The sequence below is a fragment of the Carya illinoinensis genome, chromosome 9, assembly GCF_018687715.1.
Source record: "Carya illinoinensis cultivar Pawnee chromosome 9, C.illinoinensisPawnee_v1, whole genome shotgun sequence".
Taxonomy (NCBI): domain Eukaryota; kingdom Viridiplantae; phylum Streptophyta; class Magnoliopsida; order Fagales; family Juglandaceae; genus Carya; species Carya illinoinensis.
This window is the reverse complement of record NC_056760.1, coordinates 25,725,722-25,784,840: the sequence shown is the minus strand read 5'-3', so window position 1 is coordinate 25,784,840 and position 59,119 is coordinate 25,725,722. Positions and strand designations below refer to the sequence as shown.

The 59,119-nt window shown below is 35.6% G+C and overlaps 2 protein-coding genes across 4 annotated transcripts; one reads left to right on the top strand and one right to left on the bottom strand.

Annotated features, from left to right (window-relative positions):
* Positions 1-31,679: 31,679 nt before the first annotated feature.
* LOC122275471 (UBP1-associated protein 2A) lies at positions 31,680-34,911 on the top strand. Of its 3 annotated transcripts, none has more exons than XM_043084546.1 (2): positions 31,680-33,355; positions 33,942-34,177. In XM_043084546.1, exon 1 carries the CDS (start codon positions 31,818-31,820, stop codon positions 33,342-33,344), a length of 1,527 nt encoding a protein of 508 aa, XP_042940480.1. In that variant the 5' UTR covers positions 31,680-31,817; the 3' UTR covers positions 33,345-33,355; positions 33,942-34,177. The 3 variants fall into 3 exon arrangements, with proteins under 3 accessions (XP_042940480.1, XP_042940481.1, XP_042940479.1); XM_043084547.1 differs by lacking the exon at positions 33,942-34,177 and adding an exon at positions 33,650-33,926; XM_043084545.1 differs by lacking the exon at positions 33,942-34,177 and adding an exon at positions 34,606-34,911 and having other exon boundaries at positions 31,681-33,355.
* A 12,817-nt stretch (positions 34,912-47,728) lies between these two features.
* LOC122277784 lies at positions 47,729-49,036 on the bottom strand. The gene has a single exon (XM_043087924.1). The coding sequence runs from the start codon at positions 48,831-48,833 to the stop codon at positions 47,943-47,945; it is 891 nt and encodes a 296-aa protein (XP_042943858.1). The 5' UTR covers positions 48,834-49,036; the 3' UTR covers positions 47,729-47,942.
* Between the last annotated feature and the right edge of the window lie 10,083 nt (positions 49,037-59,119).

The following is a 59,119-nucleotide window of genomic DNA, read 5'->3' as shown; positions in this document are numbered from 1 at the left end:
CAATTAATTTCGCAAAATTATTAGTATCGATTCCCAGAGCAACAGAGAACACAAATCTAATGTGTCCATCTGAATCCCGTAAAACACCCCTACTCCTACAGGACTCAGATTCCCTTTAGAAGCAACATCGATCAACATTCAATTTCATCATTCCTGCAATTGGGCAAGAACATCGAACTAGCCAAGGAGACCTCTTCTTTGGAACCTTCACGTGAATCTGAAAATCTTGTAAAATGTCTATATCCCGCACCGACTGCAACTTAGTAGTCTTTAACTTTTCACCAATCTGCACCATCCAATCCTTCACCTACAACCATACTTAAGTGACCTAATCACCTCTTCCCTCTGCTCGAGCTCGGCATCTCTTTAGCCAAAGAGGCCAAGTGATTACTGCAGCTAAGATCCCCATCTGCGAGCTCTTTGAGGCCGTTATGAACCACATGTTAATTAGTTGCACCCAGGTAGAAGCCAATACACGTCCAAGCCTCACTTGGTTTGCCACTCGCTGCCACACTTCGCTTGCAAAATTTTCGATCCCAAGGACATGGCCTAGGTCCTCTTACCCACCTATCAAGCAATTACAATCCCAATTAGACACAATGGGGATCCCGACTGACCTCAGTTTCGCATCAATACTTAAGGAATTATTGAAGGCCTTCCACATTGTAACAGACATATTCTTTGGGAGACAAGGGTGCCACATCCAGTCAACCCACCGAACTAGGGGAGCCCTAATTCTAATGCAATTCCATGCACTCTTGGTAGTGAATTGCCCAGTCATGTCTTCCATCCAAACTAACACATTCTTCCCACCTCTACTCTTACATAAAACTCCTAATACCATAGCCACTTTATCCTCACCAAGTAACCAAGTAACCAAGTAAGCAAGGCCATATCCCATTCATTATCAACCTGGCACTCTTTAACTTTCAGATTCGGAGAATCCACAATCTCATGCATTGCACCAATAGGACACTCCTCCAACCACTTATCCAACAAAAAGACACATTTCCATCCTAAATTTTCCACTTGGACCGATTGAGAACCTCTGGGAGGCACGTATGCACTTTCCTCCAAAACCAAGTTCCCTTCCTCAAAAGCAGCAGAGAAATATGATGATCTTTGATATATTTAGCTCAAAAAAATCGAGACCATAGAGAATCCTCCGTTAATAGTTTCTACGCAAATTTCATAAATAGAGAATTTTGAACATCTTGCAAATTACGGAATCTCATTCCTCCTTCAGACGTCGGAAGACATAGTTTATCCCAAGACTTCCAATGTTTTTTTGGTTTGCCATCTTTCACACCCCAGAAAAAGTTACTCAAGCTTCTAGTAATATTCTTCAATACCAATAAAGGTGCATGTACTGTAGAGAGCAAATGAATAGGGAGGCTCATTAGTACCTGTAGCAAAAGCAACACCCGAGCTCCATTCAACAAAATTTTATTTTTCCAACCCTTCATTCTATCCTTTACTTTTCCGACGATTTCCTCAAGATGCACAGCTTCAATCGACCAACTAAGATGGGGACTCCTAAATACTTCAAAGGCAATTTTCCTTCCACAAAACCCAAGATCCACAATGGAGTCCGGTGTCTAGTAGTTACAATGTGCTTAAAAAAAAGTAATTGAGGATTTAGAAGAGCTAACCTTTTGTCCAACCCCCTTTCATAAATATTAAGAGTCTTTGAGATCGCCTGAACTGAAGATTTACTCTCATTTGCAAAGATTACAATATCATCCGTATATAATAAATGTGAAATAACTGGAGCTTGTCGAGGGTGAGAAAAGCACCAATCTTACTCTGCAAGAATTATTGCTTGATCCAACGAGACAAAACTTCTTTTATAATGAGATAAGGTGACATAGGATCACCCTATCTCAGCCCATGCCCACCCTGAAAAAATCCTTAGGAACTCCATTTATAACAACCGAAAACCAAGGTTGGGAAATACACATATTAATCAAACCATAGAATCTCTCAAAGAAACCAAAGGAAGCAAGAACATAGAGCAAAACACTCTAATCCACACTATCATAGGCTTTCTCCATATCAAGTTTAAGAATTATATTCTCACCCTGAACCAGTTTGTGAAGACTATGCACTAGCTCTTAAATGAGTCTGATATTATCAAAAATGCTCCTTCCTGGCATAAAAGCGACTTGTTCCAAGGATACAATGCCTGAAAGAAGAGGAGAGAGAAGACTAGCCAGGATTTTAGAACAAACTTTATAGAAAACAAAACACAAACTGATAGGTCAAAATTTATCAAAGTTTGTAAGTGCCTCCACCTTCAGGATCAACACCAAATATGAGGCTAAAAAATTCCTAGGAAGAGCAGACCCTTAAAAGAAATCTTGTACTACCTCAACAACATCCTTACTGACAATGTGCCCGCAAGCTTGGAAGAAACCAAAGCCAAACCCATCGGGCCCAGGACTGCTATTCACTGGAATGGTGAACAAAGCATCCTTGACATTTTGGATTGAAGGGAGCTGACTCAAAATATTATTATCCTCCATTGAAATAACCGGATGGATCAAGTCTGATAAATACAGCCTTTCCTTCACCTGTTTATGAGCCAAGAACTTACCGAAATACTCAACCACCCCCTCATGCACTTCTTCTGAACTCTTAAGCCAACTACCATCCTGAACCTTCATTTCATGCACCAAAGTTTTGCCTTCATTACTCAGTGTGCAAAAACACTGAGCAAATGCTTCCCCATGTGATAGCCAATTTTGCTTAGCTTGTTGACGTAGACGAATCTCTTCGAGATTAGACCACACATCTAATTTAGCCTTTGCCACAAGATAATCCTATTCATCTTCCTCGTTAACCCCTTCCTGCAACCTAACCTCCAATCTAGCCAACCTATCCTCAAGGTAAAGAATCTGTTGATGAGTATTACCGAACACCTCACGATTCCAAACCCGAAGCACAGACTTTAGGTATTTTAATTTCTTGGTTAACCTTAACATACCATGATCCTCAATCCCATCCTTCCAGGCCGAAGCCACACAATTCAAAAAAGAGTCACGTGTCACCCACATTTGGTGAAACTTGAACCCTGGAAAACCATAAGATCTATTAACCACTTCCAAATGAGTCAATACCAAGGCATGATCCGAAGTACTACGAGGAAGGTACCTCATATATGCATTGGGAAATAGCTCAAGAAAAGTAGCATTGACCAAAGACTGATCCAAATGAGACCATCTTCTAGCCATACCCGACTAGCCATTACACCAAGAGAACTTATTCCCTTCATATCTCAAGTCTGTTAAACCAGCAGACTCAATAACTTCATAAACTCCTCCATAGCAGAGACCGGCCTAGGACGACCTCCCCTCCTCTCAGAATCGTTTCTGATAACATTAAAATCACTAACAATAATCCAAGGCACAGAATCAATTGCACCAGCGGTGAGGGACTAACATAGCTCCCTCCTCTCTATTTGCGAGCATTTTGCATAAACCAAAGAGATACATGCACTTTTGTTTCCTTTTGACATGAGAATAGTAATATACTAATTGGAAACAGCTAAAACTGAGACTTGTACTCCTACCACCCACATCACCCAGATCTTACCAACCATTTCTTCATTAGAGACACTTCCTATCATATTCAACCTACTTTGCAAGGTACCCATTCGATTTGAAGATAGAAACGGTTCAGCTACAACAATGATTCCTGGCAAAAACTTCTGGACTAAAGAACTCAATCTCTTTAACACCCCTTAGATTCCAAAATAAAATGGGCTGCATCATAAGTTAATTTTAAGGGGCTTGCTTATAGCCCTTGTCGATCTCCTAACCTTCAATATCTTAGAATTCGAACTCATATGTTCCGAATCTGAATTGCATAATTTTCCTTTACCCGAATTCTCAAGCCCCACATTCATTTCGAAATTAGATTGAACTCGTAAACTGGTCTCCACCTCTTCTTCCTTCTCCAGGCTAACATCCTCCACTTCCACGATTTCTCCTAGTTCATGAACGTCACAAACCTCATCATTGGATACCCTCACCACTTCCACATCACCCAAAGCACTGCCACCCTCAGGATGAGCATTACCCTCCACCCTCGTCCCAGGGCAAACTACGAAATGCAAGAGGAGCACCCTCAACCGTAGTCCTTGACTGTAGAACTACACCCACAACCCTTGAAAAGGCCCCAGTATTCTCATTAGCAACCACTGAATCTAATGATGGCTTCTCATTTTGTGCCTCTACGTCAAATCCCACACCTTTGTGAGTCGTCATATGATGCTCTTCCATTTCTGGTTCATTCGTGTTATCATTACCATCCACATCTGAACTTATGACTATACCCTTCTGAGATTCATGATCAGGCTTCCCAACATTTATTTTACTAGGACCCACCTCTAGATTGGTTTCCTCCCTAACATCCTTCTTTTTTTCTTCCTACCCTAAATTGTCTGCCCTTTGCCTTCCCTGCCTTGGTGTTTTTTTCCTTCCCGAGTGCAAGTTTTCATATTGTGCCCTTGCATGCAACAACGAGAACAGAATGCCGGGAGAGTTTCATATACCATAGATTGTAGCCAACTCAAAGGCTATTTTGGAACACCAATCCAAAACTCTTCCAAAGCAGCCTTAGAGATATCCATCTTTATGCATACCCGTGCACCATTACTTTTCGTAGCACATCTAGTGCAGTTATCCCGACGAATAAATTGCCCATGAGGTAAAGTAATATCTCTAAAAAAGATTCATGATAATAGTTCGAAGGGAGGCCAGGTAAAAAAATCCATACCGGCACCAAGGACAGTTCTTGATCTTCAACATAATCTTGAGACCATTGAAACACACAATATGGCACACCATCTATTTCAGAAGCCTCTCGAGAAAAACCTTTAATAGAATCCTCTTCATTAGAAAACCTTACAAAAACAGATCTAGGATTGGCCATCGCTGAAATCACCAGTTGAGCACCCAACCCCCAACGACGAAAACAAAACCCTTTGATATTGTCTAAAGATTGCCATCTGCTCAAAAACTTCAAAACCAGCGAGAACCTAAAAGGCTGAGCAGAACACTCAATTTCCTCCTTCGTAAAGGTAACATACAACACTCCTTCAAAAACCTTCAAAGGCTGTAGAGGCACCTCCACCTCAGGGATAGGTTGAGGTGTTTGCACTCCCAAATTAGCATGGGATCTGATACGCCCTGGTGGAGTCAAGGCACCCAAGGCAACCCTGGTGGCAACCATGCAGAAGAAACCCTAGAAGAGAAGACCTAGCAGAGAGCCCTTGGACATGTCAGTAGAGAGCAAAAATCTTTGGGCAAAAAAAAAAAAAAAAAAAAAACAATCTTGTTTGTTTTTAGAACCTCCAAGGTATTACCATGACATGTGGATAGATATCTTGAGGCTGCAAGATTATTTGCACATGAATTTAAGACATATCTATAGAGAGGCTAACTATCTTGTGGATGGATTGGCAAATTATGGTGTAGCTAGTCATGATGTTTATTTCTTTAGTGTTACTCAACTTCCAAGAAGTTTTGTTAGAATTTTAACACTTGCTAAGTGAGGGTTACCTGCCTTTCGACATTAATAGGTAATTAGTATAGGGTATAAATTTTTAATATAGCTTTTTTATGAGCTTAGTTGTGGGTTTGTGTAACCCCTAAACTTATAGGTTATAAAGAAATATTTTTGTCACAGCCCAATCCCATGGTGAAACCTCTTAACTTGAAATCCATAACTATGAAAACGTAAGTACAATAATCCTCCAAAATTAAATGTCTAAAAAATTATTTCAAGTAAAATAAACACAACATTAGCAAATATTCTCTAAACTCTCACAAATCTACTTATACCACCTAGCACTTATCTCACATTTCTCTTCTAATCCTGTCACATGCATGTCATCTATTCCAACTATCATAACCATCAAAAACATCTGAAAGAATAATGGAGATAAATAGGTAAGTTATTAACAACTCAAAAACATCTAAAAAATAATGGTTTTTGTTCCGCTTGGCTAACCACATATATGCACAACCCTGCCATGGGATAAACAAAGACCTTTGGAACAAGCATACTAAAACAACATCAAAATCAAAACAAAGGCCATGTTTACCTCTGTGGCAGTATTGTGCATATTTGTGGGTAGCCAAGCAAAATAAAAACTACTTTGTATCCAAAATGAGTACACTGGGAATAGAGAACGCAATTTTACACCCATAGAAAGGTCAAAACAAAGGCCACATTATATATCTATGGTAAGCCAAGAACAAAGGCCACTACTATAACCCATGGTAGAAGCGTTAGCAGAACAAAAGCTACAATTATAACCCGTTGCAAGGCTCGTAACCAAAGCAGAATAGAATCCTATGCCTTAGGGTTTTCAAATTCAATGTAATAATAGAACAATATACTTAACAAATTATATCATGTAATCATAAAAAGGGTTGAGGCTTCATATTCAACAATAGAGAAACATAATACAAAAATTGCTCATGTTTGCACTGGTCATGATAGAAAAATTCATAATTCATGGTTCTGATACAATGAGTAGTTTAGAAAATAACAAAGGTTGGCTTTCATAACCAAAAAAAAAAAAAATGCATATTTTCTTAAAATCAACCTCAATTCATTTTAGACAAATTCTAGCATAGGAGCACCATTTACTTGAACTTTTTAACATATTTGAATTGCCTTATACTCTGCCAAGAGAAAATAAATTGACACCTAAACACAATTGCCACAATCTTGAGTTAACATAGTTGAACATTACTTTTAAGAAATAAAACAGGTCATGCCTAAACTCCTAGCAAGATCTCTAGTAGCCTGGAATACAATAAATGCACTTAAGGCCAATTCACCTATCATCCGAATTTAACAAAAAACCCATCTATCCAATTTTATTTCTTCCGAGTATCTTCACTTAGCCCAAAGTTAACGTACTAGCCACTCTACAAACCAAAACCTCTCATTTTTAAAAATATTTGGGTTAATACAACTGCACAAAAATGAACCTTATATTATGCATAAGAAAAATCTTACCCCTTCTTAACATTAAACTTACCGTAACATCACTATAACACCTCACTTAAAAATCACTTTAGAACTTGAGTTTAGTACCTAGGATCCTAACTAGTTTAAGATGTGATTATTTTATTTTTTATTTTATTTTTAATGTAAGTTAGCATGATTCACGCATTGGGTTTAGTTAAAATTAATGGAAGAATGTAGTATTTTTAATATTATTATTTTTAGGATGACTACCAATAATGGTTTAACACATGGCATATTAATGGGCTCAGCTAAAAAGCTTAGTGTAGATGGACTTAGAAGTAGCCTAAGCGTGTTTTATTTAGGGCCCTACTTCACTAAGAATAGGTACCATAAGCCCTAGATCCATTTGGGAGTTATAAGATTTTAGACCTTTCTTGAAGAAACTTAGAAATTAGGCCCAGTATGTGATGGGCATGAAGTCATTAGTTCAAACTTAATGAGAGTAAAGGCCTTTGAACCAACCTAAGAAAGATTTAAGATTTAGACCCAACTTTGTAGACCTTTGAGTCCATAGGTAAGCCCCACAAATCTGGATATAAAGTCCATATAAGAACTCACACCAAAGCCCAAATTCAAGACCTACACAAATGACCCAACAAGCCCAACCCATAAAGCCCAAAAGCCTTGTCATTCATTTTAGTCTTTCAAATGAGACCCACACATACACCATACTATTAGTTTCCCTCAAGCCCAAAATAAACTACACGCCCCTAGGGTTCCCTCCCAACCATGGTTAAGCTTTTAACTTGAGTTAAGAAGCACTATACATATCACACATGAATATTAACCTCAAAACTATGATTTTTGCATAGTTTTCTTTAAATTATCTCTTTCACATTTATGATCTAAAACTTTTGGTTTTTATTATTCATTTGCATTGTTCTTTGACTAACCTAGAAGGTTTGGGTTGACCCAAAACATGTCATTTGGAACCAAGTCATGTCAATGCCCAAATAACCACCAATCGACACCTAGCAAGGGGCAAAATTCTTCCAAGAAACCAAGCCAAAACCCAACTATGTCCTTAAGGAGTTTAGTTGGAACCAAACCGAGGACCTTTAACCATTCAAGAATTTTCTGCTCTTTCTTAAGCCACCTCCACATGCCACCACCCCTTCTCCCCAATCCGAAGAGGTCCCTCAAGTAATCATGAGATTATTGATCAATTTTTTCCCAAATAAATGCCAAAACCAATTGGCATTAACACAAGAGGTCACTCGGCAACCACCCCTATTTCATCCACTTACATGACCTGCTCCTAAATGATCACTTGGCAACCAATCCCTCCACCCTCCACCTGAAAAAGTCATCAAAAGGAGTCATCATAATTGCAAAATAAAGCTAAGATAGGACAAAGAGGTGATGAAATCTGGCCAGCCTTTGAAGACCTCTACCCGACTGCATCTAGCATGACCTCACTTGCCATCCATTTCATTTTGTTTTGATTTTCTAAACCATGGTAGCACCTGAAGAAATTCATGGGTCTAACTCATCTCTTAAAACCAATTCAAAGAGAGAGGTTTGCCCCAACCTTATAAACATGCCCAAGACCTTGTCCACAGGCAATGTGAGATTTATTCCTCAAACCTGCATGCTTACACACAATGTAGCACTTGAAAATGTAGAAATGATGAGAGTTTGCACTATTAACCTGCACAAAGATGTCACAAACCAAATTTTTGTACATCTACACTCTACGACCCACTTCCACCAATCCCAATCCTCTTCTTCATTTAAACCCACGCCCCTCACCCTCCATGAAGCCCTATAAATACCTCCTTTACCTCCTCACTTCCTCACACCACTCCTTAAAGCTTTCTCTTAAGTTCTTGAGAGCCATCCCCTCTTAGTGAGAAGAAAGAGTAAAACTGAGTGTGTTTGAGAGAGTTCTTGAAGAAAGGTCATGTTAGGAGCTCAAGGGCCACGATTTTTGTGAGTAACCTTGCCTTGTCCTTTGTTTAGTACTACCATAGCATGTTAGGCTTTAATTTATGACATGGGAATGAAGGTTTAGTTGAGTTTTATTGAGGATTAGCATGCTAAATGCAAACTGGGTCAATGTAGGAATATTGAATAAATAAATTACTTTGGGTTAAATTTTTAGCCATAGCATGTCTTAATATAATTTTATATGATTCACTAATGTATTGGAATAAACTTTGAAGGTTTAAATTTGAGGTACAAAGCATTCCATGATAGGTTATAAATTCATATATTGTGTTGATCAGCTAGCCTGCATTGATTTTACTTGAATTAAGTTTAATTTGTATAGTTTCGCTTAAATTGCCTAGGCTTGAATAATGAGCATTTAGAAAAACCTTATGATTGGGATAAGAATGGAAATGCATGATTTAGTTAGGTTTTAAAACATTCCTTGGTAAAAGAAAAGCTAGAAACATCATGCATATGCTTAATGGATGGTTTAGTAGTAATTTGGCCTTAATCCATGCTTAAGTGTTAGGATGATTTGTATGACCTAAAGTGATATGAACCCGCATGAATGGAATCTCTTAAACCCACAATCAATTTGAAAACTTACCTAAGAAATCCAAAATCAAGTCGATGGAAGAATCTAAACCGTTTGAGGAACTCATTTCAAAAACCTAGATTATATGAAAATTTAAACCCATTGAAGAACCTATCTCAAGAACCCACAAGAATCCGGATTACAAAGGAAGAATGCAACAAAGATTGTGATTTACTTTTAATAGGTTCAAAAGTTCATTCAAGAACATGAAGAGATAAACTCAACTCACAATTAATAAAATTCATCAAATTTCATTAACTTCTTAAAATGAGACTACAAAGAGTATTTAAACCAAAACCTAATTAAAACCCTAGCCAAAATAAATCTCTATCTTCCAAAAATACCCCTGAGTGAATAGTATCACATCTATAGTACTCGACTACAATAACTTCTTGAAATCTTAGTTCAACAAAATAATAACTTTCCCAACATGCCCTTGAATAAGCGCACCCTTAAGTCTTTTTCCTAATAGACCTAATTATTCTAAACTAATAAAATAAGTCCTTTAAATGAATTAAACAAGTTGAAAGCCTTCAAGTGATCAAACCCTTTTAAGTCATGTTGTTACCCTTTTCCATAACTTGTATCAAATGAATCAAAATTGGTTCTCCTTTCCTCAAGCCCATCTTAAATGTTGGACTCTTGCGAGACTAGTCCCAAGTGAATTACACTCATCCTTGCGTAGCTTCCTTGACCTTCTTAGCTCTTGTTCTTGTGATTGCCTCATTGGAACTTACAAATGATCTTTAAGACTTGGTCCACCTTGGTGCTAATCATTCATCCTCTCCTCAAAAGGATGCGACCTGGAATCTCCACCTATATCAAAGGGAAAATATCGATAACATTGAAAATAACAGAAACATTATACTTATTTGGAAGATCTACTTGATATGAATTATCATTAATTTTATCAAGAATTTTGAAAGGTTTATCCAAGCGACTCCTGCCATCAACAAGCAAAAGTATCAAAGTTAAAGAAGTAAGTGGATTAAAACTATAAACAATTTCAAAAAGGGAATAAAAAATAGTAGTACGCATAGTCCTATTATATGTAAACTTTAATAATGGCAAATGGTACTCTCAAACGCTCATGAAAAACATCTAAAGTCTTCTTTACACCAAAATGACCACTCTAATTATATACAAACTCAATAAATGGTAAAAAGTACTCCCAAAAATGCGCATGTAACACGATTAAAATCTTCCTTACATCAAAGTTACCCAACAAACCACCTCCATGTCTATCACACAAAAGCAACTCATGTATAAAACTAATAGGCATACAAAATCTATTATCTCTAAACAAGTATCAATCTAGTTTATAGATCTTATCAAATGATGCTTTCTCACATGTTCCATATACATTAGCAAAGTCATCATCATTAGCATGCAATTTCTTATCATATTCAAATCTCAATAACCTTGCATCTAAAATGAAGACAAAGACATTCCGTCTTACTAAAGCATCAACCACAAAATTTTTCTTACATTGTATGTATTTGATTACATGAAGAAAAGTCTCAATACATTCCACCCACCTGGCATGCATCCTAATAAACTTATCTTGTCCCTTCAAGTGCATCAATGACTCATGTTCTTCAAAGAAAGGTCGAGTAGGGATTGTCGCACCTGGCATAAAATCAATGTAATGCTCTATCTTTCTAATAGGTGGCAATCCATTAAACACACCACTAAGAATCATGACCTCATATTCCTGCAACAACAAAAACAACAACACTAGACAAAGAGCTATTAAATTCGTTAGTATAAAAGCTTGTCTTAGCATAAAAACTTTCTTTTATTTTTCCTTTTCTCTCTGCAATCTCTTTTTCTTTTTCCTCTCTGGACTTCACTCATTTTTCTTGACTCTTAGCCATCTCTCTATTTTCTTTTTCACTTTCTATTTTTCTTGATGTTTTGACCTCATTCTCTTTTTTTCTCACACTTTCTTTTTCTTTTTTACTCTCTTTTTTCTTTTCATTCTCCTCTTTTTTTGAACTCTCAGCCTCACAATTGTTTTTCAACTCATTCTCTTTTTTTTTTTAGGTTTTAATCTCACTCTCATCTTTTTTTTCTCTCATTTTTCTCTTTTTCTCTCTCTCCTTTTCAGTCTCACTATTTCTATTTTCCTCAACCTCACTTACACTCTTTCTTTTTCTATCAATCTCACTTTTACTTCCTCTTTCTTTTTTTTTTCTTTTTATTTATCAATCTCACTTTTCAACTCTAGTTAGTCCTCATGGACCTATGTTGGAATTAAAGAATCAAGTTTGATTATTTTTCTATCCTTTTCAAAGCTGTACATATTCTAGAACCCATCATGGATCACTTTTCTATCATACTGCCATGGCCTCCCCAACAAAACATGGCCAGCATGCATAGACACTACATCATAAAATACCACATCTTGGTATTTTTCAATTGAAAAAGAAACTAACACTTGCTTATTTACTCTAATCTCCTCATAATTACTCAATCACTGCACCTTATATGGTCTAGAATGTTTCAAAGTAAATTCAATTTTTCTACTAAAGTAGTACGAGCCAATTAGTACAACTCCCACCATCAATGATCATATTATATACCTTGTTGTTGATATGGCATATAATATGAAAAATGCTCTTGCTCTGCTATCATCCAACTTAATTTGTGTATTGAGAGCACATTGGCAACAAGAGACTCACCATGCACTTTATTCTCATACCCATTTTCAATATTAGGCTCACACCTCCTCCTATCTCTCACACCTAGCAGATTTCTAATCACTGCACCTCATTGATCCATCATATCCCTCACTTCCTCTAACACCAAATTCAATCGTTCAAACTTTTATTGTATAGATTGCAACACAAAGAATGAATTGTCTGCCACCCCTTTCGGTGTTGAGTCACTATTATAAGATATCGAAATGTGTTGCACAAAAAGAGTGTTTGTGGTAAAAATCTCACACACTCCCTTATGTGTTTACACTCAAATAGTGCCACTCCACTCGTGTTTCACTCTTTATTGGCTTTTTCCCGATAATAAGATCACATTCTCTTGCCTTTTACCTCAATAGTTTTCCCTCTCAAGTTCTTGAAGAACTAGTTGAACTAAATTAAGACAATACAACTTTGTATTATTCCAACTAGTAATAGATCTAAGAAACAAATAATGAATAAAATAACATGAGAGTCAAGAAATTTATACGAAAGAAAGAGTAATTATAAAATAAAATAACAACTAGAATGATGTAACAAGAACAATTTGGCCCATTTGAAGACAAGGTCCAATCAACAAATTTATTTCTTTCTCTTTTATTGTAACTATGTAGCAAACTTTGAATATGCTATCTTTCTGTTTCTTTCTTCTTCTCTTTTTCTTTTCTTTTTTTTTTCTCACTAATTCAATCACAAACAGCAATATTCAATTGTAAAATCAAACAATTGATTCAAACGCACAAATTGTGATAATCAATTAAATTCAATTGTAAAACTCAACAAATCTAAAACAACACTCCAATTGTAACGCAACCTTAAAAATAAAAACAAGAACCCTATAATAGAGTAATTACGGTAGTATTAATCAAAGAACAAGACAACCCTAATTAAAGAATAAGGCAACCCTAATCAAAGAAATTCAGAAACCCTAGCAAAGGTATTCGGCAGCGCCCCCCCCCCCCCCCCCCCGCCCCTCCCCTCTTCTCTTTTGTAACCCTAGAGTAATGAAACTCTAAAATTAAATTTAAAGATACAAGAATTAAAAGATAGAATCATACCTAATTAGAAACTGAGCTCTGATACTAAATGATATGAACCTGCAAGAATGAAATCTCTTGAACCCACAATCAATTTGAAAACTCACCTAAGAAAGCCAAATCAAGTCGATGGAAGAATTTAAACCCGTTGAGGAACTCATTTTAAAAATCTGGATTATATGAAAATCTAAACACATTGAAAAACTTGTATCAAGAATCCAGATTTTAAAGGAGGAACGCAATAAAGGTTGTGATTTACTTTTGATAAGTTTAAAAGTTTATTGAAAAACAAGAAGAGATAAACTCAACTCACAATGAATAAAATTCATCAAATTTTATAAATTTCTTAAAATTAGGCTACAAAGAGTATTTAAACCAAAATCTAATTAAAACCCTAACCAAAATAAATCTTTATCTTCCAAAAATATCCCTGAGTGAATAGTGTCATGTCTCCAGTACTCGGCTACAGTAACTTCTTGAAACCCTAATTCAAAAAAATAATAACTTTCCCAATATGCTCTTTAATAGGCGCCCTCCTTCAGTCTTCTCATAATAAATCTAATTATTTTAAACTAATCAAATAAGTCCTTTAAATGAATTAAACAAGTTAAAAGCTTTCAAGTACCCAAAGCTTTTAAGTCATATTGCTGTCATCTTCCATAGCTTGTATCAAATGAATCAAAACTAGTTCTCATTTACTCAAAACCATCTTAAATGTTGGGCTCTTGCGAGACTCATCGTAAGTGAATTGTACACATCCTTACATAGTTTCCTTGACCTTCCTAGCTCTAATAGTTTTGTGATTGCCTCATCTGGAACTTGCAAAAGATCTTTAAGACTTAGTCTACCTTGGTGCCCATCATGAAGCTTAGTTTTTAAATTACCCCTAAGGCAATATTTATAGTTTCCCCTTGATGAAATTTGAGCACGCATGCATCCATAGAGGTTTTAAACTTGAAATCACATATAGGCTCTAAGAGATGCATGCCACGGGTTGGGTATGTTTGGCATTGTTGCAACTTGATTCTTTCAATTCCAAGGGTATAGATGATTTTAGAACATAGAAAATATGGAGTTTGTGAAATTTGGTGAATTTTGAGACTCAACTGTAAATAGTGAAAATTTAGAGACCAAGTGGCAATTTTGGAATATTTAGGGGTAGTTTTGCAAAAACTAATTTTTGCACCCTTTTGATTATCAACATCTTCCTTAGTGGTTCAAGTCCTAACTGAGAATAATTTTGATTTCAGCCATCTCGATTCTCTAACTTCAAAAAGTTTGTAAGTTATCCTTTAACTTACACATTGATAATTTATTTATAATTTATTGATAAACATCACATTCATAATATAAATGTCATTTTGAGTATGAAACATTATGTTATATGATATATTAAGTATTAGTTACTTGCTTACATGACATGTAGAATTTCCATCATTTTAGCATATATATGATATGAAATTGTCATTTTCACATGAACCATACCTTACAAGCACATGTCATGAAAAATATTTTCAAGCATATTATGAAAATATAAATTTTTGTCACAACCCTAAAGGCTAGGATGGGGAATTAGCCTAATAAAACTTATATGTCCACTCTGGAGTGAGTAAAAATGGAATGGTAACCCCTATGTTGACAAAAACCCATCAATGGGTTTCGAATGGATTATTTTTAAAGAATATTGAAATGAAGTCAATTTTATGGCACCTAAAGTTAGTGGGTGCATATGTTATGATATTATGATGTTACGATGAAATGTTATGTTACAAATATATTGAGAACAAATTTGCAGATAACGTAATTTTAACATAAGTTATACTACGGTCACCAGAAAGTACTCACAGTGCATATAGGGATATGTAATAATACCATATGTTATGATATTAATGTTAATGATGGCTTTAATAATGATGAAAAATTATATTTTTTAAAGATGAATTGGAAAATGTTTTTTGTAAGAAAATGTGCATCAATATATATATATATATATATATATTTGTATGACTTGAAAGAATTCTTAAGAAAAGCTAGATGAGAGAATAATACAAATTTCCCTACATGCGTACTTGTCATATTTATTATTTGTCATGCATAATTTATCTTTGTGTATATTGGTTGTTAACTTATTTAAATTTCAAGAAATCTCACTATGGTAATCCCACTACCCTTTCTCTTGAAATGGTAGAAGTTATTATATCAGGACCGAAGAAGACAGCCCAGGATGGACCAATGGATATGATTAGTTGAGGAGGAGCTGGACCTAGATCGAAGATCAGATTTGATTATAATATTCATAGCACTAACTCTTCATACCTTAGAGCGTATGAAAGAGTTAATCTAACCGTTGAAACTTGGTTTTAAGTACTTGTATTAAGGATGTGATATCTTTAAATTTGAACTTATGATGGTTATTAATGCAATTGGGATGTTTAGTTCATTTTGACATGAGTTTTATTTTAGTCACCCTTATTCCACTATGATTATTGTATACTACTAGTTACATATATATTAAAATGCATTATATATTAACTGTCATGAATGTGGGTATGTAACAAAGTGTTGCATATCCCGACACTCCAAATCTCTGTTACATCCCCCCTAGTAGTAACATGAGGGCATCACAACTACACCCAAAAAACTCCACTTCTATATGACTCCATCTCCACCGTCTAATTAGGCATCCAACAGAGACATTCAAATGGCAAAAATCCATTCCTTTGACTGATTACAGTTAACTCAATACTACAAACATCAACCCAAAACTTTTGACTACCCGAGACATGCATGCCCAAATTCTTGGTTTTCATTTTCATTTTTCAGCACAACCATAACGACAAACAACCCAACATTAATAACTAACAACCTTAATAAAACTAGCAGTACGTTCAACTCTACTACACCCTCTCCAAATAGTCAAGTTAATTAACAACCCCCCAAACTAGCAATAGTTAAAATGACAAGTACACAGGCAAAGATGATACATCTATAAGCTCGAAGCATTGTTCGACTGGACTTGGTGATGGAACAACGCGAGATGGAAATGGTATCATGTGGCTAGACTTGTGGCACAGCCACCTCCGCTAGTCATAGTGGTTGGCCGAAATGTTGGCCAATGCTAGCAACATCCACGTCAGGGTCACCATGGCACACAGGTCCTGCAAACAATAGGGAGATAAGAGAGATCTAGTACATGCACGCAGAGAGAAATCATTTAGACCATTTTATATTTCTTAAATGAGTTAATTATAATTTTTCAATAAAGTGATTGATATGTAATTTAAATATTAGGTATCAAGTTATTGTTGATCCACATGCACAATTTGAGTGAAAAGATTTAGGGTTAATTTGGACATTTATAATATCTCATATTATTTATTAATAGTAATAAAATGATTTAAGTAATGATGTTTTTTTTGAGTTTTGAGAAATGAGAGATAAAATATTAAATAAAAATATTATAAAGTTAAAAAAATGTTTGAATATAATTTTTCAATTATATTTTTGTAACAATTAGTTAATTATTAGATGAAAAAATTAAAAATTTTGAAATTAAAAAATATTTTTTGTTTTAATAATGTTTAAGTGATATGTACTTTTTAAAAAGAAAAGATCGAGAGTATCTGAAAATATTTGTATTGTCAAACTAACCTTGTGATTAAATTTTGAGTAACTTTAACGAGTATATCTCTATAATTATCATTTGCCTCCTACCTTTAGGGGAATAAAAAATTATTATTGAAAGTTTCACAAATTAGAATTTTTTAATATATATTACCACGTGCATAACTCAGAGGCACTATTGACCATGCCATGGCTACTCAAGCCACCAGTTCGGGTGGTCCAAATCGAGCCTCCGTGAGGTGGCTCTCACAAATCATCCCTTGGATAGCCAACAAAAGGCCACCGCAACCCTTGGTGGCCTCTCCCCATAGATGGTGTTTTACTTTATTTTATTACTTGATTTATGTTTTTGAGTTTTTAAGTTTAATATTCTTGTTATTTTTCTATTCTAAGTTTATTGTTTCAAATTTATTTATTTTTTTACAAAATCAGATTTTTTAATTTTTTTTATCTTTATTCTTTTTAAACCGTATTTATATATATATATATATATATCATTTTAGTTAATTGTTTAACATTTTTAGCTTTTATATTTATTTTGTAATTTATTTTATTTTTCATATTTATTTCAATTTTATTTAATGATAGCGACACAACCTATTTTTTAACTTTTTACAACTCTATTTTGAATTAATAAAGTTTTTATAAAATAATCATACAAAAACATTATTTTAGAAAACCGATATCCATTTTAATTAGTGTTAAACAAAATACTTTTGTCTATCCCTTTTTTAAATTTTTTTAATATTTTATATTGATGATTCCATTTATTTTTAATTTCGTATGATGTGTTAGATTTATTTTTAAATAAAAGTGTAACACCCCATTTGAAAAGTCTATTAAGACTTGACATTAGCTTCCTTAATCCTAGTTAGTGTCAGATGATGATTAAACTTTTGGAAAAATTTTAGGGATTTTTTTTAACTTAAGAATCACACTTTGAGTTTAGCTAGAATTATTGGAAGAATTCTAATATTTTATTTTTAGAATAACTACTAAAAGGCCAATAGTGGTATGACACTTGGCATTATTTTTGGGCTAAGCAAAAAATGCTAAGTATGGTTGGATTTAGGAGTAAGCCCAATAGTATTTAATTAAGAGCCTCAATCACTAAGGATGTGATGTGCTAGGAATAGGTGTTGTACACCTAGACCCATTGGGATTTATAAGTTTTTAGGCCCCTCTTGAAGAACCTTAGAAATTAGGCCAAAATGTGTAGTGGGCTTAAAAAGCCTTTAGACCTAACTTGATGAGAGTGAAGGCCTCCAGCCCAATCTTATAAAGACATGCTATTTGAACCGAAACTTGGTAGGCCTTTGAGGCCTTAGATGAGCTCTCAATTCTGGACATAAGGTCCCTTCGATAATCCACAACCAAGCCCACCTCTCAAGCTTACCCAAATGGCCCAACCAGCCCCACTTACAAGGCCCAAAAGCCTTAACTTTCATTGTTATCCTTCTAATTGAAGCTCGCATACACCATACCATTAGTTTCCTCAATCTCAAGATGTTCCACACACCCTTAGGGTTCCCACTTAATTATGGTTAAGCTTCTAACTTGAGTTTAGAAGCACTAATCATCTCACACATGATTAGTAACCTCTAAACCATATTTTTAGTTTAATTTTTTCTTTAATTTATTTTCCACATTTATAATATGAGATTTTTGTGCTTTTATTGTTGATTTGTGTTGTTCTTAAACTAATTTAGAAGATTAGGCTTGACTCAACACATGTCATTAGAAGCCAAGCCATGTAAATACCCAAATCACTACCAATAGTCACCTAGGTGTACCTCCTTGTGCATTTCACCAAATCAGCCCCTAACCCACACCTTCTCCACTACTTTCTTAAGGACAATTGCATCAATCACACCTCGCCACATCACTTATCATTTGATTTTAGCAATAGACGAAATACCTCCAAGAAACCAAACTAAAACCCAACCAATTCCTTAGGAAATCTAGTTGGAGCCAAACTGAGTGCCCTTAGTTGCTTCAAGTAATTTTCCACTCTTCATTTAGCCATATCCACATGCCACATGCCACCACCCCTTCCCTCCAATCCCTAAGAAGTCGTACAAGTAATCATGGGATTTTTTACCAAGTTTTTTCCCCCAAGCAATTGCCAAAATTGATTGGCATTGGCATTAGGTATCACCCAGCTACCACCATCACTTTGCTTCCTTTCCATTTTCTGCTCATGTATGATCACATGGCAGCCAATTCAGCCCTCAAGATGAGACAAACAAATGTGCAAAAACTAGTAAACTTGGTGGAATCAAATCTGTTGGTCTCTAGCATGATTTCCTCTTGGAAATCATTTTTGTTTTGTTTTAGAATCTGAACCAATGCAGCCTTGCACCCATAGACTCTTTGCAGCACCTTCCCTTGAAGAAACCATGAAGTTATAGGGCACTATTCACCTGTACAAAGATGACACAATTTGATTTTTGGCACTCATTACTCAACCGACCACCTCCACCAATCCCAAGCCTCACCATTGCCGTGCCTCTCACCCCTCACCCTTCCAATGAACCCTATAAAATTATAAATACCTCCCTCACCTCCTCACACCACTCCTCAAAGCATTTCCTCTAGTGTTCTTGAGAGCAAACACTTCTTGTATGAGAAAGTGTTGAAGCCTAGTAGGTTGTGTGAGTGATCTTGAAGTGAATTGTTCCTAGAGCTTAAGGGTCATGAATTTTTTTGTTAGTGTTCTTGCCTTATATTTTTAAATGTTAGAATGATATGTTAGGTTTCAATTTATGGCATGAGAATGAGGCTTGATTTAATTTAATTGAGGTTTTCCATGCTAAGTGCAAATCAAGTCAATTTGGAAGTATTGGATGAATAAATTGCTTTGGGTTGAAATTTTAGTCATGACATGTCTTGATATGATTTTATTGTGATACTCTGTTTTTACGTATATTTTCACTGAAAGAGTATTTTAATTTAATTAAAATATTAGTTCTTTTATTTTAATTTATTGTATTTTAATTGGATTTATTTTAGTTTGATGTGGTGTTTAAATTATTTTAGTCGTTTTATACTTTTTAAAATATTTTTTTGTCAGATCAGTTTTGGACTCCAGAGGTGAGGATTGGACCTTATTTCTTTTCTCCATCTTTTCTTTTCTCTTTTTCTTTTTCCCTTTTTCCTTTTTCTTTCTCTTATCCTTCTTTTCTTTTTTCTTTCTTTTCTTTCTTCTTCTTTTTCTGTTTTCTCCCCCGTGCTCTACGTCCTCTCTCTCTCCTCACTATCGCCGGCGACGTGGCCGACACCACCCACCCAGAAACTTTCCCCTCCGGCCGGCGCACCTCCCTACCAAATTTCACCTCCATCCGAGCCACCGTTTACGACTGAGAGCCCATCCAAGCTGCACGGTTTTTGTGCATTTCAGCCGCCGTCGCTCCACCTCCGGCCACCATCTCTTCACCACTTCATCATCTACCTCTTACCGTCATAAAACACCCATTTCTGGCCCCGATCCGTTGCCAAAGCAGCTCCCACGAGCTCAACTCCAATTTACCCTTTTTCACTTCCACCCCCATTTTCACCGCCACCCACGGCCAAAACTCACTTACATTAGTTTCATAAACATCTCTAGGCTATTCCCTATCAATTTTAAGTCTTGGTTTGTCCCCGCTCGAAAGTGGGTATTTTACAACCCACGGCCACAGTGTATTTTACACTGTTACGTTACTTTTTCTCCGCCGTTTGCAACGTCATGATCCTTCAAAAATTATAATATAGCACTGTAAGTATTTTTCAAACTCTATTTTAGATTTAAATATATTATTACTTTTACAATACATTCATTGACTGGTTGGTTATTTCGGACTGAGTCTGATGAGTCGGGGGTCGAATGGATTGAGGATAGAGTTGTTTGTTATTGTTGATTTTGTGATTGGTTGGATGATTTGTATCTTGAGGTGTGCATTGCATGATGCATTCATGTGCATTTATTAAATTGAGAAAAACCTGTGTTATTTATGTAAATGGATTTTCGGGTGCGTGTGTATCACGACCCCAAGCCGAGATGGGGTATTATCTCGGTGGAGCTCCTCTGGTCACTCGGAAGTGCATTATACTGAGTGACGTCCCCTGAGTTGTCGCTGGGCAACAACGAGAGTGGGCGGGATGGTAACACTCTCGTACCGACTACGTGGGCCTTTGCTGGCGAGGGCTAGATGATGCTTAGCTACGTACGCGCGGGGCACAGAACTGGGTATTGCTCGTTGTGAAGACACATGCATGGTCATTACTCGTGGTGTGACGATGGGAGCCAGGGTGTGCGGATGACTCCTAGGGGAGGTCATGGTGCATTCGGATTAATTGGATATTGAATTGAGTTGGATTTGGGCCAAATGAGACTTTTGGCATGAGTTGGAAAGTAATATATTTTTTGGGGCCAAATGGGATTTTTGGCGTGTGTGGAAAAAATGTAGATTTATGAGATATGTGCATTTACATTCTTTCATGTATATTGTTGAGTTTAATATGTTTTTATCTTGTGGCATTTGGATCTTTACTTACTTACAGCACCATTTTGGTATCGTAGATTTTGATGCATAGGTCGAGGAGGAGAAGGAGGCTGAGCCCAAGGAGGCGACTCCGCCAGAGTATTGATTTGGAGTTTTATGCCTTGTAGTTTGGTGTTGAAATGATATTTGAGACTTGTCATATTTTATTATGTATGTTTTAATCGGGTTTGTATTAAACAAAGAAAAATTCTGGTACTTAGTTATAAGACTTTTCTTATCCACTGCGTGTTTTTATTTGCACACTTGTTGCACGTACACACACTTGGCACTTGGCGATAGGGTAGTGACCCGTGTTGTCATCATTCCGACGTCTCGATTTCCACATATCCGTACGTGGGATTTGGGGGCATCACAGGTGGTATCAGAGCGGTTTAGCTCTGGGTAAAACCACATATCCCGTAGGTGTAGTACCAAGAATTTTTTAAAGTTGTGATTTGAAATTTATTTTAATTAAAGTTTGCTATTTGATTTGTTTTATTTGAGTTAGCTTGTTTGTGTTTATTTATTTAGTTATGTTATTGCATGCTAGTATATTTTGTTTTCTTGTTATGTGGTTTCGGTTTTGGTTTTGGTTTTATGTTGTTGGTTTTATTCTTTTTTTTTTTAAGGAGGTCAAAGGTTGTGTTGTGGCAGGAAAATGGTAAGGCCAAGAAAGTTTACTCAAGAACCTCGAGATGATACGCCGAGAGACGATGCCATAACCCAAGCGCTAAGGCAAATGACTGAATTTATGCAGTAAAATTTTAGGCCACAACAAGGAGAGCCTAGTAGAGTGGTGCAAGCTGGATGCACCTATGAGCACTTTCTAGAGCATAGAACTCTACCCTTCACGGAAGAAGAGGATCCACTTTGGGCTGGAAAGTGGGTTAGAGATTTAGAAAGAACGTTTGAAATATGTGGTTGTACTGAGATGCAACAAGTACTTTATGCCAGTTATTTGTTACAAAGCATTGCTTCTGAATGGTGGGATACAAAAAGAGTAATGTTGGAGTCAGAATTGGGGTCTTTTGCCGTTGTGTCCTGACAGCGCTTTAAGAAAGAATTTAATGATCGATTCTTTTCTGCTTCTATGAGGTGGCAAAAAGCAAGAGAGTTCACAAGCTTGATCCAAGGAAGTATGACCGTGGAACAGTACGCCCGAAGATTTATAGAGTTTGGACGATTTGCTACCCACCTCATCGCCACGGAGAAGATGCAGGCCGAGCGTTTCCAGGATGGTCTACGTCTTGATATACGTAGAATGGTAGTCTGCTATCGGATTTCCACTTTTCAGAAATTTGTTCAGCGGACCGGGACTCAACCACAAGCAGTCTCGGGAGTGTGTATGGGAGGATGGGTGCAAGTTTGTGGAAGGTGTAATAGAGCCCATGAGGGTAAGTGTCGGGTAAGTGGTGGAACCCATTGTTACCGTTGTGGCCAAGAGGGACATTTTGCTCGTGAGTGCCCTGTTAGAGTTCAAGGAAGCCATGGAGGTCGACGTGGTGGAAGAACTAATCAGAGGCAAACAATGCAAGCTATGGTATATGCTATTACACCTGGAAATGTTGATGATGAGGCACCAGCGACCCATGATGCTGGAGTGATTATAGGTATGGATCTAATTTAATTTTGGATTTGATTTTTAGTGTGATTTGGTTTCTTCTTTGTATTTGGATTTCATTGGTTAATGTGATTGGTTCAAGGAGAGTCCGTTTATATGAATTTTATACTTGCACTTTATTTGATTATGGTGCATTTCAGTCATTTGTATCTTCCACTTTCGCTCGGGTATGTAATTTGGTTACGGGACCCTTGCCAAAGTCATTAGTAGTGGCTCTACCGAATGGTGAAGTGGCATGACGTTCCAAAATTGTTTTGGGTTGTCCTTTGAATTTTCGTGGAAGGTTTCTGGATGCAGATTTATTTGTATTTAAGCTGCTCGGATTTGATATTATCCTTGGGATGGATTGGCTATATCGATATTCTGCGAGTATTAATTCTAGAAGTCGAGTAATTAGCTTCCAGCTCCTAGTTGGTGATTATTTGGAATTTGTGGGAAGTAAACTAAAAGAAAAGCCGGTAGTTATATCGGTCATTCAAGTAAGAAGAGAGATTGCTTGTAGAGCAGATGCCTTTTTAGTTCAAATGGTGTTTACGCCATCTGAGAAGAAGTCATTGGTAGATATCCCAGTTGTGGAAGAATTTCCTGACGTGTTTATGGATGACTTGCTTTGGCTACCCCCTGTACGTGAATTGGAGTTTGTTATTGACTTGGAACCTGGAGCGGCTCCTGTACATAAAGCCCTTTACCGTATGACACCAATTGAATTAAAAGAGTTGAAGGTTCAGTTGCAAGAGTTGGTAGATAAGGAGTTTATTCAACCAAGTACTTCGCCATGGGGTGCGCCAGTGCTGTTTGTTAAAAAGAAAGATGGTACTCTCAAAATGTGCATTGATTATCGAAAACTAAATAAGGTGACCATAAAAAATAAGCATCCTCTCCCACGGATCGACGATTTGTTTGATCAGCTTCAAGGAGCAGCTGTTTTCTCGAAGATCGATTTGAGATTAGGATACTACCAGTTGCTACTAAGAGATAAGGATATACCCAAAACTACCAGTTGCTACTGATTATGAATTTAAGGTGATGTCTTTTGGGTTAGCCAATACCTCTGCAGCTTTTATGGATTTAATGAATCGGGTATTTCGACCTTATTTGGATTCCTTTGTGGTAGTTTTCATTGATGATATTTTAATTTATTTCCAAGATTTTAAAGAGCATGTTTATCATCTTCGTCTAGTTCTTGGGAAATTAAGAGAACACCAGTTGTATGCAAAGTTCAGCAAATGTGAATTTTGGATGGAGGAAGTTAAATTTCTTGGGTATGTGATTTCCCGAGACGGGGTGGCTATTAATCCTAGTAAGGTGGAAGCTATTTTTTCATGGCAGCGTTCGACGACAGTGCGTGAGATTCGGAGTTTCTTGGGACTTGCCGGATATTTTCGAAGATTTGTGGAGGGATTTTCTCGCTTATCCGGACCTCTCACTGCTTTGACTAGAAAGAATGCAGAATTTATTTGGTCAGACAAATGTGAGAGAAGTTTCCAAGAATTGAAGAACAGAATAACAACTGTACTAGTATTGGCACTTCTAGAACCGTACAAACCATTTGTAGTTTTCAATGATGCGTCTAAATTTAGATTGAGATATGTCCTTATACAGGAGGGACGGGTTGTTGCTTATGCATCTCGTTAGCTAAAGGATCATGAGAAGAATTATCCGACGCATGATTTAGAATTGGCTGCGATTGTGTTTGCTCTTAAGATCTGGCGGCACTTTTTGTATAGAGAAGTTTGCGAAGTATACACCGATCATAAGAGTTTGAAGCACTTGTTTTCTCAGAAGAATCTGAACATGAGGTAGAGGTGATGACTAGATTTAATCAGTGATTACCAGTGTGAGATCAAGTATCATCTAGGGAAAGCAAATATAGTTAAGATGCTTTGAGTCGAAAGTCGAACTTGGAAGATGAAGCCGAATCGTCAAGATTGGATTCTTTACTTTGCGGGACGAGAAGACTTCTTATTGAAAGTTCACAGTAAGAGGAAGTGTTATCTTCAATTCTTGATATTCGAGTAGTTGATTTTGAGGAATTGAAAACTCTTCAAAGGAAGGACTCGAAGCTATTGGATATCAGAAAAAGAGTCAGAAAATCTAGAGGGCCGTTGCATTATAGTATGGATAAGGATGGAATTCTTCAGTTTCGAGATCGTAGAGTAGTCCCCAAGATTTAGAATTCAAGGAACGAATTATGGCAGAAGCTCATGCGGCCCCTTATTCAGTTCATCCTGGCAGTACGAAGATGTATCGATACTTGAAGAAAAATTATTGATAAGAAGGAATGAAGAAGGATATTGCCTTGTATATTGAGAGATGTCACACATGCCGTCAAGTCAAGGCCGAACATCACAGACCCGCCGGTATGCTCCAACTCCTCCCTATTCCTGAGTGGAAGTGGGACGACATTACGATAGATTTTGTAGTGGGCTTACCGAGGACTCGTAGTGGAAAGAACTCGGTTTGGGTAATTGTTGACTGGTTAACTAAGAGTGGTCATTTCTTATCTGTTAATAATACTGCTTTCTTGGGTAAGTTGACTCGCTTGTACGTAAAAGAGTTAGTGCGGTTGCACGGTATACTGAAGAGTATTGTATCGGATTGGGACCCAAGATTCACATCTCAGTTTTGAAAAATTTTACAGGCAGCATTGGATACTAAGTTGAAGTTTAGTACTGCATATCACCCTTAGACGGACGGCCAATCAGAGCGCACTATTCAGACACTTGAAGATATGTTGCGAGCATGTGTTATGGAATTTCAAGGGAGTTGGAAAAATCACTTGCCGCTCATAGAATTTGCTTATAATAATAGCTTACATGCGTCCATCCAGTTGGCTTTTTATGAAGCTCTTTATGAGAGGAAGTGCAGATCGTTATTGTGTTGGAATGAACTCGGGGAGAATAAAATAATTGGGCCCGAATTAATTCAAAAAATGTAAAGTCAAGTTCGGGTTATAAGGAATAAAATGGCAGCAGTTCAGAGTCGTCAGAAAAGCTACACAGATACAAAGAGGAGAGAGTTATCTTTTGAGGAAGGTGATTGAGTTTATCTCAAAATCTCTCCCATGAAAAGAGTTAAGCGTTTTGGTAAAAGTAGGAAACTGGATCCGAGATATGTCGGCCCTTTTCAGATTTTGGAGAAGGTAGGATCCATCGTTTATAGAATTGCATTACCAGAATATTTTGGAGAAATTCACGATATCTTCCATGTATCATCCTTGAAGAAGAGTTTTGGACAACAAGAGCCGCGCTTTGTCGACCTAGAGCGTATTCAGTTACAAACAGACCTTACTTATGAGGTTGTTCCTTCACAGATTATGGATTGAAAAGAGCAACAGTTGAGATCCAAGACGATACCTTTGTAAAGGTGGCATGGGGAGACCCGTTAGCTCAAAATTTCTCTTGGGAGAGAGAAACGAATATGAGAGAGCAGTATCCCTATTTGTTTGAGTAAATGATGGTACGTTTCTTAAATTTGGTCTCAGTGAAATCATGTGGCTTGTTCAAGTTAGTGTTTGATCTTGCAAATTTCAAGTACGAAATTTGTTTTAAGGGGGGAGGATGTGATACTCCATTTTTACATGTATTTTTACTGAAGGAGTATTTTAATTTAATTAAAATATTAGTTCTTTTATTTTAATTTATTGTATTTTAATTGGATTTATTTTAGTTTGATGTGGTATTTAAATTATTTTAGTCGTTTTATATTTTTAAAATATGTTTTCGTCGGATCAGTTTTAGACTCCGGAGGTGAGAATTGGACTTCATTTCTTTTCTCTTTTTCTTTTTTCCTTTTTCCTTTTTCTTTCTCTTTTCCTTCTTTTCTTCTTTCTTTCTTTTCTTTCTTCTTCTTTTTCCGTTTTCTCCCCCGTGTGCTACGTCCTCTCTCTCTCTCCTCACTATCGCTGTCCAACTTCTGCTGCGCAGCACCGTCGCTTGCCGGCGACGTGGCTGACACCACCCATCCAGAAACTTTTCTCTCCGGCGGCTCACCTCCCCACCAAATTTCACCTCCATCCGAGCCACCCACCAAATTTCACCTCCATCCGAGCCGCCGTTTGCTGCCAAGAACCCCTTCAAGCCACACGGTTTTTATGCATTTCCGCCGTCGTCGTTCCACCTCCGGCCACCATCTCTTCACCACTTCATCACCTATCTCTTGCCGTCTTAAACCACCCATTTGCGACCTCGATCCATTGTCAGAGCAGCTCTCACGAGCTCAACTCTGATTTGCCATTTTTTCACTTCTACTGCCATTTACACGGCCACCCACAATCAAAACCCACTTCCATTAGCTTCATAAACATCTCTAGGCTATTTCCTATCAATTTCTAGTCTTGGTTTGTCCCCGTTCGAAAGTGGGTATTTTACAACCCACAACCACAGTGTATTTTACACTGTTACATTGCTTTTTCTCTGCCGTTTGCAACGTCGTGATCCTTTGAAAATTATAATATAGCACTGTAAATATTTTCTAAACTTTATTTTAGATTTAAATATATTATTACTTTTATAATACATTCATTGACTGGTTGGTTATTCCGGACTGAGTCCGAGGATTCGGGGGTCAGATGGATTGAGGACGGAGTTGTTTGTTATTGTTGATTTTGTGATTGGTTGGATGATTTGTATCTTGAGATATGCATTTCATGATGCATTCATGTGCATTTATTAAATTGAGAAAAATCGGTGTTATTTGTGTAAATGGATTTTCGGGTGCGTGTGTATCATGACTCCAAGCCGAGATTGGGTATTATCTCAGTGGAGCTCCTTTGGTCACTCGGGAGCACAATATACTGAGTAATGTCCCCTGGGTTGTCGCTGGGCAACAACGGGAGCGGGCGGGATGGTAACGCTCTCGTATCGACTCCGTGACCCTTTGCTGGCGAGGGCTAGAGGATGCTTGGCTACGTACGCGTGGGGCGCGTAACTGGGCATCGTTCGTTACAAAGTCACATGCATGGTCATTACTCGCGGTGTGACGATGGGAGCTAGGGTGTGCGAATGACCCCTAGGGGAGGTCATGATGCATTCGGATTAATTGGATATTGAATTAAGTTGGATTTGGGCCAAATGAGACTTTTGGCGTGAGTTAGAAAGTAATATATTTTTTGGGGCCAAATGGGATTTTTGGCGTGCATGGAAAAAATGTGGATTTATGGGATATGTGCATTTGTATTCTTTCATGCATATTGTTAAGTTTAATATATTTTTATCTTGTGACATTTGGATCTTTACTTACCTATGGCACCATTTTGGTACCGTGGATTTTGATGCAGAGGTCGAGGAGGAGGAAGAGGCTGAGTCAGAGGAGGCGACTCTGCCGGAGTATTGATTTGGAGTTTTATGCCTTGTAGTTTGGTGTTGAAACAATATTTGAGACTTGTAATATTTTATTATATATGTTTTAATCGGATTTGTATTAAACAAAGAAAAATTATGGTACTTAGTTATAAGACTTTTCTTATCCGTTGCGTGTTTTTATTTGTACATATGTTACATGTACACACATTTAGCACTTGGCGATAGGGTGGCGACCCGTGTTGTCATCATCCCGACGTCTCGATTATCACGTGTCCGTACGTGGGATTTGGGGGCATCACATTTATACGATTCACCAATGCCTTGTAATAATTTTTTAATGTTTAAATTTTGAGGTTGAAAGCATGTCATGATAGGATTTAAATTTTTATCTTGTGTAGATCATCTAGTATGTATCTGTTTTGCTTAGTTTATGTTTAACTTAAGGAGTTCTGATTAATTTACCTATGCTTGAATAAATGTGCATTTGGAAAAGCCTTGTGATTAACTTAAGTATGAAATGCATACTTAACTTAAGTTTTAAAACATCTCTTAGTAAAAAAAGCTTGAAACATCATGCATGCTTAATTGATGGTTTAATGATGGTTTGATCTTAAGCCAAGTTTAAGTGTTGGGATGAACTTATATGACATGAGTCTAAGTTTTAATTTGTCCCCAAGGTTATAATTATAGTTGGCACTTGATGAATTTGAGTACACATGCATCCATAGAAGTTTTATAGATGAAATCGCACATAGGCCTTAAAGGGATGCATGTCATGGGTTGGGTAAGTTTGGCATAGTTGTGCTTTGAGTCTTGCAATTCTAGGGACATAGATAATTTTAGAATATAGAAAACATGAGGTTTGTGAAATTTGGAGCCTATATGAAAGTAGTGAATATTTAAGGCCTTGGTGGTAATTTTGCTAAATGTAGGGACAGTTTTGTAAATACTAAATTTTTGAACCATTTGATTATGAATATCTTTCTTAGTGGTTCAAAAATTTTAACTTGGAATAATTTTGATTACAGCCGCGTAGATTCTTTAGACCTTTGAAAAGTTTGAAAATCAACCTCTAACTTACACTTTGATAATTTATTTACTATTTATTTATAAATACCACATTCATGATATAAATGTCAATTAATTATGAAACATCATGTTTTATGATACATTAAGTACATGACTACTTAGTTACTTGACATGTGCAATTTTTCATCATTTGAGCATGTTATACAAAATTGTCATTTTTATATGAAGCATACTTATAAACCAATGTCATGAAAAATATTTTCAAATATAGCATGAAAACTTAATTTTTGTCAGGACTCCAAAGGCTAGGATGAGAAATTATCTTAGAGGAACTCCTCTGTCTATTTTAGAGTGAGTAAAAATTGAGTATTAACCCATAGGTTAATGAAGAACAGTCAATAGATTTCGAATGGATTCCTTTTATAGAATACTAGAGCGAAGTCAAATTTTATGGCACTTAAGGCTGGGGGGGTACATATGTTATGATGTTATGATATTATATTACCAATGCATTGAGAACGAGTCTACAAATAACATAATTTTAATAGGAGTTGTACTATAGTTACCAGCAAGTACTTATAGTGCATATGAGAAACTATGATGATACCATACGTTATGATGTTAATGATGAGGAAGTGTTATATTTTTTAAAGTTGAATTAAAAAATAATCTCTATAAAAAAAATGCGCATAAAAATTTTTCTGAAAATATTGAGGAATCTATATGGGAGATAAATAATGATTTTTCTGCATAACATGCATTTCATATTTATTATGCATAATTTAGCTTTGTGCATATTGGTTATTAACTTACTGAGATTTCAAGAAATCTCCCTATAGTAGTCCCACTACTATTTCTTTCGAAATTGTAGAAATTGTATCAGGACTAGATGATGACAAACAAGATGGACCTATGGATCCAATTGATTGAGGAGGAATCGGACCTCAATTGAACATTAGACCTTATTTTGATGTTCATAACTTTAACTCTACGTACTTTAGAGTGTATGAGAGTTGATCTAACCTTGGAAAGTTTATTGTATTAAGGATATGTCACCTTTAAGTTCAAACTTATGATGACTATTAATGCTATTATGATGTTTTAGTTTATTCTGGCATAAGTTATATTTAGTCACTCTTATTTCGCTATGATTATTGCATGCTACTATCTGTATTTTAGGATGCATTGCATATTAATTGTCATGAACAGATGTATGTAACCTTATGTTGCATGTCTCAGCGCTCTTGTAGAATTTAATAAAGAATCATATTTTATTAAAAAGGTCCTTAAGACCCTTGACCATTTGACGTGTAGTTCTATTGTATAATTTAATGAATGATTATATTTTATCAAAAGGCCCTTAATAGCCCCGCGATGCACAAGAATTGATATATCTTTTTCATGTCCTTTTTGTTCTAACAGTGTACTTATTTTCCTTTTTTTTTTTTGTTTCAATTTTTTTAAATAAAAAAATTAAAACAACTTTACTCTTTAGAGTGGAAACGCTTTAGAGCATTCTTATTATAAAATTTAACTTTAAATAAATTTAGCTAATAAAATACTTAAAACACTCAATATATAACATCAATTATTAATTTAATTAGAATATAATTATTATTAATATTAATATTTAATATTATTAATTTGATTAGAATATAATTATTAATAATATTTTAATTAGTAAAATTATAAAATGTGATAAAAATAAAATTACTAAATTATTAAATTCATAATATTTTATTATTATATAGAGAGTAAATAGATAATTTAATATAGATGCAGATCAATATTCATACTTTACTGAAATTTATATTTTTTTATCTTTATTTTTTACCTTTTTTTAATCTTATATTTTCTTTTTCCAAACAAATAAGCTATTGAATTTTTTATTTTTTATTATTTAAATCATTATTTCATGTGCATATTAGGACTAATGCATCCGAGACTAGCATATATATATATATATATATATATATGATGTGTCATTCTATAATTGGTTATGACATGAGGCATACGAGATGTCAACATTTTCTAATATATATTTAGAAAAATGATATTTAAAATCCATTTGACAAGCTATTTTGACAACCACGATAAAATTGTTTTCTTTTTCTAGTTTTTACATTTTATTTTAAATAAAAATAACTTTTTATTAATATATATCGAATATGATTGGAATGAAAAATAGAAAGAAATATTTTTATTGATATCTTAAAATATATTTATATATAATGTCACAGATGGTGGGGGCTTGATAAATTACACGTGTTGATTTATAGAACCGGAGAGTTCGAATTGAACAGATTTTTTTTCCCAAATACTGTTGCGTTCCGAAGCAACCCTAGCTCCTAGCAAATATCGGTGTTTCTCTTTGAGCCCCGGTTGTGACTCCATCAGTGCCATAGCAATGCCGAAGAAGCGAAAGCTCGACTCCAAATCGGCCGAGGCTTCCGGCCCCACGAAACAGCAGCAGCAGCGAAAGCTCGAAAAAGACAAGCAGCCTTATTTTGTAACTGAACAATATATAGACGACGAAGACAGCGACGAATACGAAGAAGTCGAAGAAGAGGTAGAAGAAGAGGAGGAGGAGGAGGAGGAGGAGGAAGAAGAAGGAGAAGAGGAAGAAGAAGAAGAAGAGGGCGATGAAGAAGAAGAGGACGAAGAAGAAGACGGTGATGAGAATCCCTATAAACCCCAGAGTAAAGCGAAAACCTCCATGAAGGGATCTGCACCTGCGACTTCGCGAGACGACAACGATGAGGACGACGAGCCCCTACAGAAGGTTCTTGAACCGTTCAGCAAGGAGCAAATTATAAGTCTGCTCGTCGAAGCAGCGGATAGGCACCCTGAACTGGCGGATCGGATCCGAAAGGTCGCGGACGAAGAACCGGCACACCGCAAGATATTTGTCCACGGCCTTGGGTGGGACACCAACACGCTGACCCTCATGAACGTGTTCAGGCAGTACGGCGAGATCGAGGATTGCAAGGCTGTCTGCGACAAGATCTCTGGTAAGTCCAAGGGCTATGGCTTCGTCATCTTCAAGAACCGCAGCGGGGCCCGTAAGGCCCTCAAGCAACCCCAGAAGAAGATCGGCCACCGCATGACCGCGTGCCAGCTGGCGTCGATTGGCCCGATCCCAACGGGGAGCGCCACCGGAGTGACTCCCACTCCGCCTGGCCCACTATCGGAATATACGCAGAAGAAGATATACGTGAGCAATGTTGGGGCTGATTTGGATATTCAGAAGCTGTTAATGTTCTTTGCCAAGTACGGAGAGATTGAGGAAGGGCCATTGGGTCTTGATAGGGCGACCGGGAAACCAAAGGGATTTTGTTTATTCGTTTACAAGACTGCTGAGAGTGCGAAGAAGGCTCTGGAAGAGCCGCACAAAAATTTCGAGGGCCATATATTACACTGCCAGAGGGCCATTGATGGTCCCAAGCCGAACAAGTCTCAGCAGCTTCAACAACATCCTCAGAACCAGCAAAATGCTCAGTTCCAGAGGAATGAGAACCCTGGTTTTATTGGCGGAGCTGCTGTGGCCGCAACGCCGGGTCACTTGATGGCTCCTCCTGCTGCAGCGGGAATTGGGTTTAATCAGGGGGCTGCGGCGGCTCAGGCGCTGAATCCTGCTCTTGCGCAGGCAATCACGGCCTTGCTTGCAACACGGGGTGCCGGATTTGGGCTGACTAGTCTGTTGGGGACTCTAGGATCCGCTGCAGCTGTAAACCCAGGTGTGCCTGCTGCGGGGCATGGGATACAGGGTGCGTATCAGAACCAGGCGAATATGAGCGCGGGACTGATTGGAGCGTATGCAAATCAAGGAGTTCAGGGTGGGTACCCGAACCAGCAGATTGGACAAAGTGGCTCTGGAAGAGGCCAGCATGGTGTCACGCAATATGGTACCATGACTCCTTACATGGGGCAATAGGTGTCCCTGAGGTATGAGAGGCTTATCTTTTTTTTTTTTTCCTTACCTCTTTGACTTTTTGGGTTAGGTAATACACTAATTTTTTTTTAGCTCTAACAAAGTACAAAATTTTGCAAAGGATAACAGAAACTAGTTTATTGTTGCTTTGATGAAGTGATTTTGTTTAATTCTGTCTGAGTGGGCTGAAGTCAATTGGAATATACTGATTGTGCTATGCTTTTATATGGTATTTAGTGATTTTTTTCGTACCATATAGTGTTCTTGAAGTATTTTATTTTTACCAAACTGGTTGTGCACGGTTCCAGGAAAAGAGAAAAATGACTGTTCTATGTGCTAGAGCATGCCATTCTTATGACGAACATGATTATGTGGAAAGACATGGGAAACCATCCAAGCTGATTTATTTGATAGATTGAGTAGATGTCATTGGTGACCTTTAATGTACTGTTTAATTTCCCCTTTATTCAATAGTTAGAGTTGGATGAGACATTTTATTTCTGAGTTTTCTATTGGTACTTTGCAATTGACGAGACTTCTGGAGATGTCTTCTTTTTCTGATTATCCGGGCTTGGTTTGTCTTCCCTCTCCTGCCGCCAGTTTGGAATGTATTTAGCTGCACAAAATCATGGGATAAAGAGCAAGTGCTGGCTTACTAGTCTGAACCTTGGAGATGGAAGTCTTGTGTTGTTTCTTGACAGTGCAATAAGACTAAGCTTATGCTGTTTGCTGACGTTCTAAGGTCTAACCTTATAGGCATTCATCTTTCTGTATAAATACTGACAACAGCTTGCCGCCCTATATTTGTTATTAATGTAATCTTACAGTTGTACTTACTAGCTGTCCTCCAACTTCCAAGTTGCTGTGTTTTTTTTTTTTTTTTTTTAATTTGTTTTAATTTTTCTCTGATTTCGATTTTTTATTTTATTTCAAAGTTAATTTTGAAAGCATTCTTTGGGTTTAATGATTATTTCTCTCTATGAGGGTTATGCATTCCATTTGAAAATTCACTTTTAGCAAATTCTTTTTTTGAAGTGTTTTTATTTATTTGCTACTATTATTGCTTATAATTTTATAAGGTTGGTTTCTCTAGAAGGCTTAATCATCTTGTCTGACGAGTTTTCACTTTGCATGATCTTATTAATTGTTGAAACGCGTAATGCTTTCTAACTTTGTGTTCAATCTTTCTATAAAGGATTTGGTCCGAAAACCTTCGCATTTTAAAAAAAAAAATCTTTTTCATTCTATCTTATTCATTTTGCAGATCCCACTTAAGTGCACCAGTCCTTTAGTACTGGCCTGGTGATTCTTCTGAAGCTTATGGAGCTGATGCAAATGGCGTCTTTATATTATATGATGAAATGTTACTGTTTGGAAACTACCAGAAACTTAAAACTGTCATTTGAGGTTTTGATTTTCTGTTCTTGTTTTAATCTCCATTTCGCGTTGCTTTGCTTTTAAATTATTGTAGTATTTTCACCTTCAATTATGGTTTAAACACTTTGGAAATATTTAAGGATTTTTAAATAACCATCTATCATACATGATGGAGTTTGGGAGTTTAAACAAATGCATCTGTTAAAATTTCGATTATCAATCAAATGATTGTTGTACAAATGTGCCATTTAAAATTTTGTTTAGTGATCAAATGATTGTTGTGTATTTTTTTTAGTTGTTTAATTGATATTATGTATTTTATTGGTTTTGAATGATTTTCTTTTGCTGCATAAACATTTCATTAATCAAAAGTACTACAAACATATGCATAAAACTTATGGGGGGCTCATTGACCTCTTTCCATCGTTCAATTTGCTCTGGTATATCTGTTACTTTTTATGCATTTACAATTCTCTAGCAGCTACAATTTACCACTTCATGTGCCTGGAAGTTTACCTCTCTGTATCCAACACAGCTGCCAGCCTGGGTTGCTTCTCATGCCAGCTCTTATGAAGTTTTGTCCTTGATTCAATCTTTCATTCTCCGGGATGCAGTTATCATTAATGGAGTTAATCACTTCCAAAGCATCTCCTTCAATGATAACTTGCTGTAGTCAACCCCTAGGGGTTGGCTCAAGTGGTAAAGGCCTTGGACTTAGGGGTATGCTCCCCCTGGGTCTAAGGTTTAAATCCCCTTGGGTGCAAACAATTTCTAGGGGCCGACGGAGGATTTTTTTCCTTGAATTACTTGATGTGCATTTGCGGGAAACTCCTTGCCGAGGGCCCGTGCACCCTCAGGATTAGTCGGGATCTTGTTCTCGGACACCTAGTGCCGCTTAAAAAAAAAAAAAAATCTCCGTCATTTGGTTTATTTACTCCCTTTCTATATATCCGTGCCTTCTAAATTACCCCCGTGGTCCCTACACAGCAGCAGCAGGGATGATGGTTGTCTCACTGCTGCATCAAATTTTATTTTCATCCACCCTGATTTTGGAGGTTTTTGTTTTGACCCAATATCCTTTTTTACTATCTTCCATCCCATCAAGTGTTCCACTTAGTCTTTCTTTGCTGCACTAATCATTTCCATGATATTTGGTTTTTCCCTTGTGGACAGTTCTGTTTCTATTGAAGAAAATGGTATCCATGATAATCACTGCATGTAAATAAAACTCCTGCTCTCTATTGTCCTCGATTCCCAAATTTGTCTTAGGCTGTAAGATACATAATATCCACTCATTGATTGGGAATGGAGCAAAAACAGCTGTATCCATAGGGCCTTTATTTCCACATCGCTCTAGTGTTTCTCACAGGCTCTCTTTGCCACACTAATCATTTCCATGATGTCTGCTATTTTCCCCTTAGCTCCATTTCTATAGAACCAAATAGCATCCATGACAATCACTGCATGTAAAGAAAGACCTAATCATTTCCATTGTGTCTGGTTTTTCCCCATGTGGATAGCTCTGTTTCTATAGAGCCAAATGGCATCCCGTATAATCACTCAATGTCAAGAAAACTGCTGCTCCCTATTAGCCTTGATTCCCAAATTTGTTTTATGGGAGGTTTGGATACAAAAGCCTTTTAACTCATCCTCATCTAATTATTACAACTTTTCCAAATTTTCACACAAAATACAATAAACAATTCAATTTTTTTAAATCCCAAAACAATAATAATATTCTAAAAATATTTTATTCAACTTTCAGCTTTCATCGCAACTCATCTCATCTTAACTCACTATCCAAACCTCCCCCTAGATTGTAATATATATTTTATCCACTCTTTGATTGGGAATTGAGCAAAAACAGCTATATCCAAGGGCCACGATGATTCTTTTATATATATATAGGTAAAAATAACTTGATTAGAAAGAATTAAATATGCATTGCCCAATTACTCAAGGAGTATAGAAAAAGAAAACACCTAGTTACATTAAATGGGCCACATTGATTCTTTCTACATCACTCTAGTAAATTGGCATCCCAAGAATAAGTGCTCCATGGTTTCTTGTTTGTTATTGCACAATGGGCATAAATTTTCATCCAGGTTCATTCCCTCCACCATCTGTGCCTTTTTTGCTCTCACTGTGATTGCACCCTTATCTTCCATAAAAGCAATCTTAATCTGTCTTTGTATTTTCGTCTTCCATATCCGGTTCCATTCTATCATCATCACTATCCTGCTGTGGAAGTCTTTGGTGTTGATCAACCTGATAAGCAGATTTAACACAGAATCTCCCATCACAGCTCGGATTGCAGATTGAATCATCCTCCTTTTCCAGGTCATTTAGCTTAGTGATGATGATTGCCCCTGCAGACGCTTCATCAAAGGTGTTATAAACTTTATCGATCTTCCATTGCCTTCGTTCTTAGTCTATCTTCAGATCCTCTGCAAGGTTCTCGATGCCTCTATTTGATTGTGGTTTAAACTCAAGGAGTTCTGGGAGCCGAGGTCCTCTCATACCTTGATGTTCCTACCATTTCTCACCCTTTAGCACCCTTCAGTAGATTGCGAGTTTGCATAATTTTTCTCCAGGTCCATGATTGTTTCTGTTGCATCTTAGCATTCATCACAGATTTTCATCTCAATAAAATCTTTGGAACAGGTTAAATTTTCCCTTTCCAATGATTTTCTTGAGATTTAAAAGGGTGGTTTTATTGATGGTCTTCAATGCAGATGGACAGTTGACACAATTGATTTCAGTTGGGACTTGTTACATTAAGTATTTGGTCTTCTATATGGGAGTGTCTTTCATGATATGCTCAAGGTGATTTATACCGCTAGTGATTGAATTTTTCCAAGAAGCATGGGTTTTGTGGTTTTCTTAGGGTTTTTTGCCCTTGTCCAAGCTTATTTTTTCAGTTATTAAGGGCATGTTTGATAAGAGAATATGTCTATTTTTAAAGAATCAATTTTTGATGTGTATTATAATTGGTTTTTTGAAAGTGGTTAGTTAGAATGAAAGGTTGTTTGGATAAAATATTTTTTAGGATGCATTTTTATTAAGTTTTGTGAAAGTGAGTAGGTTGAATTGAAGTGATTGAATTCTACTTTTGTGAGATGTTTAATTTTGGGTTTGTGTAATTTTTTCCCTAATTTTTTTTTTTAATGTTATTTCAGGGAAACTTCGCCAAATGGTTCATGACATTTTTTAAAAATAAAAGTTCATTTGTCTTTAAAAGGTTTTTGGAGTGAAATAGAAAAAAAAATATAGTTCTAGCAAATTATGAAAACTTTTTGAAACCTAACATATCCTATGTTTTAAATTGTGGAGGAGAAAAAAACCTCAATATATAACTAGACCAGACTATATGTTGAATCTCAAATCTCCTTTCAATGCCATAAATTTTTTGTTTGAAGTTTGTTCTCATTCTTACAAAGCAAATTGCATTTCATATTGATTTTTTCCCCTGGGCTGGACCTATCGTGTTGCTAGGAAATGGCTATGCCTTTATCAGAGGCTTGCACCCTGAGAACAGAACTAGACCCCTTCCATCCATTGATCTGAATCTTATTGTATTATTGCACTGTAAGACTGGGCAATGTTCTTCTTGACACCGCCCCCTTTTTGGCTTACCATAAGGCAAAAGCATGCTGCCATTGTATCTTGATGGTTCAGCCAAGTTCAGGTGGTGGACTACGAGGAACTGACTCCTAAGCCTTTGTTGCACCTACTTAATTCCATGCTTCTTGCCACAATGGACTTAAGTTGCTAATTCTCCTAGAAGAACTGGGTGACTCCACCAAATGGAAGGGAAGACATATTAAACTTATGGTATGATGATTAATTTCTTGCCGATCTTAGATTGGAAGACTGACCTTTAACATTTTAGTAAGACATGTAATCTTAGCTGCTCCATTGATGATCAGAGCTTTTTTCTTTGGGGTGAGGGGCGGGGATTGTATCTCTTTTGCTCTTTTATCTCTGGCTCATGTGCCGCTTCTGATACTCATTTAGGGCAGCAGGCACATTGGTGGCTGGTCTTGGAAATGGAATAGCTTAATGTATTAGTTAAGCTTCCAAGGTTTTTCCGAAGAAAACATAGAGAGAGAGAGAGAGAGAGAGAGAGAGAGAGAGAGAGAGAGAGAGAGAGAGAGAGAGAGAGAGAGAGAGAGAGAAACTTTCTGAATATATAGTGCAATTTCTGATGAAACTTTGCACAAGAGAAAGATATGGTCTTGGGATTTTAACTTGCAATATTTATAGTATGTTTTACATGACTTCAGAATTGAAACATGAAAATTTTTAATTTTTCTTATTACGAATGATTTAGAAAATCCTTTTGTCTACTTTGCTGTAGCTTGTAATTTTTTTTTATAGAAATTGTGTTTCAAATTAGTTGGTATGCCAGTTAACAGTTATTATTGGGTTGGCAACCCTTTTAAATTATTCCAGTATCCTATCTTATTGATATGAACAAAGAAGCCTTGCTGGCTTAGGATTTGATTGGTATGTGTTCCTTTCTTTGTATGTAAATATGCAAAATTTCAATTAAAGTCAACTTGTTACTATGTGAATCTTAGATGATTCAAAAAAAAAAAAAAAAAGGAATCCTTACAAATTATGATAAACCAACAATTAGTCTACAACTATTTTGTCACTCTACTTAAAATGAAGTTGGACTATGTAAAACTGAAATTATTTTTTAATGAAATGTTACAATTACATTAGTTGACTTAAAATAAATTGTAAAAGAGTTGTAAGTGTATCATTACCCATTATTTCTCTTGTAGTTGCCCTCTCTTAGAAGATTTAACTACTGTTATTGTGCCATTTCATCTATTTTTCATTCAACGGTTAGATCTTAATCAGGGAATAAATTGAAATGTAGGTTCAAATTGGGGCCAAGTGACACTTTGGTAGTTTTGATGGTGTAATTGTAAAAAAGTTTGCTACTTATTACTCACCACATTCACTTGGATGCTTCCATTGTTTTTTTGCCTCATTTAGAAACTTGTATGGCTTTCATTCTCTGCATTTTTAAATTGCATTGACCAATTATTGATTCAATCTTTTTAATTCCTTTTTGTTTTTGAACCTGTCTTTCTTGGGTTGGAGATTAAGGGCAGGTTTGGGGGTAGAGATGAGAATTTTGAGTTTGATATGAAAGTTTAAAATATTATCTTTTAGTATTATAATTGTTTTGGGATTTGAAAATTTTGAATTGTTTATTATATTTTGTATGGGGATTTGGAAAAGTTGTAATGATGATGAGGATTTTTAGTTTGAGATGAGAATTTTTAGTTAGCATGAAGATGATGCATGCTCGTGAAATTCTGCTTTGTACTAGTTTTTCTCAGTATACCATCAACTTACTGTGTGTGGATTTAGCTATTTTCTACCTAGCCGCTTATTTTACTTATGCAACTAGATTTATTTCTGCCATTTGCATTTCTGTTCCCAGGCCATCGTGCCCACGAAATGCTGTTCCCCTCACATAATTTATATGACAAAACGCTTGCTAAAGAAATAGAAAGCAGTCTTATTAAATTAGAACTTATAACCTCAAGGGGCTGGCCCAAGTGGTGAACGCCTTCTTGGTCTTGGGGTCTCACTCCCTTCAAGGTCCAAGGTTGAATACTTCATAGATGCAAAAAATCTTTTGAGACTATATTTCTTGGTGAAAAGTCAACGATTTAATCAATTTAACCAATTTCATGTAGGGAAACTTTCAAATGTGCGATGTGTAGAATCGGGTTTTACTTTAAAGGTGGGATCTAAAGGTTGGAGAGGTTCCCCAAACTTGCCTCAAAGAACTTATACTATCTATATTGTTTGCATATCTAAACCATGCAATCCTAAAAATTGAAAGGATTTTATCAGGCATAGCGCAAGTGTACAAGACGTGATCATGAAATGTCCACTTGATCACGTTGAGGCAAGTTGATCTTGAAATATTTTGGAAAAAAAGTCTTAAGAAAAGCTAATCAATAGGCTTTAGGACGACTAGCAGTAATATTTCAAGAAACTAAACTTAATAGTTCAAAATAAACAAAAATGATCTAATCTTCTCTCAAACTTGTGCTAAATTTATTTTTGGAACTCAAACACAGAAAATTAACGAAAACAAACAAGGAATGAAAAACAGAACTTATCTCGAGGAAGTTTCAATGGAAAAACTTTAAAAAATAAAGTCATTTTCTAATCTGCTGACAAAATGGTTGTAGTTAATAGTTATGATACTAGGTACATGTTGAGAAGTAACCGAACAAGAATAAGGTGCTGGTTATAAAAATTAAATAAAATATTATTAAAATATTATTTTTTTAATATTATTATTGTTTTAGGATTTAAAAAAAATTAAATTATTTATTATATTTTTGTGTAGAAATTTGAATAAGATGTAATGATAAGATGAGAGAAGACGAGCACTTCTTGTGTCTAAAAGGTCAAAAACCACTTCTTATTCCCATTGGCTTAGATAAACTTAAAGCGGACGTCTTGGGTAAGACATTTATGGCAAACCTTCGAATCATGTTTCTTATCTATTCACAGAAATTGTAGAAAGATGAAGCAAGGCATCTAACCAAAATAATTATTTATTTTGTAAAAGCCACATCACCACCTGTAGCATTTCCACAGCCATACAATCTCACATTTCACTTATGAGGCTCTAACTTAATGATCTTACTTTTATTAAGTTAGTTTATTGAACTAGAGATAGTTTACAAAATAAATAATGTTAGATACAATCTTTAGGTTATGCAACTTTCGTATATTTATTTAAAAAAAAAATTAGGTCTACAATTATAAAAAAATAAATAAAAAAATAAAATAATTCTTGTGAGTCGTAGATTTATTTACTCTCTCTATAAAGGGAGTACACATGATACTTGCACACCTTAAACTAAAAATATAATGTCTCTCACAAAAAAAAAAATGATGGGAGCAATGTAGAGACACTGAGGTTCACTACAAAACACCAAATGAGTCCAAAAATACAAAGCTTTTTGGTAAATGGAGAGTGCAGTGAAGGAAACTTTTATGTGGTATGTGGGTGAATATCTACACAAAAGGAAACTTTTACAACTCGACTTTTTTGTTTTTAAAGACTCGGTCGTGGTCCCGATCTTTCAAATTCAAAAAGGACCATTAGTATCAAGTGCTTGAGATAACAATAATAAATAAAGGACGGTGCTACTCTTCCGCTTAGGGTGTACCGTTCCTTTTGATCGCACAGTTATATTCTTTTTAGATTTTTTAATATATTTAAACATTTTAAAAAGATATAAAAAATATTAATATATTTAAAATCACTTCCTTAATCACTAAATAAAAAACAATTAAAAAAAAAATTTGTGACCAGTGATAACTTTGAGGGGCACGGGAAGAGGACATCATAGCATTTTTCATAAATAAATAAACAAAGGCTAAAAGAAAATACTGTTCATAAACAATGAATAATTATAAACAATGCTTACTGTCTCTTTCCATGTATATGTATAACGGTTCAAACTTAACAGAGTAATATTATTTCTACCGATAGAGAGACATACAAGAAGATACATATTAGTTGGGAAAATGATATTAGCTACCGAGAGTCGGGTTTCGACAATTTTTTTTTTTTTTTTTTTTGTCTTTTTTTTTTTTATAATTATTTAATGATTCAGAAAATATTTTTTAATGATGTGATTTTTTTTTTTAAAAAAAAAGACATTTAGCTTTCTCGCAACAATTTGTCGGGTTACACTGTAGCATGATTCTATTAGTTGGGTCGGAATGTCATTGATTCCCTGTTTCCCAACCACCACCGGTAGCTTTACTTGAGTTTTTATTTTATTTTTTTTAATTTTTATAATTTTAGAAATTATGTTCTAATTATAAAAACTTATTTTCTATTTATTTTAAAGAAATTTGATTTTTTTTCAAAAGAAATTAAGGTTATCATGTGGCACTCGTGATTGGGCTACTTATTTTTCGTCAACGGTGATGGATGGAAAAGCTAACAGAGGATTTTGTTCCTAAATAACTCATATCACATGATGTTTACTTTTAAAAAAAATCGCACAATGATTTAATCTTAAGTCATTTGTAGCATGGGGTGGGTTGGACCAAATTCACCTAAAATATTCTCTATATTTTCATAAATTGGTGACTGGGTGATATGATAGAAATATTAAATTAGAGTATAGATGAAGCCATATTACCTCGAGCGGCAAATCTTGGATCAAGTGCTATTGTTCCATGGACTTCTCATTGTTGCTGTTCATCCGTAATCATTCCCGTCAATGGTCAAGCGTGATACGTGGTAAAACTAAAACAACAAATATATTCCACAACATAAATATGGAAACTATAGAGAATTATACTTTAAAAAGAGAGATTTTCTATTCGTGTATAAAGTGTCTCATCCAAAAGAGGAAAGTTTTATACAAATAGCCCATCTAAGTGTAACTCCCAGTTGATCTTTTAAGGCTAGCCATTAAGACTCATGAAGTGACTATTAAGCCACCTCATAACCCTAGCCAAGGGAAGGGAAGGGGTGCTCACTATGGGCGCGCCCCTTTACTACATCTTAAATTAAGGTTTTGATTTTTGTCTCGTTCCAACTGAAATGATTGGAATTTGATGTTTCGATGTAGTGTCCAGTACAATCTACCACTCCGTTCCATTTTATTTTAAATTCTGGTCATTCTAGTCTCCTTTCAGCCATTCCGATCAAATTCTGGCCATTTTGGCCAGAATTGGGCATTTCGGTCCCCATTCTATTTTAGGCTATTTTTGTAATTTTTATATATTTAAATGATATTATTGTAAATTTTAATTCCAGATTGTATTTAATTAATTCTAAAATATAAAATGTATTTATATAATTTTAATTTTTTTATAACTTTAAATATGTCACCTTATTCTTTTTTTAAATATTATTATTTTTAATAATATATCTATTCTTTTTTTTTTTTTTTTGTCTCAACTCAAGTTTGTGATTTTTTCAACATATATTCATTTTATAAATCTTCAATTCTTCTATATATAAACACTTACATATACATATACATATATATATGTATGTATTTATTCTATTAATTGTTAGTTTATATATAATATATAATTAATCCTGAAACGGTACACCAAAATGGTATCAATACCAAAATATTTTATTCTAGTGCCTAACTGAAATGGTCACTGGAACGGTATTCAAAACTTTGTCTTAAACTCGCACATAGTGACAAGACCTCAGGACTTCATATTTCAATATGTTCTCAATATTATTCATATTGAAAAATAGGTTATACGACCACCAAATAAACCTGTAAAAGAAAAATGGAAACACTATATCGAATATCTTTGAGAGAAGATTGACATAGCAATATCCCTAAAAATGTCTAGTCATGCCCCAACTCATTTAGTCACATCAAATTGAGCATCCCTAATTTCTCTCAAGTCAACATGATTCAAAGCAATACTCAATCTTCATAAAACATGATGTACCCACAGCTATGTCGTAACTTCTAAAAAATAACATTAACTTGCTGGTAGTGAGTACAAATACAATATTACTGTATTACCAAATAGTCTTCCTTTTGCCCTCATGTCATTCAATTTTAGTTATGTCGCTTTCCTAACAACGTCTCTTTAGATTGCATCATTTATTATCATAGACAACATACTAAAGAAGTAGACACTAACATCTCAACCTTGTGAAATGGTCAAAGAAACTCATGCAGTTTAGTCTTCAAGCCTATTATTTTTTAAAACATTGTTTTGATTTTGTGTTTTTTGCTTGGTTACTAAGGAAATGTAGAAAAGTGAGAGTTAAGTAACTAAGTTCATCTGTTCATCATTTCATGTATAGCAATAACTTTTGGATATTTGGTAAGCTACCCAACCCATACATTTTTATGATTTAATGATGATTATTGTAATGTTGTAATTCATTTCACACAAAAGTGTGTGTTAAATGAGCTCAGCCAATTCTATCACTTTCTAGTTGTATAGAAATTTGCAATGTCTTATAAAATTACCACGTTATTTAGGATCCAACAGATACTTATTTTGGCATTGATTTCATGGTTTAAAATTTTTGTGACGTTCTACAATGTGGCTGTGGGGAATATGAGCTTGATGTTGCAATCGGTTAGCTATTTAATTTTTGTAGTCACAATAAGGATCAGCTTGATATTTATATTTATTTTCAAATTATTTAGTTTCATTTCCTTGTCTTTTTTTCTTTTGTTATTTTCTTTTCAAGAGGAAAAACGAAATTTAGTGATGTCAAGTTTCAATTTTTTTTTTTTGGTAAATTAGATGAGGAGGAAGTTTTTTTATATGAGTTTTTATATATTGATATCCTTTAAGCTTTTCCCGTCCACATTTAAACCTTTTTTTTTTCTTTTTAAATCTTGCTGAGTTTTGTGGTTTAGGTTGATTAATTTATTTGTTGTTCTTTTGCTTATTAGAGAGATATGGTCAAGTCAAAAACAACTTATTCATTCTGTAAGGAAAAACATGCGACTCATTCCGAAGTTAATACACTCATATATGGATCTTCATACTTAAGCAACTAATGAGTCCCTCTAAATATTAAAGAGCTCAACCTGAAAAAATGGACACCACTTCTTTGGAATGTGATCAACATTCACAAATATGAGAATTTTCAATTAACTTACAAGATGAATGTGTCATTAGGATTATAAATGAACCAGTCTGTTTGATAGCCCATTCGGTTAAACTAGAATTGAACTAGACTCGTAAACAAAAAATAAAATAAACTTGACTGTGAAAATAGATATTCGCTCGATTGTAAATGACACATTTAGATATGTTGCCCTGCACTAAGGCTCATAAGAGCAATGAAGCTCACCTAACACCAAGAGCTTGAGTCAGAGAGAGCAAAGGGTGCTCCGGAGTTGGAACGAACACCATGAAGAGTATCAGTTCTCGCCCTAAGATGAGCACTGTGGGAGAAGTTTGAAGGTTGTACCCTGCATGAGTAGAGAGTAAGGGAAAAGTGCTCAGTTACGAGAAAGACAAATCATGCACGAGGCAAGCATGCATTGCCCTAGAAAATAAGAATGTGGATTATATGTTAACAAATAGTCATGAACTAGTGCATAAATTGGAACTTAAAAATACAAATTGTATTTTGTAAAATGATAACAATGTTATTCCAATAACAAGGGTTGTAAAATATTTGGTTTAGACTGGAAAAATTGACCGAACTGAATGTTTCGATCTGGATTGGACTGGATTGAAAATTAGCTTGGTCGGCTTTAGTCCTCCATTTGGGGGACCATATGGATTTTGATCCAGTTTCGAGATCTATGATTTTTGGACTGGACCGTACCAAAACTAACCGAGCTATATTTATATTTTTTAAAAAATATTTATATGCATAATATATGTTTTTATATAATAATTATATCAGTTAATCGTGTAACTTTCATTTAATCTATTATCATTGACCACATAAAATGTTATATAATATATACTATCAATTAATAATACATCATACATCATATGATAACTTATGTCATTATATGTAGATACATTCATACATACTCTACTATTTACACTTAATTAAAGTAACTAGGTAATTTTTTTTTTTTTAATACCTAAAGTCTAAGTTAGTAAGTAGTAACTATCAACATTATAAATATAATTATAGTGAAATATTTTTTTAATGAGTTAGTTGCATAATCCACATTAATAATTCCCTTAATTTTAATTTTAGTTATTTAAATAATTTTTTATTAATTTATTTGCAAAAAAAAAAAGATGAAACAAAATAAAAAAATTAATTAGACCAGACCGAATGGATGGATCAGACTGGAATGATAACTACTGGTTTGGTCCAGTCCACTAGGGGTGATCGGTTCGGGAAAATGATGGACCAATTTCGGTCCACTAGGACCGATTTACACCTCGACGAACAACTATTTTTTATTTTTATGAATTATTATGGCAACAACATCTCACATCAGGCAAGTTTCTCCCGAAGCAATGAAGCTCTCCCCAAGGTTCATCCAACAAGTGCTCGCCCCGTGTTCCCTCCCCCAGGCAATGAGATTTGCATTGAGGTTCATCCAGCTATGAGTGCTCGCCATAACATTCCTCACCGAGCAATGAAGCTCACCCCGAGATTCCTCTAGTAATCAACATAAGACTTGTTGCTCAGGATGACCTAGTAGTGCTAGTTCAGTTGAAACACTGCTCAGGATTTCTGAGAAGAGCGAGACAACAATCCCTGCTTAGGAAATACTACTTGAGATTATTGAGCAGAGTTGGAGAATAACCGTTGCTCGGGATGACCAAGCAATGCTAGTTTGATCAAAACACTGTTCAGCATAATAATTGAGCAGAGCAACCCAACTACCCTTACCGCTCAAGATTGCTGATCAGAGCTGAAGACTAAACGATGGATGAGCAATGCCAATCCAGATGAGACGCTACTTAGAATAATCGAGTAGAGCAACCTAACAACCCTTGGTCGATTACCAGGGAAGGCCACTCCAGACAAAACACAAGCTCAAGGTAACCAAGCATACCAACACATGCCACCAAGGCAAAGACTATTGGTCTTCATGGTGTTTGCCCTAGGTTGCGAGCAGTCTTTGCTCTCCCCAACACTTTATGCTCAATAATTCAATTCTTGATTTTTAGATTTAAAAATTATTATTATTTATATATAAATTATTTGAAAAAAGAACAATTATGTTCATCTTATTTTCTATAATAATTAATAAAAATAAATAATAATCGTTATATTAATATTATTATTATTTCACAAAATACAATTCTTATTTTTAAGTTTCAATTTATATATTAATTTATTATTAATCTTTGATTTATCGTGTTCACTAACAATGCATTTGAACCAGCACAGGCTCCTAAAATCTTTACTAAGTATTTTCTAAAAAACTTTAATAGTATATATTATATATAATATATATATATATATATATAGATTTCTAAATAAAGATAAAGATGCAAAGATGGTGAGAGAGAGAGAGAGCAAGAAGTGGTCAATTTCTTTAATGGGCATTGACAATCCCAAACATCCAAACTGTCACACACCCACTGACACAGTGCCGTGTCCTAAACATTAACCCCCCTCATACGCCATCAATAATCTTCCCGAATTCATCTTCTTGCTAACGATTATTTACAATAATCCAAGTGCCATACAAAACAGAGACAACCTTCGAATTTGTTGTCCAGGAATTAGAGAAATATGAAGCACTCGAGGGACACAAGTGGGTTTTCCAGTGACTCGTTGGTCGTCTGCCCCTTCCCCTCCTCCATGCCCTTATGACTGCTTTGCTCCGATTTCCGGCCATTGTTGGGCTCCGTCGCAGCCGCTCTGACACGACCCGGAGACCGGATCGTTCTCCTGGCAGAAGGGCTCCTACCCATTACGGATCTATTCGCACCATTATCGACACGGGTCGCTGGCGACCTGGACCGCCTCCCAGAACCTTCCCCGGTGGAGTCACGACGCTCAGTTGCAGTCAACCCGCGCCTAGACATCGTCACATGACCCGGTTCTCTTTCCTTAACCAGACGGACCGATCCGGAATTCGCCCGACCCGGTGACTGTTCCGATCTCCGGTTCGGCGACTTAGGTACCAGCCTCTCTCTCCTAGCCACAAAGTCCCCACTATAAGCTCTGTTTCTCTGCAGCACTTTCGCCGGCGAAGATCTGTTCACTCTTTGGCGGACCTCTTCGTCTTCGTCTCTCCTCGTGGTAGTGGTTGACACGCTCTCGCTCTCGCTGTAAACCTTGGAAACCTCAGAGATCTCGTTGTCGGTAGCGGTATTTACCGGCGAGGGAAACTTATCGATCTTGCTCTTGTTGTCGTCGTCGTCTCCGTCATTATCTTTGACTTCGTTGAACACAGGCTTGGTAGGAGTAGATTGGAAACCTAGACGTTGAGAAGGCTTGGGCTTCGGGGTTTCGGAGAGTACCTCCTTGATAGTTTCTTCCTCAGCTGAAGGAGGGGGTGCTCTACTCTCATTTGCATCAGATCTCGGTCTTGGCGGTTGAGTTCCCACCAAAGAATGCTGCTGCTTTATTGAATCAGATGACTTTGCGGTGCTTACACAGCAACCCATTGAAGATTTTTTGACAAAAAACTGTTCGGAACAGCCCCACCACCTAAGCCATTACTGGTTTGAGCTCAAGAATGGGACAGACAAATTTAACCCAGAAGTTGCAGGTAGAGAGACGAAGAAGACTACGTTGTCTTGTTTTCTGGGAGGGCCAGTTGGCGGTCTCATACTTAAATGAGAGAATGGATTAGTCACAGGGTCGATGAGATTTATATTTATTTTCTCTGAATTTTGTTTTTCATAAAAAATTATGGGATTTTGATAAATGGGCTCGTGGTATGGGCCTCATCGATTTTCGCATGGAGTGTTGACGGAAACGTCATGTTCTGCAACAGTCTGCATGTGAATTAACACAAGTAATAGAGATGTCCAATCAGCCTGGCCGGTTGATGAAGGTCACCTCGTCGTCTTTTGTGTGAAGGAACACGTGTGTGGGGTTCTTTGTATATTCTGTCAAAGTGAAGTATCTATCATTCTTTGAAACAAAGATAACACTCCCAATTTAGTGTAGGGATCAGTGTGAAATCTGCAACAGCTATGATCGATCTTAGACAGATCCAAAGATAAAAACAGCAAAACAGGCGCACATTATGGACTAGTCTTTGGAGGAGGCTCAGTGAGTCATAAATTGGGTGGATTCTGCAGTTGAACGTACATTCATTTTGGACCCCCCAAGAGTAATGAATTGCAGTGAGGATTAGGAGCATTAACTAGAGTATCTGTACAATCATAATGACAACAATAAGTCATAGGCTGTAGTAAATTGGAGATGACAGTAAAAGGCAGGAGAAATACTATCTATCCTTCTTACACTGCACATAAAACACATCCCATAATCCACGCAAAGGAAAAAGGAAGAGAGAAAAAAAAATAGAGATGAAAATTGGATTAGGTTAGTCAAGATCTCTGTTTACTTGGGAATAATACCAAACGGTTGATGTGAAGGAGAGAAATTGGAAGTGGAGGTGGCTCAATTTGCATCAATAATGGGTTTGGGGAATTATTCACCAGCCTTGAATGAAGACATTGACTCTTGGAGCAGAAAGAAATCACCAATAGAAAGAGCTGCCCCCAACACATGCTTTTAGTGAAGAAAGCAATAATGAAGCAGCCCCCATGTTTCATACTGGCGAGTGCTGCTAGATTTGCAGAAATATGGGATGGAAAATGAACTTCAAAATGTAAGTTTCACGTATAATAAAAATGAACTTTTTCATATGAATTTTACCTATTTTTCAAGGGCATGCACGGGTCTTGGAAGCAACTCAAGACCTGTGCATGTACTACCTCCCACACTTCAACATGCTTTTGTATATTTTTTTTTGCAGGAAAATAACAAAAACAAAAAGTAACGAATTAGGAATGAAGATGATCGATCACTCACTTTGGATTTTCCATACAGAGATGGAGTCGTATAAGATGGAATGGTTACCAAAATTATTGGAAGCAACGTCTCATTTTATAATACTGTTATGGAAATGTTGGGGTATGCAATTTGATTTGAAATAATATATACTGTTATGGAAAAGTTAGGAAAAAGAATTTGTTCGTTTTTCAAGATATAAATAGTATATACTATTAGCATTTTTATTTTTATTTATTTATGTATAACCAAATAAATCTATTTATTTTCATTTTTATGTACAATAAAATAGGATAAATGGTAGATCCACCGGAGATTTCTATTGACATTTTCATTTTGTATAGAATTATTTTTTATTTTTTTATTTAATGATTAAGGAAGTGTATTTTAATGAGTTTATAATTATTTTTTTTAAATGTTTAAATGGGTAAGAAAAAAGGAAAAAAAAAATTACACTATTAGGTAGAAAAAATATGTTGAAGTCTCGGTGGCCCTAGCACCACTCATAAAATAATTCAGCAATTTTATGTACATATTTTACAGATGGTCACAATGAGAAATTTTCTTGTACAACCATAGCAATTTTCAACAAGTTAAAAAAGAATAAATGATAATAACCTTATAAATGATAATAAATGATAATAATAATAATAATTAGAAGAAGAAGAAGAAGAAGAAGAAGAAGAAGAAGATGCATCAATCTTTTAATATTAACTGTATACATTTATAGATACATCAACTGTATACATTTATAGATTCTCTCATAATTTTCGCATAGTCTCATCTTCATACCAACATGCATCATAATTTGTAGACTCAACTTGTAGGGCTGAGGGCTGAGCAACCGTTCCGGGTTGGAATTTGGATTTCTGAATCTAGGTTTTTACGATCCAAAAATTCAAGTTTTAGTCTATAAAAAATATATTATTAAATTTTTTTTTTATCAAGAAAAAAAAATGCTGAAAATCTATATTCTATTATAATTTTTCAAAAAAACATATCAAAGTTACATGCAATAGCATCAACTTCATCTGTATTGACTATTGGGTGAAGGTTTGAAATCCACTATTGGATGTGGGTGCTTTTCTTCTATCCCTCGAGACCTCTCTACTGGATGTGAAGGCCTGAAATCCACAAAACCTCTCTCAAATTTTCCTTCTTTCATATAGTTGTGAAAGATACAAAATTAGAAACTAAATTCAAACGAATCAAAATCTGCTCAGGACGACGAATACACATATAAATAACAAACTAACAGCAAACTACTAAAGCATTCCACAACCATATAATACTTTCTCTAAATCTCTTAAGAGAAGGGAGAGGGGTGTTAATGGCTAAATCCATTTTTTACTTTGACAAAGGACCTAAACACATCACTTAAAGATCAACAGATAAAAACATATTTTACACTAATACTTGCATCCTGTTAACTCTACTTCCAACATGAAATTAAAGCAAAAGTGGTGTAAAAAATTGAGGGCGCGCATTACTCTGCCATTTGCTAGCATTTATGTTGAACGAGCTATGTACTCTCATTTTAGGATAATTACTGTGCCATTTGCTAGCATGCATGCATTGACTTGACCTTCCCTGCAGGCATTACAGTAAGACTCCATTTAAGGGGAAAGGAGGAAAAGACAAATTGTATTAAAACAAGCTAGGCAGGTTGGAAATCGAGTCTCTCTTTTTTTTTTTTTTTTTTTAAATAATGGAAATCGAGTCTTGAAATGATATGTTTTTCCTTCAACAGTATGATTGGATGTCACGGGATGTTGCTAGAAAGCAAGGTAACGGAGTATTATTAGGCATGCACCTTGTGTGTAAATGTCTAAAGCTACAGTCATAAATTGTCTTCATTTGCCACGTCTTGCTGTCTGCCTTCAATCGGCTAAAATATTAGAAAAGACATGCAGAAGACTATATTCCATAGATGCTAAATTTAATTCATTCACCTTTGATCTTTTTTACTATTCTGATCATTAGGCTTTTAGAGTAACCTACTAGCCTACGTACTCCCACTCCTAGCATGATCTATATATATGTAGGCTCATCAACTACGTATAACATACCTGCTGATTGGATAAACAGTTAACATACCTTCTGTTTGTATTCGCCTATCACTAGAAAATTAATAGCAACAATAACAACAACCAGCAGCAATAAATACTACCATTACGAAAAAAGGACAATTATTTGATATTGTTAAAGAAAGAAAAACAACTCCAATGATAAAATTAAAAAAGAATACACAAATCTATTATTTCTATTGAAGATGAATATATTCTGTCTGATAATAGGTTCTAAATAGTTCAGAATGAATGTGAATGGAGACTCACATCACCTTAGTTAAAGATAAAGCTAGATGATCATCTAAAAAAAATTAAAAATTAAGTTAAATAGATAATAAATTGAGTTAGATAGATATTAAAAAAATATTTCATATTTCAAACTTACCTTCAAAGTCCATCGATTATATGTATTCTTCCAACTCCTGAATATTGATTGGTTTGATCCTTAACCAATCTTGGGTGCAAATGAGGGCTTCAACAGTTTCTAGAGAGAATAAACTCCTAAAAGAATCCAATATGCATCCTCCAGTATTGAATGCGGACTCTGATGCAATAGTGGAAATGAGGGTGGCTAACATATCACGTGTTACCTCAACAAGGACATGATAATTGGCAGCATTAACTCTCCACCGATCTAAGATATCAAAACCAAAAGAGTTGTCTATACACGTCTCAGACAAATACCTATATAGCTTTTATCTAAACTCCATAACGCCCAGCTCCTTAAGGAATTTGATGAACACGATCTTAAATTTAGCCGGAGTCGGTACCCGCTCATTACCAATATTTATATTAGAAGTACTTGGTCTCCTTTGAGCCCCATTAGAACTCTTCCCACTAGCCACACAAAATGTGTTATACTGCTCAATTAAGCGGCCTAAAAGGAGCTTAACAATGTTGTCGATCTTATCCACCAACTCATACCCTCTACACTTTTGCAGACAAAAATTCGTTGCCATCATTTTATATCGTGGATCAAGTACAAAAGCAACATGTATCATCAAGTTGAACCTATTTGTGCTACCCAATACTTGTAATACTTGTTTATCATATTTATGCCCATCGTACTAGTGATAATATCATCACTCAAGCACATATCATTTAATGCATCTTTAATTGTGCAAAATTACTTAAAATATACATCAGTCATCACATACGAAAAACTAGAAATACTCAATGTAACATCATAAAGAATTCTCAACAACTCCACAAAAATCTGTGTATTTTTTCAATTATCACTAGTGGGGTTCACGAATTTTTTATCCATAAACACATATTATTCCAAGGCTTATTTATGGTTTTTTAGAGGTACTCAACATCAAATATGTAGAGTTTCATCTAATAGGAACATCTAAGCAAATTATCCTCCTGTTGATTTTTTCCTTTACCACACAAGTCTTTATGGCGGGGATTTCACATACCTAACGGCATTCCTAATCTTTGATACAAAATCATAAATATCTTTCAAGCCGTCCATAACAATCATATTCAATATATGGGTAGCACATCGCATATGAAGAACTTCACCACCCATTATAGTACAATCATTGTCTTTTATTCCCTTCCTCATGTAATCAATAACAATATCATTTGAGGAGACATTATCAACTGTGATGATTAAAATTTTAGTAACACCTCATTCATGCAATCCCGATTCTAACACTCTCCCAATAATTTGCCCATATGGTCATAAATTTGGCAAAACTTAAGTATTTTTTTGTGCAATCTCCAATTGCAATTAATAAAATATGCGGTAATGCACATATAGTTTAGATTTTATATTGATGTCCAGTACCGGTGGTAAGACATTCTTTGACCATCCAATAATTTCTTTAACTGTATCTTCTCTTCATTATATAGTTTAATACAATTCCTTTCTATAGTAGCAAGACATGTCAAAGTAAATCAAGGCTTTAAATCAGCCACATATTCAATAAAATCATCATGCTCCACAAGCTTAAAAGAAAATTCACACCTAATAAAATACTTAACAATTAACATCCTAAGTTTTTCTGCATCGTACTTCACTAGACATTGTGGGCTACACATTCTTCCCTCTGTATCCCTCTTAACACTAAAGGATTAGCTTTTTCCAACTCCTTTAATTCTAAGAGGAGAAGTTTCACATGCATTCTGGAAGTGGTGTAATATAGATGAGTATCATTTTTGTAGTGACAACTGTATAGATTAGCGCAATAATTACACTGACCTTTTGGGTTATCGTGGTCAATAAGTTGCACTCTAGTAAAGTGTTATCATACTACAGATTAGTTGTTAGGTATTTTTTTAGATTTTTTGGGTAAAGATGGAATGGAAGTTGCACTCTAGTAAAGTGTTCTCATACCACAGATTAGTTGTTAGGTATTTTTTTGGATTTTTTGGATAAAGATGGAATGGAACGGGTAGGGTGTTGTGTATGTGTAGATGAAGAAGGGGTTAGAAGAATCACAAGCTCATCTACATCTAATGGAATAGAAGAGGAGTCGCCAATCCCTTGGGTTGTACTGACATTACAATTGACAGAATCTTCTTCCGTTTGTTAAAGTTACAACAAAATCAAATAAAAGCAAGAAATTAAAACGCAAGTATGACAAATTGACCACCACCATATATCATCAAGAAAATTTATATTCTCAAGTGGAAGTCTTTGATTAAAACTATTTTAAACAACCCATGACACATGTTTGAACAAAATTTCCTTCTCAAAATTATACAAGGATAGAATGAATGATTAAAAAATGTCCAACACAAACAAGGAATCTATAAAAATGTGTTGGGAATGTCAGGATTTAAACTATTTTCTTCAATTTAGAGATTATAATTTATAATTCAAAAACTAAAATACAAAAGCTCTCTTATTTATCACACTATAACGACAACCATACAACCATGCAATTGCTGTAATAATTCCCAATAAGATTTGAATGCATATTAATCTTAAAAAAAGAACTCAACTCCTCAAAATTATTATTCATTTCTATACTAAATAATCTGGTATATTATGATTAATACTGTTATGGGAAGATGCATGCAAGTTTTGATTAAGATTATTATTTTGCAAGGATTTGGAGCAGAAGGTTGCTTTTCAAACAAGTTCCAGATCAAACTCATGAGTTGGCAATTGACAAGGCTAGCAGTAAAGAGTATGTCCCCAGACTCTCTCTGCTTGGAAAGCTCCAACCAAATGAGTCTCAGCTTCTGAAAAGTGTTTCACTTCACTTGGGTACTCTAAATATTGAGTCCCATTAATAATTTCCATCTAACTCAGAAATAGATTTTATTATTTTGATCATTATATATGTTTTTTAGACATTGATATATAGCTAGTGATCTTATAATCTCATGAATATCTTCATAACAAATATCATTGGCTTGACTACTATCTGACATGTTTACTATATACACCCAAAATTAGAAACCCAAAACAAATCACACTCAAAATTAGAAACCCAAAAACTAACGTTGATTTGTAGTGTTTCTGAGGATGACAGGAGGAAGACGAGTTAGAAACGATGGGGCTGACGGTGGTAACAGGGATGATAGAGGGAGGCTAGGGTTTCTACTTTATGCAGATTGGTAGAGAGAGAGAGAGAGAGAGAGAGAGAGAGAGAGAGAGAGAGAGAGAGAGATAAGGGTTATGTTAACCCAACGCCATTTTGGCACTGGGTTTGGGTTTAAAAATAAAATAAAATCCAGGTTTCGGGTTTTAAACTTGGCCCAGACGGGTACCGGCTCGAGTTTGTTCCAAGCCGGAACATGTAATTGGAACCTGTAATCGGAACCTGAACTGGGCCGGGAAAAAACCCGGCCAGGTTGCTTAGGCCTAGACTCAGGGATATAATTTTCTCAAGTTGTTCACCTCATTATAGGGGCTTTAAAGCTTATTTCTCAAACCTTAGGTGGTAAAGAGCCTCCATTTTGTTGGTGTCAAGGGAATCTAAATGTTAAGCTAGATGTTGAAAATAAGTCCCACCTTGGGGTTTTTAGATCATGTTTGATTGTAATTGATTTGAAAATGTGATTGTGTCATATTGCAAATCTCGTGTTAGTCAATGAGTGACCATCATGTTCGTTGTTTTTGGTGTTGGGACTTCTTTCTTCATCTAGGCTAGGGCTTCTCAAAACTGGGAATGCCTCTCCCCATGGTCATATTCATGTCCTTTTGGTCTTGAAGAAAACATATGGTTGCATGCACCAATCTTTATTTATGTTTTTAACCCCTAAACTTAACAAAATCTCAATTTAAATCATAAAATTATCATTGTAATCTTATTTCTTATTTATTAACCACATGCCTAAAATAAGGTTAAATTAAGGGTTAGCCCCTAATTTTATATTAATTACGTACAATTTAGTCCACAATTTTTTCTAAAATTATATTTTAGCCTCTAGTTTTACCATTTCCCACTCAAATCACTTTACTTATAATTGACTTGTTTATAAAATTGTTTTTTTCATTAACATCTAATTTTAACACCTAAATACATTCTTAAACCCTAATTTACTCTAAATGTTTATATGTTGAGGATTAGAGGTTTAATGGATGACTTTTTTAGTTGGTTATGTGAAATTTTTCTGAAAATGAGAGATGGAGGATGGAGGATTTGGTTTAAGCTTACCTATGGATCAGGAAGAAGAGAGAAAATAAAAACAAAGGGGAAGAAATGTGTTCTTACTCATAGAGTGAGGATAAGAGCCAAAATGGTCTTGTTTTACTTGCTCTTTAGTGACTTGGTCACATGGGGCACGTGTCCCCAACTAAGTAGCCTCTCCCATGTTCAGCTAGTCCTGATTGGTATGCTGTCCAATGCAAACTAGAGGCTGCCATGTGGCATTTTTTAAATAAATTCTAAATATTCTAATTAAGCCTAATCTACTTATCTTTTTTATCAAATTTGATTTTTAAATGTCTTTAAAAGTTTTTGTCTTACACGATATTATGATTAGAAATCATTTACTCGAATTCGTTTCTGTTTTCTTTTAGTCTTCTCATTTTCCCTGAATATAAAATGTGAGATTTACTAAAAATTATGTTTTTTTTTTACAAGCCCTCACATTTTCTTTAAATTCTCTATTACGATTAAAATGGAGTAATGAAGAGGAAACAGAAGATCAAACTTGTCCTATGGCTTTCCACTCTCTTCCATCTCTAAGCAGCCCAATTCGCCTCTTGCTGCTTGTCTCCTTTTTTTTTTTTTTTTGGCCCTCTTGTCAACTTTAAGTCTTGTATTTTCATTCAATACCACTGTCTTGTCTCGTTAGTACTCACATCACCTCCCTTCCATTTTTAACATGCCTTTACGTTGAGCCTTCTTGTGGATTTTTTTCAGCTTGAGAGTGAAATCTATGTAGTATAAATGATGTTTTGCACTAGCTCTCATTTCTTTTCTAAACTCCCTGTCACACTAAAAATGGAGGAGAAAAGAGCAAGATCCAGCTTGTCCTCTGGCTACTTGCCTCCTTTTCTCCTTTCTCTATCCTCTTGTCACGTTTTTGTTTTTGCATTCAAAGTTTGCCTGCCATGTCCCATCAGAATTTATGACATTTCACTTAGATGTCCCATCTCAATTTATGACATTTCACTTTTAACTTTTGCAAATATATTTATTGTTGTGGCTCTCTCAAGCATATATTTTTTAGGTTTCAAATGTAAGATTTATTATATAGTTCTTCTATGCATAGTCATTTCTATACGCTATACAGTCGGTTGATGTGGCATGACTTAAAAAAAAAAAGTGAATATGAAAAGTGGGGAAGAAAAGCATATTGAAACCATTTATTGTGGTTTCCCGCTTCTAAGGGTGTGAGAGAAGAAGATGCTCAGCGCGACTGATCCAACTCCCATGGCCACGGGCTTTTTCCTCGTGGGGGTGTAGAAGATTGGGTTGGGCGGTTTTGTGGGTGGGTCAATGCAAGGCCATTGGTGCATTGGTGTGGGCCAAGCCCGAGTGTCATTTGGGTCAGCTTGGTCATTGGTGGGCTTGGTTTGGGTTAGCTTCGTGGGCAAGCACTTCGGGCTAGCAACGTGGGTCAGTTTCGTGGGTCGGTCAGCTTTTCATGGGTTAGTTCGTGGGTCATCTCTATCCTCATACCGTTTGCACCACCACGGCCACCTCTCAGGTTCTGGTTCTGATATGTTCTTCTTGAAATGTGTTGTTGCCCCTTTGATTGTGGATCTATCTCATTATGCTTCAATAAACATGCGAGTGATTTGATTTGTTCTTGTTGAATTGAGATAATTGGATATTTTGATAATTTGAGTTTGATTCTATTTATTTAAAGAAGTTTAGTCCAATGATGGTTTGATATATATATAATCTTTCGTGGAAATTACATGAGCATTGTATTGGAATATGGCTCTGTTTGATATATATGTGGCTCTGTTTCAGGGGATGCGGCTCTGTTTGATATATATATGTTGATATATATGTGGCTCTGTTTGATATATATGTGGCTCTATTTCATGGGATTTGCATGAACATGGTAAAGATATATATATTTTGGCGTGTTCATATGAGGATCAATATCTTTGTTTGAAAATGTTGTGTACAATTCTAATTCATGCATGTGCATGCATTTTGAAGGGTTATGATGATCCATCAAGCTGTCACCAGCAAAATTAAGACAAAGTACATAAGAGATCGAGGACAATATATATATATATATATATGCATGCATTTATCTAACAAATGAAAAGGATCAAAGGTTCAGGAATCAGTGTCTTAATGTTTTTGTGGTACTACAAGAAAAAGATGCAAGTTTCAGAAGGGAACTAGGGAATTACGTACATATATATGTATAGTTTTGCTGTTAGTAATCTAGCAGCTCCCAAGGTATACTAAAAACCTGTCAATGAT

Coding starts and splice junctions, on each gene's coding strand:
- LOC122277784 (XM_043087924.1), bottom strand. CDS start 48,833: ATGGGTTGCTGTGTAAGCACCGCAAAGTCATCTGATTCAATAAAGCAG.
- LOC122275471 (XM_043084545.1), top strand. CDS start 31,818: ATGCCGAAGAAGCGAAAGCTCGACTCCAAATCGGCCGAGGCTTCCGGC.